This window comes from Grus americana, chromosome Z (assembly GCF_028858705.1).
Source record: "Grus americana isolate bGruAme1 chromosome Z, bGruAme1.mat, whole genome shotgun sequence".
NCBI lineage: Eukaryota > Metazoa > Chordata > Aves > Gruiformes > Gruidae > Grus > Grus americana.
This window is the reverse complement of record NC_072891.1, coordinates 76,736,865-76,808,953: the sequence shown is the minus strand read 5'-3', so window position 1 is coordinate 76,808,953 and position 72,089 is coordinate 76,736,865. Positions and strand designations below refer to the sequence as shown.

Below are 72,089 nucleotides of genomic sequence, written 5' to 3'. Positions count from 1 at the left end.
TATCCCTTGGAAATTGTGTATTTATATTGTTAAAAATGAATGTTGTCCACTGAAACAGAAGTAGTAACTTACAGCTGTTTCAATACAGATTTAATTATCCCTCTGCCTTTACCATTGCAGCTTTTTTGTTTTGTATTGCACTATGCAGGGATCGAAGCATAACCCACATATTTCCAACTTTGAATATTAATAATATGTTGTGCTTGGAGCAGTCCCCAAGAAATGAAGGTCATTGATAGATGAAGAAAGCTTTTACCTTAGCAGACTGATGTCATCATTGTAAGCAGTTTTTCAGTTCTTGGAAACTGTGCATTATTTATGAGTGGGAAGCTACCAGCCATGTACTTAGTTCATTTTAAGCACTTTCCAATTATTTTTAAGTATGTTATCCACTTTCTGCAAAAGCTCACACAGGAACTGCAGCAGCACAAGACAAAGGTTGCTGACCAAGCAGATTCTTGCATCAGAATGCCACCCCACTCTCTGACCAAAGACTGATTGTTCTAGTTTTACTGAGAAATTTTGTGGAAAACCTGTGTCATCTCTCATGCCCCTTTCTGATGGGAAGACCCAATGCACAGTGGTCTTTACTTGAAACTGCTACTGGTGGATGAAACACAGTGGAAGATGAGATCATGGTGTGAGCCAAATGGTGTGCGATAAAACAACAGGCTAATGGACTAGTTTTTAGTACCATGTCAAGACACACAAAGCATGGGTAAGAATTGTTGACATTCCCTCCTTTTACATGATTTGTTCATAAAAGTTCCCTTTCAATTTATAAAAATGTTCATCTAACACAAGAAAATGCTGTATATATTTGTAATATCATGGTTTGGGTTTTTTTAAAATTTGGCAAAAAGCACATTGGGGAACAAATGAAAGTGTAAACTGCTTTTATGTAAAACCCAATTGTACATTTTAATAAGCAACAGCTTTCATTTGTAACGCATCTTGTGGCATTGCAGAAAAATCCTTGTCTGTTGAGATGACTTAAAACTGAAAAGATGTAATATTAAAGAAACCTATTTTCTGACTGTGTAGTGCATGGTTAATTTGATTTTGTTTATGATGCAATATATTCTGTTTCTTTTAGGTTAGTGTATTTGCTGATTACCTGGTATCTAACTCTTTTCCTACTCCAACTAAGTTGTAGCATGCCTTTTAATAAATGTCATTACAGTTGTACTCTCTTAAATTTTCCTGTGTCCTTGTCTATTGCTTTGGGGTTTTTCTTGTCTTATAATTGTGGAGCTAATGATGTCTTATTTTAGGATTTTTTCTTTAGCATACATGGACATCTAAGCAAAAGCTTTTTATCTCAAAAGTATATTAAGAGGACTAATGCACATCTTCAACAACAGTTGGAGTTCAGTAGCACCTAAACTTTCCCCTGAGCAGGGTAGAAATTCTTATATCCAGTAGCATGGAAATCTGTTCTACAACCCTGAGCCAATACAGCAGCTGAAGACTGGTTCATTCTTTGAGAGAGGGATGACAGACTTCAAGCCTTGGGGCCTCATCAATGAGATTTCTTTTTTCTCTTTTACCATGCTATATTATTTTCTCGCCTTAGGATCCATATCATTTGCACAAAGATTTAAAAAAAAAAAAAGTGCAAAGACATGGTCTGCTTCCAGGTTCCTGTTTCTCAACTTTCTTGTTTGCTTTTCTTTTACACTACTCTGCTTGTCTTTCTGTGTCTTACACAATGCTAATTTAGACCCTTTTATTCTTGCATCCAAAATTCAGGGTTGATGGTAAACAGGCAGTTGTCTAAAGCAATAGATGCAAATATGTGGGTGATGTGGGAAGCACCGTGCCTCTTTCTGAACTAAAATTCTCAGCCAATCTGGCAAGGATTTAATTGTCTGCCACTGAGTCCAAGCCTAGCAGATCTTGAAGAATGTGAACTTAATGACTGCTTATGTCTCAAGGCTATCACTAGAGCACTGAGCAAATCTAATGTAAACTATGCTATCACCAATCTCAGAATGTAGATGCTTTTGTATGGAAAAAAATCTAATTCAATTTAAACCAGATCACAGCTTTCAGCAAAGTGCTTATTCTCCAAAGGCTAGATATGTAGTCCCCAACTGTAACTCCTAATTTGCTCCTTGAAACTTCAATATTTGATGAGCATTCTGGAGAAAATGCTAGGTTTTGGTGGCCAAAATCTGGCTTTGTTTTTTTGGCTGATTCTGCCTCAGGAAGTGTGGTAGAAGAGTGGAATCCTACCTGTCATTGTCTCCCCTACCACCTTAACCAAGAAATAAATCCCATCTCAAATTTTTGCCTGCTGCTGTTGTACCCCTGTAAAATAATAATAAATAATTATTTTTCCCTAAGTAGTTAATGCAAGTGCCCATCTTGGAAAATGAAAAATCACTTTTACATAGCATGGATATAAAATTTTTGATACCAGAATTTCATAGAATCATAGATTCATAGAATGGTTGGGATTGGAAGGGACCTTAAAGACCATCTAGTTCCAACCCCCCTGCCATGGGCAGGGACACCCTCCACTAGACCACGTTGCCCAAAGCCCCATCCAACCTGGCCTTGAACACTTCCAGGGATGGGGCATCCACAGCTTCTCCGGGCAACCTGTTCCAGTGCCTCATCACCCTCACAGTGAAAAATTTCTCCTAACATCTAATCTAAATCAACCCTCTTTTAGTTTAAACCCATTACCCCTTGTCCTGTCACTACACTCCCTGATGAACAGTCCCTCACCACCTTTCCTGTAGGCCCCTTCAGGTACTGGAAGGCCGCAATTAGATCTCCCCGGAGCCTTCTCTTCTCCAGGCTGAACAACCCCAACTCTCTCAGCCTGTCCTCATAGGAGAGGTGCTCCATTCCTCTGATCAGCTTTGTGGCCTCCTCTGGACTCGCTCCAACAGCTCCATGTCTCTCCTGTGCTGGGGCCCCCAGAGCTGGATGCAGTACTGCAGGTGGGGTCTCACGAGAGCAGAATAGAGGGGCAGGATCCACTCCCTCGACCTGCTGGTCACACCTCTTTTGATGCAGCCCAGGACACGGTTGGCTTTCTGGGCTGCAAGCGCACACTGCCGGCTCATGTTGAGCTTCTCATCAATCAAAACCCCCAAGTGCTTCTCCTCAGGGCTGCTTTCAATCCATTCTTCACCCACCCTGTAGCTGTGCTTGGGATTGTGCCAACCCACATGCAGGACCTTGCACTTGGCCTTGTTGAACTTCATGCAGTTCGCACAGGCCCACCTCTCCAGCCTGTCAACGTCCCTCTGGATGGCATCCCTTCCCTCCAGCGTGTCGACCACACCACACAGCTTGGTGTCATCAGCAAACTTGCTGAGGGTGCATTCGATCCCATTGTCCATGTCGCCAACGGAGATGTTGAACAGTACCGGTCCCAGTATCGACCCTTGAGGAACACCATTCATCACCGTTCTCCACTTGGACGTTGAGCCATTGACCACAACTCTTTGAGTGCGACCATCCAGCCAATTCCTTATCCACCGCGTGGTCCATCCATCGAATCCATGTCTCTCCAATTTAGAGACAAGGATGTCGTGTGGGACAGTGTCAAATGCCTTGCACAAGTCCAGGTAGATCACGTCAGTTGCCCTTCCCTTATTCACCGACGCTGTAACCCCATCATAGAAGCCACCAAGTTTGTCAGGCACGATTTGCCCCTAGTGAAGCCGTGTTGGCTGTCACCAATCACCTCCTTATTTTCCATGTGCCTGAGCATAGTCTCCAGGAGGGTCTGCTCCACAATCTTGCTGGGCAGAGAGGTGAGACTGACCAGCCTGGAGTTCCCTGGGTCTTCCTTTTTCCCCTTTTAGAAGCGGGGGTTATGTTCCCCCTCTTCCAGTCAGTGGGAACTTCAGGGGGCTGCCAGGACTTCTCAAATATGATGGCGAGTGGCCTGGCCACTTCTTCCGCCAGTTCCGTCAGGACCCGCGGATGCAACTCATCAGGTCCCATGGACTTGTGCACCTTCAGGTTCCTTAGATATTCTCGAACCTGATCTTCTCCTACAGTGGGCGGTTCTGTGTTCTCCCAGTCCCTGCCTTCTGTGACCTGGGCAGTGTTGCTCTAGCACTTGCCAGTGAAAACGGAGGCAAAAGAGTCATTGAATACCTCAGCCTTCTCCATATCCTGGCTAACCAGGTTGCCTGTTTCATTCTGGAGGGGACCCACATTTTCCCTCGTCCTCCTTTTATCACTGACATACCTATAGAAGCTTTTCTTGTTGTCCTTGACATCCCTGGCCAGACTAATTTCTATCAGGGCTTTGGCTTTCCTAACCTGCTCCCTGGCTGCACGGACAGTTTCTCTGTATTCTTCCCAGGCTACCTGCCCTTGCTTCCACCCTCTGTAGGCTTCCTTTTTTTGTTTGACTTTGCCCAGGAGCTCCTTGTTCATCCATGCAGACCTCTGGGCATTTTTGCCTGACCTCCTCTTTGTTGGCATGCATTACTCCTGAGCTTGGAGGAGGTGATCCCTGAATATTAGCCAGCTGTCTTGGGCCCCTCTTCCCTGTAGAGCTTTGCCCCACAGTATCCCACCAAGCAGGTCCCTGAAGAGGCCAAAATCTGCTGTCCTGACATCCAGGATAGTGAGCTTGCTGTGCACCCTTCTCCCTGTCCTGAGGATCTTGAACTCCACCATTTTGTGGTCACTGCAGCCAAGGCTGCCCTTGAGCTTCACGTCCCCTATCAGCCTCTCCTTGATGAGAACAAGGTCCAGCATGGCACCTCTCCTCGTGGGCTCCTCTATCACTTGGAGGAGGAAGTTGTCATCAACACATTCCAGGATCTTCCCGGATTGCTTGTGCCCTGCTGTGTTGCCCCTCCAACAGATGTCAGGGTGATTGGAGTCCCCCGTAAGGACCAGGGCTTGTGAATGTGAGGCTGCTCCTATCTGTCTATAGAGGGTCTCATCTGCTTGGTCTCCCTGGTCAGGTGGCCTGCAGCACACCCCATGAGCTTTTGGTCAGTTCTTCCTCCATCCCCAGGTGGAGCTCCATGCACTTCAGCTGGTCATTGATACAGAGGGCAACACCCCCTCATTGTCTGCACTGCCTGTCCTTCCTAAAAGGCCTGCACCCCTCCATCCCAACGCTCCAGTCATAGGAGCCGTCCCACCACATCTCTGTAATGCCAATAAGATCATAGCCACGCAGGCATGTTCATGTCTCCAACTCCTCTTGTTTATTCCCCATGCTACGTGTGTTTGCATAGAGGGATTGCAGTTGTGCCCCCGATGAGGCTGGCTGACTGGCTGGACTGGCTGGAATTCCTTTGGTGTATTCTCCCAGTGTCTCCCTGTTGGTTCCCATTGCCTCAGAAGCCCCTGGCTCATCTCCTCCAGACTTCAAGCGTGCTGCAGTGTGTCCAGCATGTCTCTGAGCAACAGGCTGAGGGCCCTCACCAGCACCCCATCCCTCCAACTTTGGCATGTCATCCCACAACCTGTTGCAGGCAAGCCTGACATTATCCCCCACACACTTCGAGCCTAGTTTAAAGCTCTGTCAATGAGCCCTGCTAGCTCCTGGGCAAAGACCCTTTGTCCCCTTTGAGAGAGGTGAATCCCATCAGAGTTCATCAAGCCTGGTGCCATGCAGGCCATCCCATTGTCAAAACCTCCAAAATTGTGGCAGTGACACCAGCCACGGAGCCATGCATTTATGGACTGTGTCCATCTGTTCCTCCCAACATTGCTGCCCGCAACTGGAAGGAGGGAGGTAAAAATAACCTGTGCTCCAGATCCCTTGAGTGACCGTCCCAAGACCCTGAAGTCTCTTTTGATTGCTTTTGCATTACACATTGCAGCTTCATCCCACCCACATGGAGGAGCACTAGTGGGTAGTAGTCTGAGGGCCGTACCAGGCTGGGGGTGGTTCTGTTACTTGCAAGCTGAAACAGAAAGGGTGGTAACTGGTGACTTTGCCGACAGATAAGATCTCATACGGTTTGGATCAGCCCCAACAGATTACTCTACAGCCCCAGTGCTCACCCATTTGCAGAGCTGGAAACAAGTTAATGTATGTTTTAAAAATAAAATAAAAATCCCCTCCTGCATTTTCTTAAGTGTGCTTGGATATTTGGCCTTGAGTTCTTCAGAGTATAGCAGGTGAGTACAAGGATGTCTAAACAAAAGATATGAAAGTGGAAGTCCTATGGTAGAATATATAGGTGAGACGAAGCACGGGAGGTAGAGGGGAAAAGAGACCTCAGAGAAGTGGATCCTCCCAAAGACCATTTCCAGACCAATGCCTTTGCTATAAACCATAAACTCAGCTCAGATGCTGCAAAAACACGAGAGAAATTGTCCATTGACAATGAGGACAAACCTCTTTAGGGTAGCGTAGGGTAGGAACAGAAGTCACCTGACTCCAAAAAAGCCCCTAGAAGCAGAGCACTACTTCAGCCTCAAGTTAGTGATCATTCCCACTCCTTAATACTTGCTGCCTAGTCTGAGTCAGTTTATCAGGGTAACATTTTTGGGTCTTTTTTTTGGTTTGTTGTTGTTGTGGGGTTTTTTTCAGTCTGCTTCAAGTACAGCTAGTCAGTGTCCATCTGAGAGAATCTTAGCTTTCAGTGCAAGCATTTGGCCAAAAAGCAAAGGCGTACCTTCTGTACTACCTGCACTAAATGTACCATGTGTGCACATTACTTCAATGATGAAGGGTTTATAAAGCTTTTATTGAGGGTTTGGTGGTTTGGGGGGGGGGGGGGTTTCCCCCCCTCCAGAGCACACCTCAAGCTGAAAAGCCACATTATTCTGTGACTGGAAACTTTAAAAGAGGACTGACTGAAGGATATTGCATAATGCTGCAGGCTTGCAGCTCTGTGGTTGGATACAGCTTCTATTTCTACCCTGCTATGGTGGTACCTAGCACACACCTACAGAATGTATTTGCAAACAGTGTTCAGTAAGTACCACTGCCTGTAAAAATAAAATTAAAGATTTAAAAAAATCCATGACTGAAACACAAAAAATAACACTTAAGGCTATCTCAAAAGCTAAAAAAAAATAGGATAATGCTTCTGTTCAGTACTATGAATTCTGCTGATGATCTGGGAAGAACTGTCTGTAGCTCCATATGCTATTTTAGTCACTGCAATGTGGGTGGCTGTTTGGAGGGAGGGTTGTGGGTTCTTTTCTAATTAAAAACTTGCAGTTTATAATTGACAAAAATTTGAAATTTCCAGATTTAGTTCTTACCAAAGAACATGGCAAAGTCACTGACTGATTTTTTGCATTTCTAACCTGTTCCTTCCTTCTCTCCCCTCTTATTTCCAGTTGTCTGCCATGGTGAAATTGCCCAAAAGCAGTATATTTAATAGCAACAATACAGTGTGTTAACAAAATGTCGTTCCTGTATATGTAGAATTTGACTCTTCTGCTCAACAGATTTGGAAATACCTTGTGAATTGTGTAACTAAGGTTCCTCATTTTACAAAGCTGTGAAAGTAATTTTTCTTTTCAAGACCACAGTAAGTTTCTGAAAAGGGTTTGCTACTGAAGTACTCTCTCCTATCACATCTATTAACTGAAAGTTTTTTCTACACCTTCCTTCATATATGAAATTTGGTTGTGTTACATATTCTTTTTTCTTTTTGTGTGTGTGTTCTCAGTGAGGCTGGATGGCTTCAAATTCTCTCTTGCTGAGTCTTTAAATTCCTTGCCAGAAGCATAGAGGGTTCACACTGTTCCTATATGTGTTTCAACAATCTTACCCTGTTTCTCAGAGCCTTCATTGGTACATCAGATACTGAACTGGTTGAAGATTTTGATAGGAGACCTATCTTAATTGATGAGTGCCTTCCCATTTCAACAGTAAACAACAATGCAGTAAGCAATTTGAGTTTTTGGGTTTAAGCATCTCCTGAAATAAGACCTTTTAATGTTAATTCAATGACAAGGACATAAAATTTAATACACAACACCATGTTTCTTGATGCTAAGACGTCTTACGGCATAAATGTCTTTTTCCTTCTTTCTGCTCTGGATTGGCACTGTTGGTTACAGCCCACCTGTCACAAGATGGCCTGGGCTAATTTCACCTTCAGGTCATGCTATATATCCTTGTAAGATTCCCAAAGAACTTCCTGGAACTCTTTATGGAGCCCTTTATTCAGCAGTCTGTGCAGGACTATGACTGCTGCTCATGTAAACTGTTTTTCTTTGAGGAAGGTGTTCAACTACTGTATATCTTTAGCTGTTACACAAACAGGTTATTCTGTAGGGTTAGATTCTCCCAACTTTATATTATGGGAAATTACACTTTTCAGTTAGTTTTTATCTTGATGCATCAGATTTTAATCAAGACCCCCGAAAAATACTTTCACAGTCATAATTGCCACTCAGCAGCAGGAAAGTAGATAAGGAAGATATTACTTCTGAAGGGTCTGACACAGCCATAAGATGTTAGCAACAACATCCTGTCTTGTCTAGGATATCTCAGTCACTTACTGTCTCATGTAATCTCACAGGAAAATTGCAGAATTTTCTAACAGAAAACTTTGCAGATCAATTGCATAGAAACAATGGGCTTGATTAAGATGTTGAATGCAAACTGAGAAATTCTGCTGACTAATCTTGATTCTTTTCCCTTTCAAAGTCTAGGATCCAATCTAAACTACTACACTGCTAAACTTAAATATATCTGTATCTTCTCACTTACTCTCCCAATGATGGGCCTGTACCTTCAGCCTAAGTGTAAAACACTCCCTGGTCTTTTAAAGACTGGAAGGAAGTGTCAAATCACTTACCTGGATCTTAACGCTACATTAATGCACAGTGTTGTATCATTAAGACAGTTATAAATTGGGATATTTGATATATGTAGCTGTATAATGTCACAGATGAAACAGTTGTACTTCAAATGGGTACGAAATAAAAAAATTCTGTAATTGTAATTAGACAGTGGGTTGATGTAGTACATAGAAAGAAAAAAATACTCAGCCCAGTGCAGGACTAATTAGGTAGTCATCATTTAGTTCCCACAGACTTACATTATTTGATTCTCAAGTTCTTCTAGTGTATAGGAAGTTCTCCAAGGAGGCAAAAAGAGGACTTAGTGTGGGAGTAGCTCATTAACTACTCATTAGAGATGCATCGTAGCCATGTGTTACCCACATCCAGGTTTGCTATGGGGAGTGAGTGTGTTTTTATCGGTTTGTTGGTTTTCTATACATTTTTCTAGGTAAAGATTATATTTTCATATGGACGTTTTTTGCCTACAGATTTAAAGGTTACAACTGACAGTGCATTGTAAGACAAACTTAGATTTCTTGCTCAGATTTGTGGATTTAGTTAAGTTTTATTTGTCTCAGTTTCTCTCTTCATAATACTATCACAGGAGTTTTGAGAGGAATATTGCACATGACCATAAACAATTGCAATGCCTCTTCTGCAACTCTAAAGTGCATTTTAATTACAAGGTCAGAAAAGTAACCTAGGAAAAGTAGATAATGATGCATCATATACTTATTGACTGCTGTGTCCAGGTTAATTGGGGGGGAATATTCTAGAATACAAGTTGGTCATGCATTCCTCAGGAAGATTATCTACAATGAGTTTAAAACATGCCCAAAATTTTGATGCTGAGTCTAAAGTATTTACTATAGGTCCAAGTGTTCACTTTATGCATAATTGTCTTTAGAATCATAAGTGTAGAAGGATCATTAAGTAGAACTGAAAGTTGAACTGTTTTGAGTAAAAATTTTGTTGTTGTTGCTTTGAGTAAAAAATATGCTCAGAAATCTGGATTCCCAAGATTTTGAAAAGTTGCTGTTTGAGAAAGGCTGTGCAGGACAAATATGTAATTCAGAGACCATTAGAAAAGCATAGTTACTATGCACTATTTTAATCTCATGATAACCAACAGTGGAATGCTGAGGTTGTCGTTAAGGGGTGCTTTTTCTGTACAAAGAGGGGAGAAAAAAAAAAGAACTATAAAGGCAGAGAAGGTTATTTCTAAATTTCATGATTTCCAAGATGCAGCTATTTTTCCTTAGGCACAAGTTCATAATGCTTATAGACGGTTCTACACTTCTAATACACAGATGTCTCTGAGTGTTTTTCTACCAGCAATGCTTTGTTTTTTCAAACATTTCACCATATACTGATCACAATTAAGCAATAGCTTAGGTTCAGATACATTTTCCCTGTTTCCTAGATATTGTACCATCTACAGTGACACTTCTCTGCCTAAATTTTCAGATTAAAGCAGGGTTGATTAAATTTAAAGAACAGTTTAATTTTGGAAATATCTTAATTTGGAAAATTTTTAGTATTTGGAAATCCTAGGCAGTGCTTTAAAAAACTCTCTCTAGAACCCAGCAAATACTTGTATCAAATATTTGTGGTTTTATGGTTTGACAAGCACCGTCTCAAGGCCAGTACATACAAAAATGCATTTTCGTGCACTGTCTCTTTATCAGAATGTACAGTAATCTCCCCAATTTTGAGTCTATATAAAATGGAACAACTGACTAGTCTAATTGTGTGACTCTCTTCCTCCAAATTTTTAGGACCCTTTAGAATGTGAACACCTATCCCCAGAATACTTTATTTTGCTTTTATAGAGAAGTTTCCATCATTTTTAAGCATATCTCTGGTCCCTATTTTTTATTTAGGTCCTATTGATTAATACATACTCTGTTCCTGGTGGGAAAAATCAGGTAGTAGACAAAATCCCAGTAAAGGTCAATGATTTTGTCATTTAGCTACTGTATTTTTGTGGTGCAATAACAAATGTTCAGTACTAGACAGAATTCAACCTTTAATTACTGTGGCAAATGGTTTCTTATTGCCAATAAATTTCTGGACAGTGGCATTACTGATAGTCTTGAAGAGTCTTGTGGGAATACTGTAAACTATTTGAACATGTACAGGGCTGTCAGCTCCGCAATTACTATCCAAAAAAGACAAGGTGACCTTTAAGGTGAGCTAGAACTGTCAATCTTATGTCTTTACTACAATTTATGACAACATACAAATGTCATCACCAAGGGTCTCTTTCTCCTCTGATTGCCAGTAAATGTAGACATAATAGAGTTACACCTAACTGAATTTTGAAAGACCAAAGAGCAGAGCTCATGCAGTCTCTGTAACCAAACAAAAGCACTCTCTCTTTGTATGCCAAAAACAAATGCATAATGTTATGAATCTGAAACCCAACTCATCCTGCTGGCCTTGTGTTCCCAGAGTCTAAAAATACAGTAACTTGAGGTGCTTTCTAATTGAGATAACAGTTTCTTTAAGCTGGATAAACAGCATGTAAATACTGAATTGCTTACAAAACATCTCAGAGAGTGAAGGTCTAAGAATTTACTATGAAAGGTTTGGTTATTAAATTCTTCCCCTCTTCTTTACCACTACAAAGTCTTGATGCAAATATGAGATTGCCAGGTGACAAAACACAGTTGGTTTGTAGGGAAAGAAGCCATGGGAAAAGAATCCCCAGCTGCCTGAACAGCTTGAGGAGAACTGTTTGCTTTATAGCCTCTAGTCTATATCTGGTTTTCCCTTATCTTAAGACATGTGTATGCAATTTCTTGTTTTCATAGATAATATAGTTTGACAAGTTGCCATATTTTCCATCTAATGATTACAGCACTTCTAGACTGGTCTTTCCCCAAAATATAGCAAAGGTAATGGTGACAGAAGAATAATACAATCAGTGGGATTTGGTTTTCTTCCTGTACCTATCAAAAAAATTATCATGAATTGTTGCTCTAGATATAAGTTGTTATTAAGCTTTGTACAGCAATGATGGTAAGGCCAGCACTCCTGTGGATGAGCTCAGGGAGCCTGGCAGAGAAAGAAGCATTAAGGTTATTGCCTAGTTCTTTCTCTTCTGATTTTAGCAGGTATTCTAGGATCAAAAAAGGAAAAGATGTCTATTCATCTATCTGCAGTTAAGAAAATCACAACACTACTTTATATACATATATATGTAATGTATGAAAGGGGTGCCGTTACTCTTTTTCTTTACTTTTCCTTCGTGACTTTCCACGTCTCTCCTCTTAACTATTGACTTCAGTCAGCATAGCCCTCAAAATAATGACACAGCTTGTATGTAACAGCATGGAACAATCAAAAGCAATGACTAGTCAGCAGCCTCCTCACGTGATATTCCAAGATCTACCAACATTAGGATGCTGCCCCATAAGTTGATTGATGTGAAGTCCTTGTGGTTTAAAAATAATGGGGCAGATTGTAGTGACATCAAAGCCTCTATCAGAGAAATTTACATTGCATCATCTCAGAGCCACTTTTATGGTATTAAGCCTCAACATACCTATGTAGGAATATTATCCCAGTTTCACAACTAAGTGGGAGGGAGAAGCCAAGAGAGGCAGAAAGGGGTTATCTTATCAAAGGTCACAGTGAGTTTGTGGCAAAGCTCAGTTTGGGCTCCTAGTCCTATGCTAAAACCCACAGATAGCAGCCCTTTGGCTCTGTAGAGCTGCTTTTCTGATTAGCAGCAACGGTCAATAGGCTTTATCACCTACCATGCTCTTGCTACGAGATGTATATGGCATGCTCTGATGTCTTTTTCATCCAAGGTCTATCCTCCAAGTAAATTGTATAGACGCATTCAAAATTTGAGGTTCAAATTCAAGTATCACTCTTTTGCAGAAATCCCATCTCTTTTTTTCATCTTGACTTCATTTGGCAGGAGTTGAGACAGGAACATAGGGGCACTGAGAGTATAGACGGAAATGCTGCAGACAATTTGAGTGGTAATGTTTCCTTTGTAACAAAATTCATTGAACGAGAATGCTTTTCTTCTGCACAATATTTACTGAAGCATTTTCATTAGAAGCTGAAGAGGGTCAGCCAATTTTTCGGTTAGTTCTGCTTCAACAGTAGTTGTTGCTTATTCTGGAAATCAAGTGGATAACCAGAAACCAGATATTAATGTGATTCATTTTAAATAGCCAAGAGAGGCAGAATTCAGATGGAAGGAACCTTCCATCAAGTTACGGTTACTTTTCATTGCCAGCTGGAAAGAAGTGCTTTATAGCAAGCTGTTCGAGAATGCAACTGCATTATGAATAGCTGAGTGATGTGTTAACAAGGATGAATTACATTTATTCAGTCTGGCTGAAGATGTTTTCTGTGTTTTCAAAAATCTGTTTGTTGAAAGAGCCATTAGTATCAAATATTTTGTCTTTATATGTCAGAATTAGTGTAATCTATGCCAAACCTCCTTACAAAAATAATGTGATTTAGGTGATATAGTGAAATTCACTGTCTGCAAAGGAGACAGAACAAATACAGACGGGTGAGGAGATGTTTAATCCTGCTTGCCTTTCTGATTTTCAATTATCTCCTTTTAGACAGCTGCAAGGGAAAACTGCACAGGAAACTTCCAAGTGTCTCTGGATGAATTCAATTACTTTGACCATCTCAACTGTTTTCTCATCACAAAGAAGAGAAATGGAAGCACATACTGGTACAGATGCCTTCTGGGTAGTGAGACGTAATGCTATTAGGGACAAAGGTAACATTGTACTTACAAACTAGGTCCTTTAAGTTTGACAGTGAAAAGATTAAAAACCTTATCCTATCCAGAACTGAAAAATCTATGTAGATATTATCCTGTATTTTCATTAAACAGATTTTTGTATGAAATAAGCTAAATCTGCCTAGGCTGTAAGGATCAGCATGTTGTGACACCGATCTGTCTTACCTCCATGAATCTTTAATTGTCTAAATAAATTAGCTGAGGGCAGGTGGCCTCAGAGCAGAAGTGATCTGTGACTAGTTTTAGTGGCTGATTCAAACCTGGGTCCAGATCATGAAGGCTGTTGGGAGTCTGTTGTGACCTAAACAAAGACTTTAACAATTTAAGTTGAACCTTGTATTACAATTTTCAGATTACAAAGAGAGTGAAGTACTGGAACAGATTGCTTGGGAATGCTGGGAATTCTGTACCACTGTCACTATAAAAAGCAGGTTAGACAAGTATGTCAGGAATCATTTATGTAGAGTTGATCTTAGAGCAGACAAACAGAATAGACGACTTCTCAATAGCCTTTTGACACGTATTTCCTATGACTGTCCTTTGAATTTAGATATGCAGACAACATACATGTAATTTAAAGTAGCCTTTGTGTGTAGTTTAATTATTTGGTGCTAAGTATGTCTTAAGCCGCAACTATTCAGCTGTTTAAGACATACTAGACTGGAATAAAACAAGGAGTTTTGTTCCATTCTAGGTCCTGTATTTTCTTCAACTGATACACTTCCTTGTCACTTTCTTTAAAGAATGTTCATATTAGAGTTTTTAACGTGTTCTCTTTATAATTATATATTCATATTTATTCAGGCTTGCTGCCAAAAATATTTTCTTGTTTGCTGTGTGGGGTGTTTATGAACACTCCTACTACTTTTTATGAAAGGAACAGTAGAAATTGCGGTGATTAGTGGGTCTGCAACTTGGTGGGCTGCTAAAGGAGAGAAAAATGTAACTTGCAAATAATTTTAAATATGCTGTGCAGAACAATTCCTCTCTGAATAATTTTTTCTTTTATACTGATAAACTACTTACCACCATTGAGAATGCATGTCTCCAATTTCAGTAATTTAAGATAGAAACACACAGTACTGACATATACAGTGTATTAATTCAAAAGCAAGGTTGTGTGTGATGTAACTGGTCAGTGCTGGAGAGTCAGGTCACTTTGTGTCCTGGTCAAGATGAATAAGGGTAGCGGAAGCTTAATAAAGATGTATATATGCTTAAGTAGGCAGGACAGTAATTAAAAAACACTGGAATGGAACAACTTATGTAAATAAAAGTTAATCAATAAAGCTGATAATTTTATGAAACTGAGTTTTGTTTCCATTTAAATCAGACACAGATTGTTTGGTCTTTGTTTTTATAACACAGCAGATACAGTAGTAAAATATCACGTTAAGCACTTAAATGCAATTGTAGTGGAGGACTTGACTGTGTTAGCATTAAAGGGCATTAATGTAAAGCCAACACAGCACATCAGGAAAACTTCTTCAGGAAGGTCATTGGAGCACATCAAAGATGCCTAAATCTACCTTTGTGTCAGGCTTCCCCCATTTATCTCCTTGGCACTTTACTACAGTTGTGATAACAGGGCAACTGCATTCGTAGGTCAATACAAGTTCATGTGGCCTTCTAAAATTCAGGTCTGCAGACATGAATAAGGACCATGAGCTTTAGGAGGATTACCATCCTTCTACTGCAGAAAACTCTTCAGGCAGTGCATCAGGTACTGATTACAACCAAAGTTTTGGGATCCACCTGTACTGCGGCGAAGGCCTACAATAGAAAGCATTATGAGTACCAATGGCAAGTGGCGTACAGTTAAACAACTTTCATACACCTGTGATGTGCCAACCTCGTGCAAGCTTGCAGACGGGTCCAGCAGAGCCCCTGAGCAGCCCTTCTTGTGTGTGGGTGGCCACTGGCGCCTTCCAGACGTGGGGCTATGGCATTGCCCCAGCAGGCCCAGGACCTCAACATCAACCAGAATCTGCTGCTTGGTCCCGTTTGCCGCCAGGGTAGGGGGCTCCCATAGTGGGCAGGTGGGGAGCAGCACAGCTGCATATACCAAGAAGCATAACTTTCCGGTCGCCTTTCCCCCCTTGCCAGGAATCATAAATAATCCTTCCCTCCACTTCTCAACCCACCCCCCCTCCCCGGGATTAAGGGCCGGCTGCTACAGACAGCAACAGCCCTTATCAGCTATGCCACTCGCCCGGCCGGGGCAGAGGCGGTGTCCTGGGGAAGGAAAGGGGTTGTGCCAGGGAAGACAGAAAAAAAAAAAAAAAAAAAAGGAAGAAAAGAGAGGGTTTTGCGGGCAAGGGCTCTTCGGCCGAGGGAGGAAAGGGGCCTCGCTGAGGGGAAAAACGGGGGGTGGCCCGAGGGCGCGGCGGCGGCGATAAGGGCCGCCTGTGGGTGCTTCCGCCCCGCCGGGAGGCAGGCGCTAGGAAAAGCACGACGGCCGGGGACTGCGGCCCTTCGCCCTCCCTTCGGGCTCTCCTCCCACCTTCCACCCCACGGGGAGGATGTGGAGACATCGGGGCCGCGCAACACCCAAGGGCTCGGAGGCGGCGGCGGGGACATGAGCCCGGGGGGCTGCTGGGTCCTGCAGCCGCTCCTGCTGCTGCTGCTGGCCCTGCTGCAGTGTGCGGGGCGGCGGCGGGGTAAGTGCGGCCCTGCTTACCTTCCTCGGGGCAGCGGCGGGGCCTTGGGCCGTTAGGGCGGCGCCCTTCGGCCGAGGAGGGGAAGGCGCGAAGGGGACGGGGAGCGTGGGGTGAGGACAGCTGCGGCGGGCGGATTGTGGCGTGGCGGCGGGCGCCTGTCCCGCCGAGACGTCGAGGGCCCGGCGGTGGCGGCGGAGGCAGGCCTCGGGGCGCCATGTTTCGCACCGTCTGTGGCGGCCGCGGCCTCGTGTGCCTGCCGGGTGAGAGGGCCTGGCCTGGGCGGGAGCCGCGCCTGGGGGAGCGCCTGGGTAGGACTCAAACCGTGAGATGACTTCAGTGCCGGAGTGAAAAAACGTGTGTTACTAAGGAGAAGTAAGTTGCGAAGTTTCATCTGCAGTAGTAAGGGAGGGAAAAAAAACGGTTTCTATCTCCTGGAGCAGCAATCTGAGGAGGACGCTCCCATGTCTTATCACAAGATTGAGGTATCATGAGAAAGTTATTACCGTGGCTGTTTTTAAATTTAAATTTTTTTATCTACATTGGCTACCATTGCATGCTGACAGTTTTTGTTTTCTGTTCTTAGTAGAAACACACATAAAAAGGTATATAAAAGCATTGAGAATTGGGAGTAGGAATCTATGATGCTTCCCGCGATTCTTAAGGCATTCAGAAATGCACTGTGAGTAAAACTGAAACACTGTGCGTGGGGAAGGGTGGCTTTATCACACTGATAACTTTGGTGTGTTAAAAAGGTTGGCTAGAGTGTTCAGCTGCCTTCTCCTTCCTGTTATGGTTATGTACTTAGACACCATGTAGAAGTACACAAAATTTTGTCAGAGCTGCTCTATGTGCAGTAAGACTTACGTTTTGTAAGAACCACACCATCCTTCTCAATCTTAGCTGTCTTAGCAGTATGGAATTTTTTACTCTTCTATGTCCAGCATCATGAGACAACATCAGCTTACGCAGTATTAGTTATAGCTTTAAAAATGTAAAAAATGGGTGTAAACACATACATACTTTGTCTGCATTCAAACTGTCCATTCTGAGGTTTATTGTTTGGAAAGCCAGTGCATATGTGAAGGTAACAGAAAGAGCTTACCAAAAATGGAGAGAAATGCACTAAAAGTGTGACTACAAATAAGAGAATAAGTTCATATTTTATTCTAGTTTCATGTATATTTGTAGCCCTATCGAATTGGAATAAATTAGGTTGTGTGTCATATGCTGCGAAACTACTTCTAATATAAATTCATTTCTCTCAAATGATTTTACTGTAAGCAATTTTCCTGCTGGTAACATTCTCAACATTATTTTTATGAATAACATTTATACCATATACATGTTGATGATAGAAGATACAAATAGGTTGATAAATAGCCCAAAAGTCTATGCATAAAAAATAGAAACAAGATAATAGAATAAATGAGGAAACAGAAATCAAGGCAAAAGGGAAAGAAAATGGAGAGAAGATTAATAATATTGGATAGAGCTATTTATATCTTCTAGACCTTGCTAGTTGCTGAAAAGCTGGGGGTTTTTTTGTGGTCAAAGAATAGATGGATGGAGAAAACTGTTCAGTATAGTTATTTTGTTTAATCCTTTATGTTTATTTTTTTATCTTTGGCCTCTGAATACTATGTCTGTGGTTTTCCTGTAAGCTTGAAAATGAGATGGGAGGAGATGGGATTTTATTCTATGTGTTTTAATCTGGATTTTATCTCCACTTTAAATTCTGTGCCAGTTACCCATGCCAGACCACCTTTATTGTCCTTAAAAAAAAAAAAAAGTAATTGCATCTTTTTGTTCTTAAAGCAGTTGTGACCAGATCAGTTCCAGATGTCTGTGCAACTTGCCACATTCATGCTACATGTCATCAAATTGAAGGAAAAAGTGTCTGCATCTGTAACTATGGATTTGTAGGCAATGGAAGAACTCATTGTCAAGGTAGGCTGCCTGTTTGTACAATGGCAAGAAACTGTGTGTGTTCCTAAAATGTTCTTTCTCAAGTAATATTAGTGAACTCTTTAAAACATGGTAAAAGCTTTGTCATTTCCTGGCAGAATTTCCAAAGCCTAGAATATGTGCAGATTGTTTTTCCTTTTTTTTTAAACAGCTAGCCATGTATTTTATTTTTACTTGATGTAAGTATTGTTTTGTACTTAGTTGCTTAACTATTTTATTCAGTTTCTGCTATATAATGAAGGATTTAAATTAATTTTGTCTCAGAAAATGTAGGGGTTTATAAAATACTTTTTAAAAAATGTATTGGAATGATTTATTTAATATTTTTATCTTAGCTTCAGCAAAGAAAAAAGAAATTAAATATGGTGGGCTTCACTTTATTATTCTTTTCAACCTATGCACCCTTGAACTGAAAACTAGACGATAAAACTGACAATTAGAATCAGTGCTTTTTTGCTGATTTTCCCAGTTAGATTACTGGGTAACTAAAAATTAATTTCATAAGTTGAAGGTTCTTAATAAAAGTGTGCATGCATACACATTTCTTAAGTGCAAATGTCTGTTACATGTAAAGTGTTGTTCAGCATTGTTTTATTACTGCAGCTGATGGTGTCCTTTTAATACAATTGCATACATGACAAATCAGTATGTGACTCAAAGGATGATGTCAAATGCTGTGTCTGAGTGTATATAATAGCTTACCACTGCTTAAAGGGGAAGGTCCCCACCTCTGATCTCTTCCCCTTCCATCACAAGCACTGGCATCTCCTGGGCCCTGCCCAGAGTTCAATTATCTCATTATTGTGGGAGAAGCGAAGCTGCACATTTTGCCATGTTAATTCTCCCCCAGTTGAGAGACCTGGGTAAGATCAGCACAAGTGCTGCAGCCAGCGCACACTGTAAGGAAGAGCAGAAGCGGACAGCAGGGCCTTCTGGTTTCAGCAGCTCTTAGATCAGCTCAAGCTTTGTCATGAAACTTTATTCACAGTTTCATCCAGGGACAGCAACCTCTGGTGGTCTAAATACTCCAGCTTACTAGCACTGTTTATATCCCAAATAACTTAGAAAGAAAAACAGTAAGGGGAAGTCTGGTTACACAAGGATGAGTGAGGAGGGGGGATACTCTACTTTTCTTAATCTCTCTGTGCTGTGTTTTAAATGTGCTGACAGATAAAGATGAATGCCAGATTGGAGCCGTCAAGATCTGTGGAAATCACACACTGTGTCATAATACACACGGAAGTTTTTACTGTGTTTGCCTTGATGGATACCGAGCCTCCAACAACAACAAGACGTTTATTCCCAATGATGGCACGAACTGCACAGGTAGACATCACAAAGAATCTTGACCACCAGGAATCCAGAACTTACTTTTCTACTGCACAAATCTTTTTTTTCTGTCAGTTTAGAACTTACTTTCTAAAACTGCATCAGAGCAGTTTCTGCTGTGGGTGCAAACACTTATTTGACATCTAGGTTCTAACAGCTATGAATTAGTTCCATTTTGCATTCTTTGTTGTGTTAGAATCATTGCTTCACAGTCACATTCAAGTAGTGATCTTCAGAAAAAGAAGCCAGATTTAAGAAAATAAGATGATACTTATCTTCCCACAGAATGTCATATTTGTATTTAGTGTAGAAAATCAGTCAGTTCCTTGTTACAGTAATGTTGTAACTGATTAAGATATTTGCAGATACGGGATTTTTCTGGGATTGTTGTAGCAGGAGACATGATTGGAAACTATTTGTCAGGTAAAACGGAAGCACTTCAAAAGGTATCTGGCAACAAAATTGAGAGTTTCCTCCTCCTGGATGCTTGAATACCAGGCAATGATAAGCTCCTTTGTTTCCCAGACAAGCCATCAGAAGCTACATAGAACCTTTCATGAAATGCTGTATTTGTTTTAAGCTTGGGTCCTACATTAATTAATTAAAAAAACCCCAAAGCTATTACCGAGTGCATATATTTTTCTCTGAATTTTTAGATATAGATGAATGCGAGGAGTCTGGGCTGTGTGGTAGCAATGCAAGATGTATGAATACTGAAGGCAGCTACAACTGTTACTGCAATGAAGGTTATAAATTGGAAAATGGAGAGCGTTCTTTTCATCCAGATGGGAGCGGAGTTTCATGCAAAGGTGAGAGTCTCTGGATGCTGTTTTTACTATCAGATAAAACCAGATCTTACGTGATATAGTAATACCTGCTCTGACCTGTGCTTTCAAGTCTGCAGGGCAGAAGCCCTCTTTGTGGACTTTGCCTGCTGCATGAATTTTTTTCTTCTTGGGTTCCAGTGATGTCTGGATGGTACAGTTGACACCAGATATGATTTGTACGGGCTTTCAGCAGTGATTCAGGTGTGCAGAGTCAGAGAAACTGAATAATGCCATGAGGGTGATGTAGTTACTGAATAGGAAGTGTGGTATAATCTACTTAAGTTTATATAATCCCGCGGCATGAAGGGGAAGGGAAAGGAGGATAAAGAGCTGGTAAGACAGGTCACATGAATGAAACAAGCCTAATAAAATAAGAATTCAGCTATTTATTCTACACTGTGCCACCTGCATAAATAAACTGTTTTGTTTATCTTGCCATAAAAAAAATAATTTGAAACCGTTCCTTCTTTCCTCTGTAATGTAGGCTTTCACAGATACAAAGTGCGAGCAGCATAAGATGTAGCTGTCAGAGTATGTAATGAACCCTGGCATCCTAGGTAGAAGGAACTGCCTCTATTATATCCAGCTGTCATTTCTGAATTACTGCAAGTCCACAAAGCTCACTGCCTGTACTTTGTCCAGTGCTTCCAGCTGGAGTGCTCTGCTTCGTTTTGCCAGAATTGCTGATAACACTGCTTATCTCACTGACTTGCCCCTCCACGTGCTGTGCAGTGTGTCTGTACTGACTGTGTCACTTGCAGAGTTGGACAAGGGAGCCCTGTCAAGCAGCTGTGCTGAAGGAATGTAGGTTTGTATGTAGGCTGGTTCAGTGAGACGGAGGAATTGAGGGGCAGATGATTTCATTTCAGCCTGTCCACTGTGCTTCACCTTTCCCATACACAGGGAAGTAAAGCTGTGCATTAGGGCCTGAAATTTTCCTCTAGTGCTGAAGGATCATTCAGCTGTTGCTGTAATGAGACTGACTTACGCAGAGCACCATCACATTGCAGTGTCTCCTCTTTGGTGTTGTGAATGGTTCCAGCTGTATGTTAGTAAAGGTGCAGCTCAATACCTGGATCACTGTGTTCCTCCAACTGTGGCCAGTAAATACTTCAACTGTAATCTTTGTACCCGTTTGGCGACCCCTCACATTCATCTGATTGGGTGTATTTTGTGAGGTGACCATCCAGTTCAGCTCATCTTAAAGTGGGTGTGTGTTGTGATTTTTTACTGTAAGATCTTTTAACTCAATCTCTTTGCAGAAATTGGATGTGGTTCCCCTCCTGAAATGGAGCATGGCTACATTGTGGGAAACTACAGCTCACTACTAGGAAGTGCGGTTCTTTATGAATGTAAAGAAGGATTTTACAGCGACGAGGGAAAGTTCTCATATTGCACTGCAAATGAAACTTGGGAACCTGCCACTTTAAGCTGTAAAGGTGAAAACAGTCTTAAATCTTTCTTAAATTTTTCATTAAGGGGGTTTATGCATGGGGAAGCGTGTTTGTGACAGTAGAGTGTTTCCTCAATCTGAAGGATAATTTTTCAAGATCTGGCTATTTGCAAAAAAAAGAAAAGGACAGGTGGTAAAATTGTGCCACCTCTTCTTGTTAGTGTAATGACATTTTCGATGCTGGTCCTTGCATTTTTACAGACACTGCAGTGTGTACTTGTGCCTGTGAACCAAGGCCTAGAAAACAACTAGATTTCTGTAGCATTTCATGGGAAGGGCCACTGAGTTGGAAGGCATCAGTGACCTCTCATGAAAAGAACAATTCTTCTGACAGCTTGTTAAGTTTTTTCCTGAGGTTGACTGCAGATGCAAAAGAGAGGCATCATACCACCCCTCATCTCTGGATAGCCTTCATGATTCTAAGAGCATTTGTGCATGAGCAAATGCTTTCACATCTCTGAAGTGTTGAGTTTCCTGTGAGCATCTTTAAAACTTCCACTTGCTTTGGTGTTCTAATCACCCATTCTGTTGAAATATTACTGCTATAAGTGCAGGGTTTTGCATTCCTCTGAGTAGTTAAGAAAGTCTGTATATTAGTTAGTGCTAGCTAACAGAAACTACACTGTGAATAACAATTCTACAGGAGAGAATTGTCATCCTTAAAATTATCACTTAGTGAGGAGAGGTCCTTCTCTCAAAATACAAAAGCTATCTTGGTTTCTAATTCTTTCCCCCCCCTTTTTTTTTTTCTTTGGGGGTGGATAGAAATGTGATGTTTTTATGTGTGTCCTTGGGAAGTTAATAACTAAAGTAAGGATGCTAAATCAGTGTGGCTGGGAAAAGTCAACTATTAAATATCACTAGAGAATTCATCAGAAAGAAAAGATAAAACAATTTAATACTAATTTACTGGAATCAAAAATGAAACAATTGAAACAACATTTTTCCCAAAAAATAAATAAATGAATTTGAAAACAAAAAGGAAGTGTCCAAAGTCTCTAGAGGTCTCTAACGGAAGCTTATGGAATGGAGTCCTTGTGAGTTGTTGGTACATTTGGTTTTTATTAAAATTTGTCAGTGATTGCTTTTTCATGTGATTTTTTTAATTTCTATAGTCAAACAGTAGGTCAGGTCAGAGTTTCTGAGCACATCTCTCATCATTAACTGAAATAAAACACATTGAACACCAAGAAACAGCCCATGAGTCTGAAATGACAAACTTATTTCTGCTTTGTACCTGCAAGCTCTTTTCCTGGATTTCAATTAGGACTTCTCTTTTTGTAAAACCAGCAAGTCTGATTTTTTTTTTTTTTTACTATTAGTAAAGGGAGCTTTAAATAATTCTTTAAACTCTGAGAGTTTCACTGATAAGTCTTTATTGCTAATTTAAAAATTTCTTCTGGCCAGTTGTAATGTCATCTTTTTCAGGAAAATCAATAAACTTGTCTTTGGTCTTCCTTCCTATGGTAATTTAACAGTTTATTTTATGTAGTCATGATGAAACTGGCCACTGAAGGTAGGTCAAATTTGCTAAGATGTGTGACCTAACATCCGGAGCAGATCACCCTTTTTATTTAAATATAAGGATGTAATGTGTTTTTGAAAAGTATAACTTCCCTTGAATATTAATAAAAGAATCGTCTTGAGATGAAAAGTCAGATAGTTTAATGGGAAGATATGATGTATGTGAAGAGGCGTAGTTAAACTGTTGAATGTGAGTGTTGTGTCATGCTAACGTGAAAGTCTTTTAGATGGTTGCTTACATTAGTGAATAGAGCAATTATTACAATGCATTTTGAATACTGTGTAGACTTTTGCTTTAACAGGAAGCTTTTGTATTGTGTGTTGTAACCTTTTCTATGACTTTGCATTTCTCTGGTCTTTGTGCACTTTTTAAAATTCCACTTCCTAAAGGCAGTTTCTGCTCATCTGCCTCCCTCTGACTGTTCCTCACTACAAGTGATGTAGAACCAGATTTGTAAAAGCAGGATAATCTTAAAGATTAAAAAAAAAACCCAGGACATTTTCTGTATACTAGCAGCTAGGCTGAGGAAGGAGTCACAGATCTAGTATGCCATTGTGAGAAAAAGGCAGAGAATCCATTTTATTTGGAAGCAGCTCTGGAGTAGCTACAGCACTCTTAGTCACAGTGGGGATGTTGCAGAGGACATGAGGGAGTGTTGGATTAACATAGAAGAGGATTAGTTGATAACAATGAAAGAAATATTTATGGGAGTGCAGCCATCATTATTTCTGGTGCTTGACTAACACATTTATCTTCCTCTTTCTTCCTCTCCCTAGGTGTGGATTGTGGGGTTCCACCTTCTGTTTTAAATGCACATCCAGCATCCGTAAGTGGGACCACATACAGAAGTGAAGTTACTTACAATTGTGCTCATGGTTACTTTATTGCAAGCGGCAATCAGACTACTGTCTGCAATGCCAAAGGACAGTGGGATGGTACTGATTTGGTGTGCAAAGGTAAATCAAATCTGCCTTCAGATTTAATTAACATAGATACTGTTTCAGCCACCATAATAAATAGCAGTTATCAGTTAGGACATCCTCTTTGGACACTCAGTTTATACAGTCTTCTGGCATATGAAGTTCAGTTACAAAACAGAAGCCATGTATTAAACAGTTTTGGTTTTTTTATCTGTGTTGCTAATGAAGTGGCAATAAATTGTTAAAAGCTAGCATTATAAGGACAAAATCCCAATGCATGTCAGGCACTGGGATTACCATGAGATGATGGCAGCCTAAATTGCTGCCATTTTTCTAGCTCAATATCTACTCTGTGGTTGAAGCCACTACTCAGAAATTGAACCACTATTAGATATTAGAGTCCCCTTAAAATTTCCATATTTGGAGAGCTTCCAGCTTGTTCTGATGATGCATAGTAGGTACATACATTCATACCCATTGGGATATGAAAAGGAAGGTAGTCGTGATGGAGGATGTATTGCCCATTGCAATGCATATGTTTAACTCTTCCTTTAAAGGTTGTACAGATCATGATTCTATAAACTTTGGCTTTTACTTCTTTGTTTTCCTTTTTTTGAGTAGAATTTCAGAATCACTTAAGATTATTTATTGAACAGTTTTTAAAGCACTTGTTTTCTGCATATAAGCTTTCATGAAGATAAGATTTTTCATTCTTATGTTGTTTACTTCTTATAAGTGAAGTGATGCAGAATCTTTTATTGGGGTGTAACATTCATTGGGGGTTTGAAAGGGAATTTTAACCCTAAATAATAATATTCCATTGATTTGATCTTCACTCTTTATTATTTTTTGTGGCCTAATTTTATTATGAAGCCCCTGGAAACAACTAAGGAAATGAATTAATTTATAAGTGCATTAGCCTGGTTTTCTAATAATCTCTGAAGTAGTCTGAATAATCCATCAAATTTTCCCCCAGAAGTGCTCTTTCTGTTTGTCTGTAACAGCTTCTCCTTTTTTCCAAAGCTTGAATTAAATTCACTAGCAAAGGAGCATAACCTTCTTGATGGTCTTCTTCCGTGTCACACCTTGGCCCATGTATCATTTTTCAGATCTGTTGTTACAAATTATAGGTAAAGGAATAAAGAGCACATGGGGGATAAGAAGAGTGTTGTGGGCAGATAGATCTATTTAGAAAAATTTGTTTAGATCCTTGTTCTCCATTTCTAAACAGGATACTCTGTTATTTTATGGTTCATCTTGAAGGTTAAATGCCCCACCCTGCTAGAAAGTCTCCAGTCACAAAATTCTGGGTTCTAAAGGGCTGGCCTGGCTTCTAGAAATCACTAGGAAGTGGAAAAAAGTGAAGTGTTTCTTGCTGGGACAATTCCATCTCTCTTCCTTAAACACTTTGATATGCCTTGCCTGTTTTCATTTTCAGGTTTTGTTATCCTGTTTTTTCTGTTGCAGAAATACACTGTGGCAAACCTTTGCTGATTCCACACACAGAAATGATCTGGGACAACTCTACCACTCTAGGAAGCAGAGTGTACTATCAGTGTAAAGAAGGATATTATTTTAATGGAGACAGGAATTTTTCAGAATGCACAACAGATCAGTTGTGGGAGAATATTACATACATATGCAAAGGTAAATATTACTGTAGGAAGTTGCTGTGGGATTTGCTGTTTAAATAGTTTCTCATTCCTGTTGTAAAGGTGGGAACAGAAGGAAGCACGAAGACAAGAAATCCCTTTCTAATTTACAATGTAGGGAACGTGATGTACTTCTGGATGGAAAGATCAAGCAAGAGAATGTTAACCATGAAACAATTTTTAGTGGATGCCACAGATCTTTCTGTAGCTGTCTTGCTTTTCATTTCAAACGGAAATGGCCTAATGCAACTGGAGTTGCTGAGAACCTTCAACTTTAAAAGCCAGGGAAATGTCAGGAGATAAGCAGAAGGCTTTTAACAGTATTTTGTTGTGGGCCTAATACCATGAAGTGCACTGTGATGGAAGTAGGGGTGATGGAATTCAAAACTTCTTTGTTTGTTTCTCTCATAATGCCCAAAGTAAAACTTGTTCATGGTTGCCTTTCTGGCCTATATCCAGTTGTCTGAATTTCAGTCCAGAAAGATTTTCTCAGAATAAGTCCTGAGAAGGGAGATCTGTAATGAAGATGTTGTCGTACTAGGCTTGGAAACAGGATGTACAGACATTTTAATAATAGCAAAAAATTAGCAGATGTTTTGGACTATTGCTGTTGTGCTCCTTAGTGGTGTTCTGTGTCCTTAGAAAGAGGTGTCACAAGATAGCAGTGCTGTCTTTTGCAGATGGTGATGTTCCTGTAGCTTTGTAATATCCATATTTTTCAAAAGGACTGGAAGTGTGTGTTTTGACTGCTACCACTTCACAGACCAAGCCTTTACCCAGAGAGTTGCCACTTGATGCCTCTCTTGACTCACTTGATGTCTTGAGCATTCACTGTGAATATAAAACGTGTGACATCAAATAAAATGAGCATGCAGAAAAGCAGTTCTCTCACTTTTTATAGTGCCCTAATAAAAATGGAACTGCTGTTGTCAGAAGTCATAATTCATATTTCATTTAGGCAATTTGCACAGCTGTACTTTCTGAATTTGTTTTGAAGCCAGCATTGTGTAGAGGGCTAAGTTTATCTGGTGTGTCAGTCTTTGCAACGCTGAGAGTTCTGTGTTGAGCACTCTGAAGCTTTGAAGGGCCTGAACCTGCAGACTGTACTCACAGAATTACCATGGATTTCAGCAAGAGCTTTGCCAGAGGCAAAAACGTAGACTGCAAGCTCTAGCTGCTGGATCAGAGAGCCAAAGAAGTCAGAGTTATGCTCAAATAGAATGGAAAAAACCTTAAAGAATAGCCTAACTGGTCCAGGCTCCTTTGAAAAAAAAAAAAAAAAATCATGAAGATGAAGTTAGTATAAAGGTCTTCAGCTTCATAACTTCTACATTTTCCACATTTACTAGAGGTAACGAATGACTTTCAAATGAAACGAAAATTCTCTTTCAGTAATGATGCCTATCAGCTGTATATGATCTTAAGGGTATGTGTAATTAATCAGTAATTCCCATTAAAATGAGAGAAAATCATGTACCATTCCAAAATAACTTATGATAGAAGTCAGAAAACCATTTGTCTTTTCCTACTGCCTGAAAAACCTCATTAGAAGTAAGGAAGTTAAGAAATTGCCATGAGCATGTTCCCTTTGACAAGTAATCACTTCTTCATTTCTTAGGCAGCAATTGCTATGGAATGCCCTTTATTTGCATCGTCTGTTGGCGTATATAGTAAATGTATGTGTGTATAAGTACGTTTGCTAGTAGCTGATTTAAATATTAAAAAATTGCTTAACAAAATTAATTTTACTGACAGGTACTGATAGGATTAAGCCATCAGCAGTGAAGTCTGGCAGTAGTCAGCTGAATTACAGTCTTCCTTTCCCAACCCCCGATTTGTATACATAAACTTGAAACTAAAGTGCAGGGAACATACCAGCATTTAAATGCCTGCAGTCCAGTATGCTCAATGTGTGAGTCTGGACATCCTGTACAGCTTGTCCTGGAAGAACTTGTTTTTCCCCTGCAGAGCAGGAATGCATGGTTTCATTTATTTTCATTGCAGAAATGGTGTATTCCAGGCACACATTGTGTTGAGCTCTGGTGGGATTTCATGGCAAATCTGCTAAGTTTTTTTCAGAGTGAAAACAAGGTCCTCTTGTGGGAATAATGTTTCAGTTTGTTTCAGGGAAGGGCTTTGGCTATAAAGCACTGTAGCATGCAGTGGTGGAATACAAGATAGTCTGAAACAAGAAGCTTGGTTTTCCCATTGTGAATTTCAGAGGAGAAATTGTCAATTTGAGCTTTTTTTGGTAATTATATTTATCTTACTGAGAGAAGTTGTTCTGAGGGTGGGCTCAAAATGGGACATAAGGTAACAATACTTAGAGTTGCCTTTTTTTATAAAAGGGAAAAGTATAAAATGAAGGCTTCCTACACGTTTTTCTTTTTGAGTGAATTCCAAAAAGAAGGACGTTTTTTGATTTATCATGGCTGGAAGAAGGCTAGAGATAAGGTGATTTGTGCTGTGGCTATCTAACCAAGACGCTTGTTCCTAAATCTGCACTTGCAAATGGCACAGTGTGCAATGTATATCATAAGCTATTGCCAAGTCCATGAAGAGTGTCTTTTTGAGAAAGGCAGGGAGAGGAACTGGAGGGTGTCTGAAATAGAAAAGTATAAATGAGTTGGTTTTGTTTTTCATTGAACTTGGATACAAATGTTTGATAGCAAAAGGTCAGGAAGGGCTAACACAGATGCTGAAGTAAGATCTTTTCCCCTTGTAATATGTGTAGATTGTAGATGTGCACGTACGTGCACACATACACACACACACACAGAGTTTAACTTTTTGAGAACTTCTTTCTTGGGCATCCAGGGAAAGTTAAGATGAATTACAGTAAATAGGGTACTCACAAGGTTGCTTTGCTCTTAATACCTTGTGCAGCTTTAAAACTGGTACTTTTTCCAATCTTCTTCACAGTTATGATGGGATCAGTTCATGCACAAATGGGGCAGTGTCTGATGCAGTTTATGTTAATTAGACAGTTGTTACAGATATTTTGGAGGGAAGTAGTCCCTTTACCTACTGCAGCTCTTCATCCTGTTTGCGGAGTCTTCCCTTCTACTATTCATCAAGCTTTTTCCAATTTTCCAGTCCCAAGTCCTAGAGATACCCTTGTCATGGAGAGCTTTTTCACAGTATCTGATCTATTCTTTCTGTAGCAATTGGCTCTAATCCCAGCTATAAGCACATAGGCTGGGTTGGCTGTTGCTCACTATTCTGATCCTAGAAAACTCATTCTCTGTGTCTGTTTTCTCTGGAGATTGTTAGTATTCAGTGTGTTTAGCATCTGTTGGTTTGGGTAGCAATGATGCGGTGTCTTAAGAAAGACAAACAGTTTCTCCAATTTCCTTATTTTTATCAAAGGAAAAGATTATTTAATGCAGAGTTGCATTTTAACTTCTCAGTATTTAAATAAGTCTCCAGTACCACTATTCACTATACTATTAGAAATGCATTTATTATAGTGGTTTTGATATATTAAGTAAAATACTGTCCGTGCAAAGGAAGCAATTGCTGCACGTGGGTGCTACACGTCCATGGATATGTAAAGAGGCTGGAGGAGGGAGTGAATCTGACCTATATGGACAGGTAATGCACATTATTGGTAAAGCATTCCAAAACTCAGGCAGCAGGAAGTAGCTGATGTAGTCAAAAAAGAAAATTGACCTCTATGTCCCTTTAGTGCTGAGTAGTGTTAGGCAGTAAGGGCTGTCAGCAGATTGTAGGCTTCATGTGCATGGTGTATAGAGGAAAAGATGATCCAGTCCCAACGTATTATGAACCTGTAACTCAGGGCAAAAATCATTCTTCACACCAATACACATTCAGTCTGAGCCTGAGCTTGGAGCTTCTGTGTCATAAACTTTTGTGTGCGTGCTCTTTTTTACATTACCTCCTACTAAATTCAATGTGAACTATCCCTCTTTCACCAAAGGTTAATTTTCTGTTTCAGAATGCTTCATTTTTCTGTGTTGTGACTCCTCATCCACAAATAGAATTTAGCTGTGTGTCTTTACCTCTGGAGATTTTGTTGAGATAATGTCGAGCTTGGGTATTATGGTAGCGAGGAGTGTCTTCAAAACATCAAAAGAATAAGGCGTTAGTTGGTTCTGAGCCATTTCCCAGAAAATGGGTGTTGTATGCCAGCAGTGAAAATCTTAACAGATGAAGAGAGTGGAGGATACTTGCTAAATACATGCTGCAGAGATTTGAAGGTTTAGAGGGAAGAGCAGTTTGATGAATCAGTCCAGAGAAGGCATAACAGATTGTCCACACTGTGCACTTGAAAACGTTGCAGAAGAGGAAAAGAATACTTTCATAATGAAAAAAAAAAAACCAAACCCTTGAAAAAAAATGAAGAGCGAAATCTGAATCTAGTCTGGAATAAACAGAGCAGGATCATCCTTCAGGTATAATTTAACTGTAAACCTACAGCAAAGATAATTTGCATGCAACTGAGGAGGTCTAGTTACTCTGTTTTTAATCCAGAGTTGTTTTCCCTTTGCTTTCACTTTCCCTCCCTTCTCCTGTGCTTCATCGCTCTTTTTCCAGTGACTGATTTCCCCTCTGGCTAGAATGCTCTGAGATGTCAGGTTTTGCATCCTTACTTGTACAGTAGAGATGTTTCTGTGGTGGCAGCATCAGTAATTTCCACACAACAATGAATGGGTTAACTGTCACTCTCGTAACTTTTATTCACAGCCATGTGTAAATAGTTCATGTCAACGGTTATGACCTTAATAGAAAAGGTGTCACTCACATCTGTGGGCATTGATTCAAACCCCATGGTTCTGTAGGAATAAGAACGCCGTCAAACAATTAGGATAATTATAGTCATCAGTGAAAAAGATCTGATCAGCCTGAGTTCTTGTAAAGGCCTAATTTGATACGTTAAATCCAGACAGCTAGTAATCTGGTAATTTCTTTAGTTGCCTGGAAGAACACAGTTGGAGTCTGTGTAGTGGGAGGTGCTACTTCTTAGATCGAAGTGATGCAACCCTGTGACAATTAAACAAAAAGATGTAGCTTTTTGCAGGGCTATTTATGCTTTTGTCTGTCTGTTTGTTTGTTTCTTTCTTTGAAACTGAATTAATAATTACCCAGTTTGTGATTGCAAATACTAGTCTCGGGAGCCTTTTTCAGCTGGGGGGTAGATCATGCGCTTTTCTAATCCCAGCCCATCTAATCCCATCTAGGCTGACACTCTTGATTGATACATCTTTCCTCTGTAAGTATGCTCACAATTGCATCTCTTATGTTCTTGTCAGTCTGGTTCAATACATGAATTACTCTGCTCCTGATTGTCTCTTGGTAACATTTTAGACCAAAGGAAGTAGTAAATCATTAGCTATCTCTGTTCCTTCCTGCATGACTGTTTCTGCCTACAGCTTTGCTGTTTCTTTGTGGATTTCCTCTGTGTAAAGTGTGGGGCTGAAGGTGAAAACGTGCTGAAATTTTGCAGTGTTATTTAAACTGGAAGCAAGGATGTTACTCAAAATGTGAAAAAGTCATAAAAACTTCTTGTGCTACCCTAAAAGGTATAAATACTGAAGATACTTCTTTGTAAAATAAATTCCATATGTAATTGTGAAAGCTACTGTGCAAGAGGAGTTTGCCTATATGCTATGGAACAGGTGCCTTGAAGCAGTCTGAGCAGAAGTTCTCTTTGAAATGTTTGCTCTCATTTAATTTCTGTGTCTGAACATATGTGTGGTGCATGTTAGTAGCAGATGGCATTTGCAGCATCATTCACAGTTTTCACAGAATTGAACAGGCAAAACATATTAAAAAAGCTAATATTTGGATTTTTTCCCCCCTAAATTGCATGTATGTGTGAGGATTGGTGGGAAGAGCTCTGTAAGTGAATTTGCACGTGTGGATGCTCTTTTAGCCACTTGCAGAAGATGAAATGTCAGATTGGAGCTGTGTCTGTCTGCTTTCTGGTAAATACCTGTTTTTCATGCAAATTTAAAAATACTTCACTATTAAGATGTGTCTTGAGCTGACGTCAGTGGTAATCAAGTGCTCTTTCAAATGAGGAATGGATTGAAAGCAGCCCTGAGGAGAAGGACTTGGGGGTATTGATTGATGAGAAGCTCAACATGAGCCGGCAGTGTGCGCTTGCAGCCCAGAAAGCCAACCGTGTCCTGGGCTGCATCAAAAGCAGCGTGCCCAGCAGGTCGAGGGAGGTGATCCTGCCCCTCTACTCCGCTCTTGTGAGACCCCACCTGGAGTGCTGCGTCCAGCTCTGGGGGCCCCAGTCCAGGAGAGACATGGAGCTGTTGGAGTGAGTCCAGAGGAGGCCACAAAGCTGATCAGAGGAATGGAGCACCTCTCCTATGAGGACAGGCTGAGAGAGTTGGGGTTGTTCAGCCTGGAGAAAAGGTGGCTCTGGGGAGATCTAATTGCGGCCTTCCAGTACCCAAAGGGGCTTACAGGAAAGCTGGAGAGGGACTGTTTATCAGGGAGTGTAGTGACAGGACAAGGGGTAATGGGTTTAAGCTGAAGGAGGGTCGATTTAGATTAGATGTTAGAAAGAAATTCTTCACTGTGAGGGTGGTGAGGCACTGGAACAGGTTGCCCAGAGAGGTTGTGGATGCCCCATCCCTGGAAATGTTCAAGGCCAGGTTGGATGAGGCTTTGGGCAATGTGGTCTAGTGGAGGGTGTCCCTGCCCATGGCAAGGGGGTTGGAACTAGATGATCTTTGAGGTCCCTTCCAACCCAAACCATTCTATGATTCTGTGATTCTATGACTAGTGGATCATATAGGTGAAAGAAGTCCTGTAGTTTTAATAGCTGTTCAGACTGTTGTCTGTGTGTTAAAATTTATTTCTGAACTGGCAAATAATAACACTGACTACTAGGACCTGAACACGCAGAGTCTGATAAGCGAAGGATTAAGGCTGGCCCTCACAGCACAGGGTTAAGGCAGCGGAGCATGACAATACAGGCATTTATGCTCTGGCTGTAATTACTGTGAATTTTCCCACACACTCAAGCGCAGAGAGAGGCCCTCCTTGCTAGCAGAGCTTTTAAAAGTGGAGTAAAGGCGGCTGAGACCTTCACTCCTTGTTTTCCTTCTTAAAATTAATTTCTTTGGCTTTCTTAGCATGGTTTCTCCCCTTTCAGCACTCACTGGCACTATTGAATCACTTTGTTGCTCGCTTTTTGCATTCTCCCATTTGTGTTCTGTTTTACCAGCACCTGTGTTTCTCGGCTGCTACAAGCCAGGTGCTATTTGCATCTCTCTACCGTCTCCCAGATTTGTCTTTCAGTATTTGACACCTCCAGGATCTTTTTCCACCCTTCTCTGGTTGCCATGCACTTGCATGTCATTTCTAGGACCTTTCCCTTGGGTGGCACGGAGATAGTGAGGGTAACCTGGAGGTCAGTGGAGCAGCAGTGGCATCCAGTGGCCTTCTTGGTTCCTCACAAGTTGAAATTTCTAGTGAAGTATGGGGAAATTGAGGGTCTTCACTTTTCCCATCTCATTTGTGAGTTCTGAGTGAAAGCTGTTGATCGAAATCAGGTATGTTGAAGACCTGGATGCCACTGTTTGCTAAGACGTCACATTGAGGCCAGGCACGTATGGTGCATTTTACATTGGGAGTTCCTGAGCTCTGGAAGTCACTGGCACTGTTAGATTTCACAGTAGAGCTCGTCTGTCAGGGAACCTGTTTACCTCTAGGTGTGAGAATAGTTTAAAACATGTGTAGGTGTGGTGCTTAGGGAAATGGTTTAGTGGTGGCTTGGCAGTGTTGGGTTAACAGTGGGACTTGATTTTTAGAAGTTTTTTCCAACCAAAACTATTCTTTGATTCTATGGTTATGCCCTCACCAGGCTGTTCTTTTTGATGCAGTTAATTCAGCCCTTTGGGCACTCCCCAAGGGTTGTAGAGGTTCTGCTTCAAGTACCTCTAAGTTTCTCATCACTGCATAGCCTGTGTGTTATTTTCCATTCACATAGTATGAAGATCCATCAGTGAAAAGGGTTAGATCCGAGTTCTCTAGTGGTTGATCTTGCAGATCTTCCTGTACACAGCTGGAGGGACACACTACCTTAGCACAGTCATGATGCGGGTCACCATTGGAGGGAACAGCCAATGAAGTTGCTGGATTCAAAACATGACATCTTTTTAAAATAATATTATCTGCATTAATTCACAACAGTGTGGTCTTTGTGGGGACAATGTTTGCCTAGCATTTTGTTTAAAAATCAGTTCTACTTCATGCAGGATGTACACAGTTCTTGGGTGGCCCAGAGCTAATGGTCTGCTCTTTTTTATGGTAGTCACTGTTGTTGCTGTCACTTTAACACAAGAATTATTCCCTGCCACTACAGGACCCCCTGCAGGATCCGGTTGAGTAATAAGCTACAGGGCAGCGATGTGAACCTTGCTTTTAAGTAAGGACTCAGCTAGCTACTCATGCACAACATGCAACAGCAACCCATGCATGTTCTCATGCACAAATAGCTCAAAGGGCTTGGAGTAAACTGGCCATCTCAGTGTTCGAGCAGAAGCTAAGGCTGCTTTTATAGCTTGGAAAGCCTTTTCTCTCTCTGGACCTCAACTTACAGGCTCCACTTCCTCTGCCTTGGTAGCCTCTGTCCATGGCTTAACTCAGGTATCCAGAGTCTGGAGTATCCTACTGTGCATAAAAATCCTCGCAGTTGTTTGTTTGTTACCAGTTGAGATATTTCTACAGTAGCCTGGACCTGTTCTGGGTCTACTAATCTTTGTCCTTCTTTTAATAGGAATCCTAAATATTTTCCTTCCTGAAACACAGCTGAAGCTTAGAAAGACATGCATGGTGACCTTTTGTTTTGTTTTGCTAAAGCAGTACACAGACAAATAGTATCTTTTAAACAATCTTAGCATGTCTTTCTGGCAAGTAACAAATAGTTTACATATTGTACAAGAGATGATTCTCCTGATAACTCTATCTTTCAAATAATTGCCCAGTATTTGTGAAAAAAAATTGTAGGAGACTCTGCAAACCCTTGTGAGGAGATGCATCCAGATTAGTTGTTTTCCTTACCGTGTGAAGGCAAACAACATTGCCTGTTCTTGTCAAACAGAATCCTAAAGAAAGTGGTGGTTAGATCAATCACTGTAAAATATTTTGCCCAATGTGGTATTTGCAAAAGTATAGTGGAGGGATCAGGCACCACAGGGTGAGGAGCCACTACATGCTGGTTAATTGCCTGCAAATCTTGTACAAAAGTGTATCCTGGATCCCCATCTTCATCTAGTCTGTTCTTTTTTATAGGGAGTACAGGAGTATTGAAAGGTGACATTTTTAAAATTTTTTGGGCTAAATACGGGTCTGTTTGCTTTTGGATGCTCTTTTCTGCTTCCTGGGGAATGGGGTACTGTTTCATGGCCAGTGGGGCTTTTCCCTTTGTTTTAATGTTTACTGGTTGAGCTGATACCAGCAGTTCTACACCCTTGCTGGTGTACACCAGCTCTGTTGGTATGGATTTCAATACTTCTTGTATTTTCAGCTCATTATTCAAACCTTTAGTGATTACACTCATCCCCATGATTACTGAATCTATCCCCTCAAGTGGCAGACATAATGCTACATCTAAAGCCTGCAAGAGATCTCTTCCTAAAAAGCATGCTGGGGAATCCTCTGCTAACACGAATCTTCCCTGTATGCTCTTACTTCCTATTGTAACTAATAAGGGTCTACTCAAATCACTTTCTCCTTGTCCTGTGACTCCATGTATTAAAATTTTTGTCCATAGTCACTGATCCTATTGGAGTAAAATTTAAAAGAGACAAACTTGCTCCTATATTTCACCAAAAATTCAACTTCATGACCTGCTACTTTGTCTTGTATGCATCCCTGTTGTTCTAAATGATTTTCCCACATACTAAAAATCTCCAGCTCCTTTAATCCCTCATAATTCACTGAGTCTCCCTCCTCTAATCATTGCAAGTGATTATTTTCCCAGGTTGACCTTTCACGTTGATAATTTCCTTCTCTTCAGATTTCTCTTGGATGGAGAAGGCATTCTCATCGTATATATCCCAAATTTCCACAATAATGACATTCTCTCCCTCCATTTTACCTTGTTTTCCTTTCCCTGTTCCTTTGTTGTGGGCCAAATCCCATACCTGGCTTTTTTTCCTCTGCCCCTGCCTCTTCTAAGTTTTTTGCCAATGCAACTGCCAACAAAATGGCTTCTTGTTCCTTCACCGCCTTTCTCTCTTCCACTTGCTCTGCTTTCTGCCTTTCCTCTTGACCATTATATACAAACGCTGCCACACTTAAAATTTTCTGCAAATTTTCTCCTTGCCAGCCCAGCATGTGATCATTAAAATAGTTGCAGATGTCAGAGGCGGCTTGGTCCACAAACACACTTGCTGCCAATTCATTATTAAAATTCTGGAGAGTCATTCCCCAGTACATCAACAAAGCCTGTTGCAATCTTCCCCAGTGGCTGCTGAGGTGTTCCTCTGGCCTCTCTCTACATTTCTATACTTCAGTTTACTTTTATCTCCTTGCAAACTCTAATCACATTTATCAGATTTCTAACTACTGTTTGGCAATTATCTCTATCTGTTTGATTATTATAATCCCAATTAGGATCAACCTAAGGCCAGGCAGTCTGATTTCCCCTGCCTGCAGGGTTAATTCCATGCGTGTGCATGCGCACACACCCCAACACACACCCCCACCCCCCTCTCTTACCACCTCCCTGCTGCTGCTGGCTGCATTGCAAGAGGATTAGGAATAACCTTAGAAACTACCAGGTAAAGCCCAGCAGAAGCGACAGGCAGTACAGGCAGGGGAGTACATGGTGGTGCAGAGCTCTGTAGGTGCCTTGGTTAAATTACAACTGCTGCAGTTAAAGTTCTCCTTTGAGGTTTTTGTACTCATTTTCTACCATCCTCTTTATGGTGGTCATGTGCCCAGTTGTCTGATACATACCAATAATGTGTTTGGTGAAGTTTTTAATTTTCCAAGATTTTCTAGAGTGTAGCCGCTTTTTTTTTTTTTGTTAAATCAAAGGATCCTTCATGGAGCTATAGCCCCGCTCCTCTAAGTACTGGCCAGTCTTCCTTACAGGATGCTATTGTGTGCTTTTTGACAAACTTGCTGTACCATAAATTCTATTCAAATTTCATAATATGTTGGCTAAGGATGTCCCCTTTTTCCATGTTGGGTATATTCCCATAGCTTTTCGCTAAGAGGGGCTTATACCCTCTGACTATGTGCTTTATGCTGATCAGGCCACACACCACAAACAGCTGTAGCAAGTACTTTCACCAAATCTGCTCAGAGAAATTTAACACTTGCCCTTCGGTGCCTCTCACTCCAAAGGTCCCAGGTGAACTCACCCGCTGCAGCAGTTGGATGTTTGGAGACAGGATCCAAAGGTGATGGCCTAGGGTCCCACCTGGGTCGCCAAACTGTTACGGAAGTCTTCACCGTAGGTTTCCCACAGCAGAGTTTCAGGCTTTAAATCCCATGAGATAGTTTGTTTGGATGGTACAGCAGTTGTAACAGCTCAAGCTGGGTGCCTCCGCAGGGGGACCCTGAAGAAAGAAGTTCCTGGGCAATTATACCCTTACAATCTAAGTTCCCCTCCCCTCACATGGCAGTTCAGACCAATAGTAATATTAGTGTCTAGGGTCTTCATATTCTTCATTGGGTCCTTTCTTTGTCTCTAGGCAGGCTACTTATCTTCAGGGTTGCTGCCTCTGCTGATGGTTGTAGCCTCTTTGTCTTCCAGCTTAAATCAGCTTTGGGGCCTTCTTTTGTTTAGCTGGAAAAGGGTTCAGCAGAAGTTCAATATATCTAGGTGAAAGTCATTGCTTGTGGCCTACAGTTTTGGCAAATTTAGCCACTGACACTAAGTCAGTTATGCCAACACTTAAGCTAAGTTTAACAACTGCTATTTCCCAACAAATATTTCTGAACTATCTACCAAGGCTGTCCTATAAATCCCTTTCATTTTTTCAGCAGCTAGTAAAGGCCTTTCAGCTTAGAATCTGTATGAGCTTGGATTTATATGACTTTGCTCATGTAGTGACTGTAATAATAAAATATGGTAGCAGGACAAAGGAATGACTGAAGGCTGGTGGAGGAAAGAAGAGGAGCAAATACGTTCACTGTCAATTGGAGTTGTGACCAGAAGGAGCTTTGTTCTTAGCTCTGGGAGAGTACTTGATTATCTTGTCACGTGAAGGCAACTGCTCTGCATCTGATGACAGCAATGAGAGAACTGCCTAAAAAGCCTAAAAAAAGAATGGATGAGTTGATATTCCTGGCTGTGCTTTTTCTCTGAGGCGTAAGTGAGCTTTTGAAAGTATGTAAATTAACATAGGTATGGTGAAGGATGTATCTCTGGTTGCTACAGTTGTACTCCCTACATGCTTAGTTCTTTCTTTGGGCTTCCTTCTTTTGATACAGTGTTTGTTCTGAAAAGTGTTTCACTGTGACCATGTTACTTAATTCTGTTAATGATAAAGCAAGAAAAAATGTCAACATCTTTTAAAAAGCAACCAAACAAATAATGAGCAAAACCATTCATTAGGCTACAAAAAAGCTGTTTTCCAATCTAACACAGAAGCTTTCTTGAAACACTTAATGCAGGTGGTTGTATTCAGAAAAGCATTTTTTTTTCTACATTTGACTTACTGGTAGCCTCATTTTCTTACAGACAGCTCTCTTAAATCTGCTTGACTTTTTTACTTGCAGTTTAATGAGACTTCTAATCCATGAGTTCCAATGGTCTACAAAGTCTTCAAGCTGATTTGTGAGTGGCTCATTCTTTAGAAGACAGACCATTGCATGTCACGAGTTCCAGATGCTGGCACTTAAGTTCAAGGAGAATATAGAACAGGTGGCAGATGTAGTGGAATTGGGGCATTGTTTATTGCCCTAATATATTTAGGTTTATTCTTCATATTTAGTGATTTAATACTGTCATAAGCACACTTTAATGAAAGACCCCAACGAGGAATACAGGAATACATGGTACAAGTTTAATGTATTGTGACTAGGAGGAACGTCTGAAGCGAAACAAAATGTTTTTTCTGATTGGCTCTTTTGCCTGGATTGGTCAACAGATATGAAAGATTCCAGTCTTTAGTACAGTATATACTGAAGATGTAAGAAACAATGCTGTTGTATATGTATGCTTTTGTAAATGGGAACATGTCAGTGGTCTGATGGAGTTAATGAGCTTGTTCCTTTGCTGTCAGGAACTGCAGTGTAGTTTTAATGTCATTTTCAAGATCTGTAAAGTCATTAGAATTAAAATTGTTCTACTTTAAAATGCAACCCTAGCGAAGTATTTTGTTTTTATTAGCCATGGTATTTTGTGTAATGCTGGCTGTGTGTTTAAGGACTTCACAGTCATTAGCTCAGAACATGCTTCTTCAGTTAGCCTTGTATTTTAATTTTAGGAGCTGACACAGTTAAGGGACTAACTTCTGCCTGCCTTGCTTTATTTTTTCTGCTTGATAAAAAAACAGAAAAAGGAAGAAGTAAACAATTGCTCCAAACATATTAAGATTTGCATGAGAAATAATAACTGCTGTAATTCTGTGTTGATGTTTTTGCTCACAGAGGAGGAATTATTTAGTAATTTGTCCATATTCAATGAAACGTGTGTGAAGTGGCAAAGGAAAACTGGAAGACTGGGAGTGCAGCAAACGTACACAGTAAGTGGGGCAGTATTTGAGATCAGGAGTAGCTTTGTCCTGGTTAATTCTGGTGAGTCAACAGTGGAGATCTGTTTTGTGGGTTTTGTTTGTATGATCATTTGTCTCACTCTTCCCAGTGAACTGCCTAGAAACCCAAAGGTAGTTCGCTTAGGAAAGAAGCAAATCCCTGTCCTGAAGTTAGGTGAAAACCTTAAAAACTGTTGGGGTCCCATTCCAGTAAATCACTTAAACATCTGCTTGCAACTGTAAGAAGCATTTCAGCACAAGTTTATGTTTTAGCGAAATTCCGTTGTAGAGCTCAAGGTCACATTGACATAGAAAACATTGCAAAACTTGGGCTCTGTCCCTGTCTGTGATGCAAACATTTCAAATAAACAGTGTATCACTTGCAGATACTGGATGTAACTTGTTTTAGAAATGCAAGGTATATTGAAATCCTGTGCCTTATGCAAGAGATTCAACCATCTTATATTTGAACATTTGAGAACTTTTTTTCATGGCAATTAAAAGCAACCTTGGTAAAAACTTTTAATTCTTATGTTTATATATGGGGGGAAAAAAAAAGTAAAGATAAAAATTCTCAGAAACAATAGTTTAGTCAGTGTTATTGAAAGCCAAAATAAAATTATAAGAATTCCCATGTTTTGAAAGTGTCAACATCCCAACAAAGGTTGGTTTTTTGAGCATGTAGAAATAGGGAAAAAAGAAAAAGAGCATTATTTAAGATCTCCAGAGTGGGTAGGTTAATGTGGAAAATACGTTTCAAGGTTGAATGATAATTTTGGAAAACAACTTGTCTTTCTCCTCCTGTGTTATAAACCAATGTTTGAGTGTTTTTATTGAGCACTGCTTTTTATTGAGCACTGCTCACTGCTGAGATGGAAAAAAACAAGTTCCCAATTACCCTAAACAATTTGAAACCAGTACTTTTCATGTACTCATTGTTAACTGGCAAGCTATGGGTCTCAGGTGTAATGTGCATGTGCTTTTGCCTGAATTCAGCTATCTGCAAGGCACTTCAGAATATTTAAAACTGGTGATGATGTAGGCATAGCATGCATGCAGTAAAGTTCAGAACACAGTCTGAACTGCCTTGATCAAGCTCAACTAGATAATTTTTGTCTGTCCCTTCATCTTGTACAAACAACAGGTTTCTTTTTCACTGCACTGGTACGGTTTTAGGGAAGCTTGTCTTTACTGTTGTTTGGCCTTCAGTCTTATTACCGCTTCTGTAGGGCAAGGGGGAAAAACTAGAAAAAAGAAAAGAAAGCAAGCAGATGTAGTTTCCATCTGTGTGCTGTAAACAAGAAAGAATATTTATTTACATCTTACTATTTGTGGTGGAGGTGTTTGTAGGGTCCACGTTATAGATTCCTTCTATTGTATAAATGAGTGAAAAAAATATTCATAACTGTCAGAAGAAATTAAAGATCTAATTTATTAAGCCATCTTGTTGCACCAAAACAGTCACAAGCCTATTTTTTTTTAATTAGCTGATATTCTAAAACAGATGTAATCCTAGGTTCTCAAGGTTTAATTGAACTAGTAGTCTGAATTTTGAAGAGCCACAACCAATTGCACCATTGTTTTTGTTAATCCTTCGATAGTTTCACATACTGGGCCAAAGATGGGATGAGAAGACGTTCTCAGAAGATGCAATATTTAACATCACTACAAGTGAAGATAATCCAAAGGTGTGTTTAGATCTCAACTCTAGCAGTAACTACGTGGTGAATATTACTACCATCTCTTCCACAGACGTCACTGTCTCAGTTACAGTAGCAGTTCAAACAAAGGGTAGGTTGTGTTTTGTATTCTCTGTGCTTACAGAACTTAGTGTGCTGCAGAGTTAACTGTTTTGAGTCTAGCAGACAGGATAGCAGGCTGTGTCCTAGACATGCTCACTGCACAAAGGTAGCTGCCATGAGCATCCTCTTCTTCTGCAAGGCTATTTTTCTTCTACTCACTGTGGCCATTGAATCTATGAGCAAACAGAGCAGTGGCAGGAAATGCCCTTCATAAAGATTTGGCAAACTTGCTTCTTCAGGATTTGTCTTCTGGCTGAGGCAGGATTGGTGCAGTGGCATTCCTGGCAACATGTCGGAATTTCAGTCCATGGTACAATGCTTACTGGTTTCCATTTCTTGCCTTGAAAACTGATTCTCTGCCTGTGGGAGAATTCTCTGTTACTGAGCTGTGTGATACTAATCTAAATGATGTGAGCATTATAGATAATGTTCCTGTGTTTAGCAGTGATGAGCAGTGCTATGGCAGTTTTTCAGTATTTGTAGAGAAGGTATGTTCTAACAGCAGGTTTCTGTAGTATTTTGGTCATGGAAACATTAAGCTTGCCTGACATACTAATTCTGATGAGATAGATCTTGAGCAAGAATTACCTTTGGAATGCACAAAAATATTTTTTTGTAAAGGGTATCAACTGTGACAAATTGTTCTATGATAACATTATTTCCATTAGAAGGTTTGCACCCTATAATCTTTCTGTCATTATAACCTCCCTAGGTTTGGACAAATCTTACCTTGATTTCCTGAATACCATGCTTGGGTAAAAGCATGGAAAATGTTCATGTTTTATTTACTGTGTTTGTTCGTTCATAAAGAAATTAGATTCTGCCGCCTCCTCAGAAGAAAATGAAAATCAAAACCTTTTTTTTAATTTTCAGCTACTCATATTCAATTAAGTTGAAGAAGGTGAAGTTTTTGTAATAAGTTGTTCCTTTTTTGTGTGTTTTTTTTTTGCCTCTACAGTAAAGGAAGCTTTCAATAATGTATTAATTTTTAATGATACCTGCTTGAAATGGCAGAGAAATGTCAGGGGAACTGATGTGGAAGACAGATACTCAGTAAGTGACAATCTGTATTTTGAATCTAGAAAACAATTTATATCAATCACCTGTGTGAAAAAACCTGTAATTTTTCAAACACTCATTGCTCACAGTGTTCCTCATTCTAATGATGTCTCTCATAAAAACCTAGGGAGTAAGCTTGCATAGCAGCCTTCAAAAAAGAAAAAAACCAACATGCTCTTTTGTAGTCTCCTGGTCTTTGTTTATTTTTTCCCCCTTTTCTACTCTATTTTGCCTTCCCTATCTGTACTTTCAACTTTGTCATATTTAGGCCTCAGACAACTCTGTTCCAATTCCATGGAGTCTGTCCACTCTGACTGTGATATGCCTTCAATCTTCCCTCATCCCAGCAGGGCATTTCTACATGAACTATCTCTGCCAGGACTCTTGACCACCTGCTGTTGTCTCAAATCTCCCATGTGCTGAGAGGTGCTCAGAGATTATCTAAAGGCATAGGATCTATTTAAAGGAAAATTAGCACATGATTAAAATACAGCAACCATTTTAATTTTCATTAAGAGAGGAGTGATCAGGAGAGGCCTAAGGTTAGTGACTTTATCATCATTTGGGACATCAACAACAAAACAAACACACAGAATCCTACTGAAACAAACAAACAAAAACCCGTGGGTCTGTAAATTTGCCTGGAAACAGCTGTCCATAGACAGATCGTGGAGGGTACTTGGCATTTTGACACAGGTCAAAATGACTTGATTTTGACTTGGTCCTCAGGGTCAAATCAGAAAAGTGTTCCTGTGAGCTTACTTTCATAATTTATCACTTTGCACTGTGAGGGTATACTAAAATGAAGGTGCAGTATTACTGGAAGCCTGTTTTTTAGCAGGAAATCAAAACTTGGGGGAAATTACAGTAATAATAAAAAAGAGAATAGACTAGGAGGAGGAGAAGTGAAAGAACTAGCACAATGTCAGAGCTGGTCAAGAGGGACTGCAATTCCTGTCAAATTTTGGAAGCATTTGAATTTCAGTAAGTCAGTGCCAACATTTTTGGCATTCAGGATCCAGTGATGTGTTTTTCTGCTATTTCTTCTAATTTAGAGCATGACTGAATGCAAGTGATGTATTAAAACATTGCAATTTCCATGCTGTGATTGTTTGGTTACAGTTTCATGTGCAAGGCCAGCGTTGGTATCAGAAGGAGTTCTTTCATGAAATGACCATCAACCTTACCACACACAAGCAGGCTCCAGAAGTTTGTTTTGATTTGCAGCCAGGCACCAATTACTCTGTTAATATTTCCATGGTAGCTTTGAATTTTTCACTGCTCATTTCCATGACAACACAAATCACAGGTAGGTCTTACCCTTTGTTTTATGTATTTATAAAAGCACTTACTGGGGGCAAGAGGCTTAAGTGAAACAGATTGTTGACCTTAGTGTTGTATGGGTTGTCAAAGTGTGCTTTCCATGCTCAGAATTGTTCACTGTTCTTTGTTTTCACAGATTTCATAGAGTTGACAGTCCAACAGCAGAAGGGGCAGAGAAATGGGGGTGCAATATTTTGGAGCGTCATTTTGGCACAGCAGGAAAAGATAGTTTGGTGGGTTAGACACAAGATAGGTATCTACGGGAGCTAGGGCAGGGACTTCAGCCCATCAGAGGATAAGTCACTTTTTCTGTATGAGTTCCCTCCACTGTGAACTGGAGATAATAGCACAACTGCACTTCATGTTGGTATTTATGACAACACATATCACTGAAGTCTGCAGGGATCCAGAGTAGAGAGTCCTGCAAGTACCTCAGACAGGTACCTTCATCTGTCATTGGTAGAGTATAAAACATAAAAGGCATTTGAGCGAATAAAGTTCTGTAGGGAGAGTCTTGGCTTCACTATTTAACAGGATATTTATATGGCATTAAAAAGCTGTGATTAAAAACATGTAATTTTTCAGCTCGTTTTTACCTCTACTCTGCCCTGGTGAGGCCACATCTGGAATATTGTGTCCAGTTCTGGGCTCCCCAGTTCAACACAGACAGGGAACTACTGGAGAGAGTCCAGCGGAGAGCTACAAAGATGATTAGGGGACTGGAGCGTCTCTCATATGAGGAAAGGCTGAGAGCACTGGGTCTCTTTAGTCTGGGAAGACTGAGAGAGGATCTGATCAATACATACAAATATCTAAAGGGTGGGTGTCAAGAGGATGGGGCCAGACTCTTTTCAGCAGTGCCCAGTGACAGGACAAAGGGGCAATGGGCACAAACTGGAATACAGGAAGTTCCATCTCAATGTGAGGAAAAACTTCTTCACTTTGAGGGTGACTGAGCACTGGAACAGGCTGCCCAGAGAGGTTGTGGAGTCTTCTCCTCTGGAGATATTCAGAACCTGCCTGGACATGATCCTGTGCAAGCTGCTGTAGCAGGGGGGTTGGACTAGATGATCTCTAGAGGTACCTTCCAACCCCTACCAATCTGTGAATCTGTTTTTGTTTAGAACAATTTTGCACCATCCTTATACTGTCAGACTTTCTGTATTACATTATTATCGTTCTGCTGTGAAGTGCAGTGTTTGGTGCTAGGTATCTATCTTCACGTTGGCGCCACAAATTGTCATCGGTAAGAAACATGAAAGCCCTCTGAGTGTCTGTACCTCTGTTCAGCCACTAGATGGAACCAATTCTCTTCTGATGGTTATGAAGAACTGGGGATTTGTGGGGCTTTTGAAACTACTATTATTACAATATTTTTAATAGTAAATCTAAGGTTTTTAAGCTTTGTGAAATGCAAAACATCTCTTGTTTCCTAAAGCTACTGTTTAGGATATATGACAACCTAGATTTTTTCATTTTTTTTAAATGAAATTACAGTAATGATTTTGTAATTAATTTTCAACAAGTTTCCTAGCTGTCACTCAGAGTGGTGTTCATGAGTACATGTAGCTTTGCGAAAAACTGATAAGCTGTCTCAGAATTTGGTTGACTGATGGAATTTTTTTAATACATACTCAGAGTTGCTCTTTACTCCTAAACTCTGCAGGATTGCGTCAGGTCACTTACTCAGCAGAGCTCTAGAGAACACTTTGCAGCAGGTGCTATGTGAAGTGGTATTTGTGCCTTGGCAGCTGGCATGTTTTCCTCTCTGCTGAGTTACTGCTTAACAAATGCACATGCATAGCCCTGGAAAAGGTCTTTGCGTAATAGTTAGGTCATTTCCATCTTGAAAGAAGATCCTGCTACAGAAGCCATTTTATATCTCATAGTTACCTTTTTCAGTGAGCAATAAAAGGTAGGTGTTGGTCTGTCATTAAGAATCTTCATCAAAAACTTGCCATGCAAACACTCCATATTGTGCTTTTTTTAATGGAAGCCAAAAAATAAAAGTACCTCTTTCTGTGGTTGAAATTGAGTGAAAATTAAAAAGCCAACAGCGATAATGCTACAAAGCTCAACAAATAATGAGAATTTGAATAAGATGTTAAGTTTGTTGCTATTTCAGCTTATCTAAGATAAAGAGGATACAGTTAAAATAATTCTTCTGTCAGTGTCCCTTTGACTTCTGTGCCTTTTGTTTCAGGAATTGAATTATCTGTACAAGCAATTTATTTAAGAACTATTTATAATTTTAGAGTAGGTGTATAATTTGCTGCTTCATTTGTCCAGTTATTTTGTAGTCATGTGCATTGTTAAACCAGACAATTGTGTTTCCATGGTGGGTGGAGTGATCTCAGCTTATCCGCCAGTTTAAGTCTGGCTAAATGGTACTGTATAAATGCAAGATCGGCCTTAAGTATAGAGGCTCAGAGGAAACCCAGACTTAGAAAAGTGTTTTACTTTTAATGTACTGTAGGTGGCCCCATGTGTTTAAGGTTTCATATAGCATCCTTTAACAAATGCAGTCAGTCAATCTGTTTCCCCAGGTGGGGGCAAATCCAGATGATGTATCTCCTTGACTTCCACACAGCTCCTACATTTTAAGAGTTCGGGAAATCTTAATTGTGGAGTTGCAACTTCTGTGAAAAGACATTGGATGAGCACTGCCTAACAGACTTTACTATCGTTGTCGAGAAATTATCTGGTGTAAATTCTTAAATACTGTTGCAGAATACAATAAACATGTAAATGCCAGCAATAAGTTTGGGCCTTTTTTCAAAAACCATGATTTGCAAATGCATGTTAAGAAAGCTACTTTATATTCTGAATATCTATATCTGTATTTATGTATCTCCTCAGTGAGGATATATTATATTCATAGTGTTTCTAAAGAAAAAAAGCAAGAACTTGGGACTAAAAAGCCTGCTTTTCTCCCTGGCAAGTAGCGTCCTTTAAAAATAGTTCTGTACTAAACACAAAGTTGGTTTTGCCCATCATCTTGCAGATGGTAAATATAGTCTAGCAAATGCTTTACAGATCATTGAAATTCTGCTCTTGCAGTACCAGGCATCTTGCACGCTCTTTTATGCCTTCTTAGCTTATTTTAGACAAGCTCTCATCACCTGTCTACTTGAGATAGGAAATTGAGTCAATTATGAAAAATGATTAGGCAGTGATTATATCGTAGTTGTAAAAAGATGGTAGCAAGATTGTTTTTTATGGAAGAGGGGAGGTTGTTTCTAGGGAAAGAAAGAAGTGTCTTGTGGATGTACTTTCTCATTCATTATTTCTATTGGGACTACGCTACTTACACATGACTTCCTTTTCCTTTTTGAAGATCATTTATTAAGGCATGCTCAGACGAGGTATTGTTCTTAATTTGATTGTTTTCACATAGCAATTTAAGAAGACTGAATTTTGTAACCGCTTTCAAGTGTTTGAAAAACAGAATAATAGATGAAGTGCCAGTGCTAATATCCTAAAGAAGAGTAAAGTCTTTAGTTGAGCTGCATTCAAATACTATTGATATTTGAATCTGTTTGCAAGCTCTGCTTTGGGATAGATTTTTTTACGATGGATGTGACAAAATTATGGTCTTTGGGAAGTTCGTTAATTCCTACTTATTTACAATGTCTGGCTATCTTTTTTTAGTTTAGAGCAGACCTCTGTGACCTAAAACATCATACTTACAAGACATAAAATTTTTTGGACACTAGAAATATATCCGTTGTGCCTAAATTACTAGATTACATTTCCTTCTTGTAAAATAATTAAATTGTAATTGAATCTTATAAAGATTCAATGATGATTTCTCATTACTCTTCATCCTCTCAATTTTTTTCTTAGGATCAAGGTGTATTTTGAGTTCCTTCTATGCTTACTGTTCAGACATACTGCCATTTCTTATATATTTGTACATGCACTTTCCAGTGGGTTTAGGTAGCTTTGACCTCAGGCCTGTGTACCTCAGACAGTTGTAGTAGTTCCTATGTTTCTAGCTGCTATTCTTTTTGTTTTAGTCCACGATATACCTGCAGGCCACGTAGTCTTGTACGTATATCTTCTATCTCTTCATATAAACATGTAAGTCAGTAAGTAGAGCCACAAGCAGGGAGTCTAGAAAGTGACTTGAATTAGAAGAATGAATTCCCTCACATACTAAGTATAATCTTCTAGAGCCCTGCACTTTCATCTCAGTATGTGAAAAACCTACGTTACAAATCAGGTTGTGATGTCTAATTTGTTTGCCTGCCCATGGATGTACACTCACATGTAAAAGATAGGTTATTGTTCTGCTCTATGTGATGGAAAAGATTTACACTCCTTCTTTCATAAAGGGACTTCTTTAAGGTCTGGAAAAGGAGGGAAAAGCTAAATCTACTTTCCAGTGAGGAAGTGAAAGACTGTTGGAGATGTGGTGATCTGACAGCTCGTACTCTGACAGCGCATCACGTACCTGCAGAGAGACAGTCCATTACACTGTGCAGCTTCAGAGCATGAGTATTGCAAGGAAAGGAGCTTGTTATTTATGCAGTGGGGAAAGAGGAGTGATTAAAACCTGAGCATGATGATTTATTTTTTTTTATGTAGGGAGTAAATTAGCTGCCAGTCCTGTAAACACTTTAATACATATGTTCATGCATGCATTTTGTAGTTTTATGTAGAGACAATTCAAATGGATGGTTTTAAAGTTCATATGAACTCCATTTCTCTGTTCTTTTTCTGACCTCCTTCATCACAATAATTTTTTCATAAATACTTGCAAAGTCATGATCATTCTTATCACCTCTGTTACTCTGTTTACAGAGCACTTGATATAGGTGGCACAGTCTATGCTTTATAGCCAGTCCTGTACATGCTGAACAAAATTCTTTGCTTTTTTAGTCTTTTTCCATCTGTGTGAACTGGGGGTTCTTAAGTATTGCTTCAGGTAGTCCTTTACAAATTTATAGTGATGTATGTGCATCAGCCTTTATGTTGTGCTCACCTAGTTAGTTAAAGCAGTTATGCTGTAATATGTACAGTAAACTTAATTTGGACTTGGTGGTTCAATTCTATTACTATTTTAAAGCTTAGTCATTAGCACAAAATGATGAAGGAAGGTTGTAAGGAGGGCTATGCTGGCACTGAGCAAAGGGGATTTTTAAAAAGGTACACATCATTCCGTTTAAGAGGTTTTGTGCATATCCATATATAGGGTGGGATAGAAGTGGATTTGTGCATTCATTTTTGAAGTGTCTATGTATAGGAAATTCACGACCTTTCTTGCCTGCATTATATATCTGAAGGTAAGTAGCACAGTGTTGTCCCCGTTACTGCTTCTGAGCTGTACAAAAGGTCAGATGACAGGAAAGGCAGTAAATATACCTGTTATTACTACTGGAGAATGTCATAAAAGTAGCCATGCTGCTTGTATTGTGGCAGTTTGCCTGTGAAGTTCTCGGACTGCAGCAGTAAACAGTATTGGCAGAACCCAGGGCTTTAAAACAAAAAGTAAATAGTTAATTTCCAGGATTGAAGAAATAAATGTAGCTGTTCCATGGTGAAATGCCTTCATGATAACTAATAGTGAACTGCTTCCAGCATGCTAGCTTTTTCTGAAGAGCATGATTAGAGTGTAACACCAAACAGGCTTTTGCTCCAGCATTGAGGCGTGTGCTGTTTGTGCTGTTCCAGTGGTAGGCACTTCCTGGCATGCACTTCATTCCTGTAGTCTGCCTACGTGTTCAGAGGGAGACTCAGCAAATGGATTCGTATCATAGAAAATGAGCCCAAATATGAAATGTCCAAGTGTTAGTAACATAGCACTGCTATGATAGGGAAGTGCTTCGAGTGGGACTATCTCCGGATATACTTGCATTTCTTGCTATGTTCTGCATTTTCCGGGTGCTGCTACAGATATGTTAATCTGTTCTGCTGGTGAAGAGTTTAAAAAAAAAAAAAAAAAAACCAAAACCCTTTAAAAAAGTCAAAGCACTAACAGCACCTGAGCAGACTGGAGGATCTTGCTTTCTTCTCACAGCCCACGTAGTGCAAAGTCCTTGTCTCTCTGCAGCTTTCCTCTTTTCCCTCCACCTGTTTTAGATGGTGTTAAGTCAGATTTTTTTTCCGCATGGATTTTTAAATCTGGAAATTATGATGATCTCACAGCAGACTTTTTTTTTTTTTCAGATGTTAAGTTTCTGGAAATGTGTTTCTTTTAATAAAAGCTCATAGTGGCCAAATACTGCGTATGGAATATCTCCTTCAGAGTTTCCTTTCTGGTTATTGAAGCAAAAATTAAGTCCATTCCTATTATTATCATTATTATTACTACTACTTCACATTGTTGCAAATTGTTCACTTTTCTTATTAAAACAGGCAGATTGTCTTCGATGTGTTTGATGTTTGTAGTAATTAGTATTTCTTACCAGCAACTACAAATGCAAAAGACCCCAGGCTTTAAAAGCACTGCGTGGGGTTTTTTTCAGATTTTGCTCTCCTTTGGACACTTACTAGGGCTGTCAGTGTTGGATGGCTGTTTATTTTCATGCTTTGCATTTTTCCTGTCAAAGTATAGAAAATAAAAAAAATGTAGTTGTTGTGAACTGAATCAGCAGTCTTTTTGCCCCCTATTCCCCCTCGCACTGCTGACCTGGAAAAAAGATGCAAAACTGTTGCATGCAATGCGCGTTCTGGCTGGCATTAAAGAAGAAATTCCCACGGTTTTCTTGGAAATTGGAAAAATCCATAGAGAAATTAATAATAATGTCTTCTGGTAGTACTGGATGCCAAAGGAAAGGAAGATAAGAGAAATGTGCCAGGTAAATCTACCCTGACAGATATTTTTTCCTGTCACTCTGTCCACTGGCAATGTCTGTGCTGCGGAACCATTTAAGTTAAAGGGGGGTTTACAGTTCTTAAGTTCTGTTTGATTAGGTTTGCAAGGTGCAAAGGACGTAAAAGTTTGCTGTGAAATATTGTTTGTTAATTTATTTTGTTCAGCTAGAAATACTGTCTATGCATTTTACAGTATCTGCAGTTGCAGAAGTATTGAAAAGACCTTCTGAAGTTCTTGCAGGCAGCCATGCAATACACTTCATTAACTCAGAAAACTGTCTGAAAGGATTTTCTGCCCTGTCTCCGCTAGAGGGAAGCCATTGTAGAACATTAAGGATTTGCTAGATAGAAATCTTATTTCAATCCTAAACATCTGTAGCTGGTTTCTTCACTGGTAGTTCACCCATAGCCTGGTTTTGAAGAGGACCTGGTAAAGGGAACTACCAGAGCAATTCATTTGGCTAGGTAAACTTGCAGGAGGTTCTCCTGAGGATTATTTTTGCCAAGGGCAAGGTAGGGTTTTTCTTCCTAGGGATGCTTGTATGGCCTATTGTCTTTATTTTGGGCATACTGTGCTAAAGTTGTTCCTTTCCCATGTTTCATCTGTTTAAAGCAGAGATCGTGTAGGTTTCCAAATTCCTTTTTTGTAGGCTACAAAGACAAGTTTTTGGTTCTCTCATATAATATGATTTCTTCTTTATTTGGATCTTTCTTGTAGTCATCCTCTGCACTGGTTTCACTTAGACCTGGTGGACTGTGAAATGATCTCACCTGGGCCTTCGGTACCTCTGGTGGTACTACTCTAGTGTTACACAAATCTGTTTCTTATGCTTTGTAAAGCAGCCTTTTCCTTTTTTTTTTTTTCTCTGTTACAACTTTGGTGACTAACACTTAATTTGAGATGTACTAATACACTCTTCCTACTACTCAAAGGAACTTAGAGAATAAAGCAAAAAATTCTTGTTAGTAGCCACAAATGTATCACCTTGAACTTTATACTGGTAAATTTAATCCCCTTTCTGCAAAACAACAGATGTAAAGGTGATTCAGTTCTTCTTGTGTAATGTCTTCATATTGCTTTTGCTTTGCACCATCTAACGTTGGAACAGCAAAATTCATCTGTGTGCACCTGGATTTTGCACCATGATTGTTAACAAAATGCCAGACTTAGTACTTACATTGGTTACTCTTGGAGGAATTCCTTTAGTAACCTTCCTGCACCACAGTGTTTCTGCTTCCAACATGCCGTATTTTGCTAGCTCCCTATTTACCAGTTATTTACCCACTTCACAGGTTTTTTACCAATGCTCATTTTCACTTGCTGAACTAATGATTTTCTATGTTTCAACATACATGTGCAGGTATCCGTATTCTAGCTGTTTGAAAAATCCATGCCTCTCAGCAAGATTTTGCCCAGTGTGACTTAACTGTAGCAAATCTGCATTGATTTTCTTTTGTTTGTCACCATGACATTGATTATTCTTTCTAACAGTGCTCCGAAATCTTGGTTTTCTGTATATAAGCACTACATTTGTTACTCTTTAGTCAGATATCACATCAACAGCATGATCGACCAGTTTTCAAACAGCCTAGCCATACCTATAAATATCTGTGCTAGTTCTTTCGGACTCCTGGGTAGATAATATTGGTGCTTCACAGTCTTCTCCCTTGGTTGTGCACACTGAAGCTCTTTTCATTTTTGCTTCCAGGCTGATAGGGATAATTTCCATTACCATAGCACCAGGCTCTGTCAGTGTGCAGCTGTCATCCTTGCCATTGAAATGAGAGGCAGAAGTGTTTGTTCAGTATTGGCCTTGATGCAAATTCCCGCTAAAACAAATTAGAGCTCTGTACCCATATTGAAATTAAATTTAAGGGGCTGGATATTGCTAGCTGACTGTGAGCAGTAACTAAGGAAGTTGCGTCCTTGAAACTGCTTTTGATGCTAATAGATACTCCTTTATTCATACCATTTTATTTCCTGTAGTGGGCTGTGTGCCCAGAGTTTCATCTTCTTCTTGACCATTTCAGTTAGTCTAACAAATAATACTGCTGCTTCTTTCCTGACTCATTTCTCTGTAGTCTACCGTCATTTTGGGACACCTCTATTTTTCCCAGCTAGCAGACATACTTCAATACAGGTCTTTGAGTTGGGGCTGCTCTGCCATCGTTATTGTATTTGCTCTGTGTTTTTCTTGACTGGACTATTTATGTTGTCTGCAGAGTTTAGCCATCAGGGGTTTGAGGCTCGGTTAACAGAGGAAGTTTTTTGGGGAAAAATAGCTAGGAACCCTCATGCCTGAAATATTTCTAAGACCTCTCTGAAGCACTGGTATTTGTTTACTTTTTAGATCCCCCTTTCCCAGATGTAGAATTTGTTGCAGTAAAAGGTTCTGCACCCTCGCTCAGACTCCGGAAAGCGGAAGATCGAAATGGACCGATCAGGTTTGTATCTGTGCACTCTTCACCCTTTCAAAAAACATTCTGCAAATTTATGTTACTTACATATTGGAACTTTTTCTGGGGGTTAGGTTATTTTTGTTAGCAATGGGAGAAAACTTAAGCTGTAACTCCCAGTTTCTCCTCCCTTAGCAGAGTAATATTTGGCTTCAGACTCTTACCTGCTTTCTGGAACAAAATTCTGGTTTTGATAATCCTGAGGTTTCACTGTTGGGTTTTGTTTTTTTTTCCTTTATCCACAGCGAAGTCACAGTAGATTTTTATTGATGGATCCAACAAATTCATGCAGACAGTACTTCTTTTTTTTTCTAGGAGCCAGAGGAAATGGTAAACAATGTCTGTATTTATGGATATTCTGAAGTACTGTTTTCATATTAGTGTATTACTACCAAAATATATTTCTAGAGAAAAAGGATTTACACCCTAGTAAGTGCTGTCTGTGATAGAAGGAAAACGTAATTGTAACTCAGCATTACACTAAAGCAGAAATTGTTGGAAAGCTAATAACATTTCAAGAAATGACTAGTGTAACAGCCCTAATAATTAGTCTTCCTATGGTTGGATACCATAGACTAGACATTGTTTTGAGAAGTGTGAAGACAGGTTTGATTATTTTTTTACAAATGGTATCTGTCATATCCTTCTTTAAACAGAAAAAGACTTTTTTCTGGGAGATCATGAATAGTTTAGAGGCCAATCTTGTATTGTTTCATAGTTGAACTTATGTGTTAGATGACAGGAGTGAGAGATAGCCTGCAATAACTCAGTTTGATGCTCATCTGAACATGAGTGAACGTGTAAAGATAATGTGCATGTAATGAGGAGAACCAGCTCTAAAGCTGTGCATGCAGTGCTTTTCGTTCAAAACACAGTGGAACACACACAGAAGTATTTTAGTATAAGAAGCGTTGGTATTGAACATTGATCATAAAAAGCTGTTAAGAGGCTACAAATAGACAACGTGAATTAGAGAACATCTGATGCATAGTACATTGAAGTGAGGGCTAATGTTTACTTTTTTGTGGGCTAATGTTTACTTTTTTGTTTCACTCTAGTCTTTATCAAGTGATTGTGCTTCCTCTGGGTTTGCAAAGCACTTTTATTTGTGAATCCTTTGCTGCTGCAACTTTCTTCAGTAACACCACTGACGTTAAAGGATATGTAGCAGCTGAATTTCGGGCGAAGGATGTTGCTGATAACATGTCAATTGCTCTTGGAGACAGACATTACTACGGGAAGTTTTATAATGCTCCTTTAAAGCTGGGAGAAGAGTATTGTGTTTTTTTGAGAATAATAAGTGAATGGAATAAGGTAATGGATGTTTTAAAACCTTTTCTTTATACCTGTTGAATGAAATGTTGCTGGGGAAAAAAGAGGAAAATGTTAGCTTTGTGTTAGATTTTAGAATTATTTTTTGATGTTGCAAGGATCTGTTCATTCATAGAATTAGATTAAGTCTGAAGCTCTTTAACTCTTGTAACTCTGTACAGATATTGATGTCACTGTAATGTTGGAGCAACTCTGGATGCCAAAAGGCAAACAGTGGAAAAAAAAAGTAAAAATGAAGGGCCATTGTCATCCTCAGTAATTGAAGGTGTTTTTATTAGACCAGAATTTAGTGAAAGAGATTACTATGAAAATCTGAAAATTACTCCTTTGCAATGAAAAATTTACTCATTTTAGTTTCTAATGGAATGTTTTATAGCAAAATATTCCAGTTCTCCAAATGACAAGGAAAAATATATTTTGTCATGTGTGTTACTTTCCACATAGCAATGAATGTCAACTCCAGCTCCCTTGAGAAAGCCTTGTGGAAAAAAATATATTACTAGCATTAATTTTTTATCATTTTAAAGTAAATACGTATTTTAATTAGAAACAAAAAGTTCCTAAAACATACATCTCAGCTGTTTCATAGTCCATTGTCTTGCCTCCCAGGATGTTACTGTGCCACTAGTTTTCCAGTCATTACCTATCTCAGGGGTCAACAGCTTGTAATTTTTTCACAATGTAAGTCTCAGCAGTAGGAAGTTTTTCTCATATGGGCCAGATGATAGACTTTTCATGTGCGTACAGTTCCTGAATGTCAAGTACAGAAACAGAACAAAGCATTCCCTACTAAAGAAGAAACCTAAACAGTGCCTCACCCTGCCACTCAAAAAAAAAAAAAAAGTTTTAGGGCTTTGTGCATACAGCATGAAGCAAGGAGACACACAAAAACTGTCTGTGAGTCACTTGTAAATAATTATCTCCAGTTTTGGAAGCCTACACCCAAATCTCAGTAAGTGAAAACAGCTTCTATTAAGGAATGTAACTGCCTTAGTGCAAAGCGAGTAGAATAAAGCAAGTGCATGTAATAGCTGTTACTGGTACCTACTGTCTATGCAGTGTATGTTTTGTGTAGCGTCTGCTTTAACAATAGTCTGAGAAGCTTTTATAGCACAGATAAAGTGGTTTCTGATCCTGATACAAGTCTGTCATTTTTAATTTTTAATTGTGTGAGGGAATAAGTAGAAAAATAACATTTGAAGGCATTCATTTTATAAAAATGTTAAGGTAGCCCAAAACATCCTGGAATTTGGACAACAAACTGTGTTTTTTAGAAGGCTTTACTCTGTTGAGCAGGATTGTTAATGAGTCAACTGTATACAAGTTAAGCCTCTTTAAGCTTTCCTAAATGCATCCTTGAACTCAGTTTATGTATCCTTAGGTTTTATGCATTGGTTTCCCTAGCTCTTTCCCTTCAATATTTCCTATTATTACTTGTGTTTGAGACTTGACTTTTCTTGCACAGGAGAGTGCAGATTGCTTATGCATCTCTGCTAGCTGTTTGTTAAACTGCTTCAAAGTTACATAATTCTTTCTCTTTCATATAGACTATTTCTTGATGTTTCATCTCTAGCATTGCCAGATGTATTTTCTAGGCCACTCATTTAGTGAATATTGTTACTGTTATTTGTAGCAGTCACTCTTTGCTTCCTTCCCTTAGGAATGCATCAACTCCTTAATATACACTGTCCTGTATGGTATTTGTTACTTGACAAAGTACACAAAGTTACATACAACATTTATAAATCATTATTAGGATTGCAAATACCAAACAGCTTTGGTTCCCAGCTCTGCTTCTTTGTAATGGAACTTGGACCTGTGGCTCAAAAGTACTGGTTTATCTTCAATTCTCATGCCCTTGTATTTTGTGCAATTGTTGGTATTAAGAAGTTAAAGAAATTCAGAATTTTAAATTTAACATTGTTGGGTGTTGAGAATTTCTGAAAATCTGATTACCGAAGTAACTGGATTTGGATTCAAGAGTTAACATTTAAAAGTCTATGTTTTAAAAAATCGGCTTTTCAATTGGCCCTTAATCATTAGTACATGTGAAGTCAGCATTTCTGTAATGTATTTTACTTCTGAACACATTTCCATTTGAATACAGACACATTAGAAATGTAAGTCATGGACTCCTAACTAAAGTTCTCCTTATTGTACTTTATGTTCTGGCATCATCCAGAGTCCCTTCTGGCTCCATACCACTTCATGCTGAGAATGGTACAATTTGTATCATACGTGCTGCAAAATCATGGCTTGATTGTGACTTTTTATTGCCATTATTCCTTGATATACCTGACTTATTTTCTTTGTGGTAAGGGTGGGAAAATCAGTTCAGATAAAATTGTGTGGACAACAGTTAAGACAAGTAAGCTGTTCTGAGTCCACGTTCATTCATCCCTTGCTCATATTTGGAGGTCCTGAACAAGGTGTCTGCTGTGCGGTTTTTACTTTCTGTTTATTTTTCAAGGTGGAGGATTTAAAATGCATATTTTGTTTGTGCAGGACCTTTACATGTGTTAAAAGGCTGGTCAGATGATCTGAGGAGATCGTTGGGGATGTACAAGGAAAGCAGTCAGGAAGTTGGAGATAACGGAAATTACCGTTTTTCACATTGATGAATTTGGCAATTGGTGTATAGCGATGATGGAGACCAAGGGAGAATTTGGGAACAAACGAGAATTTACTGTCATTATCATGAAAACCTTACTTAAGTGGAACAAATTGTCCGCCCTTGGGAGTGTCCTGCTCCATGAGGGATACTGCTAATTAAATAACTCAAACCCATCTGGTACCTATTTTAATATCCAATGATAACTTCATGGATTCCATGCTGTGCAGAGAGCCAAGGCTTATAGTGAAAGGCAAGAACTAAAAAAGGCAATCGGAGTTTACACTTACTTGAGATGAATTTCTTTAGCATAGCTTTTATTTAGTGTCAACATCAGCTTTTTTGTATCAAACAGTTCATACATGTAACAGAATTAAGAACAGGACTGTTAAAGGTGAAGATGACACAAAGTGGTTTCAGGAAAAAAGCTATGAGTTTTTTGGAAAATTGGAATCAAAATGACCCCTGCTGTTAAAATTAGCCTAATAAAAGTCACCTGGGAAAAATGTATATGCATGCAAAATATTTTCTCTTTTCTCCAGAAATCTTTTAAATGTCCAGCTGTGGAAGGGGTTTCTATCTCCAGTTTAGCTACCTGTGAATATCCAGGATGAAATACAGACTTTGAGATCCATGGACACTCAAGTATTTGGAGGAGCCATTTCACTGATAACTTTCTGGAAAGGTGCCAGTTCATCAGAGGAAGGGATTTATAATTTGATTCAGAATACAGTATAGATCACTGAAATTTGCTGAGACTCCTGGGAGCTCTATAATTTCTCTGATAGGCAGGAGATCACTGATTTCCTGCAAACTAGAGTATGTCATGGAGGTAGCTATTTCAAGATGATGGCACTCACAGCAGTGCCACCAGAATCTGGCATTTGGTTGAGTTTTTAAATCTGCGTCTCCTAAGAGGATTTTCTTTGTCAGTGTTTTGTCTTTTTAAATAACCAGAAAATTCCTTCTAAAAAATGCATTTAAGAAACATAATTCATCATGCAGAAACACAAAAGTAATATTAAGCACAGAAATGTGCCTTTGTCCTTTTGTGCAAATACTTTGAAATGTAGCCTTCAGTTTCATAGAAACATACTATTATCCAGAGCAACATAACACACGTTTTGCCAAAACATGAAAGATACATGGGCATGTATTCTGTGAAAGTCATTTAGCAGGGAAGTATGTATAGACGCACTACAAAAATAGACTTCACAGTGATTATACAATAGACAATAGAACTTAGAATTTCTTGTGTATGTATAAGTGTGAAGTACTAGGGGGAAAAAAGCTCTACAGGGACCAAAGCTAACTGTAAAAAAACCCCAGACTTGTTAAATAAGTCTGCAGAAGCAGACCCCTGATAAACATTTATTCAGCGACTGTGAACATTAACTACTGTAAGTATTCTATAGAAATTGTTAAAAATTATCAAGCAAGTTGTCATAACTGAAAAAAACTCCTACATCCAGTACTTAATGGCATGTTTTTCAAATACTATATTTTAATATATGTATTCTACATGGGGATAGATTTAATACAGCATATTCAGTCTTACCTTAGCATTTCATAAATTCTGAATTCTTATCCAAGCAGCTTCAAAGATTCTTCCATGTTATTTGCATGCCTAGGTGGTAGAAAAAAAGGAAGAGTGATAATCTAAAAGACTTCAGCCAGACTTTCATCAAAGCTCTATTTCTATTCTTATGTTTAGAGTTTATAATCTTTTCAGACAAGCTAGATGCTGCTACCAGGGGAATAACAAACTCTATTCCCAGTAGTAATAAAATACAGTATGTTGTGGATGGCTGCTGTTGCAGAGGGTGTTAGTGATAATAAATTTGTCATGAGAAACAGTGACTTTTATGTTTTCATTTTCAGGTGACAACACAGTCCTGTGCTGTTTGGGCACATATTAAAAGTAAGTCAGTTTTTCCTTCCATGAGAAAACAGAAATTGTCATGGCTTTGTTTGGCAGCATAAACTAATAATTACTGTGGCTGTTTCTTCATTTGCCATTGATGGTTGGTTGACTTTGAGGATTGGAAAGGTTAGTGGCAGAAAATTTTCCTTGCACTTCAGTATTCCATCCTAATGGATTCAGTAATCCATTCTAAAATGGATTCTCTGTTTTCTCCCTGGTTTTCACTATTACTCTTTCTATCCATCACATCCAGATCTTTATAGCAATTTTTGTGCACAAAGGATTTGAAGCAAGGAAGATGCGAAATTCTAGAAGCCTGTTTTAAGATAGTTCTATATTTGCTAAAAGTTTTTCATTTTTTTTCCTAAAAACACTTTTTAGCTTTTAGAAGCCACATTATTTATGTTGGTACGTTCAGGTGGTCCTTGGAGAATTAAGTCCTTTTATGAACTTAGGAAAATAAGAGACACCGTGCAAAAATGAAAAATACAGCTAATTTTTGTACTTGTAATTACAGTTTCTTAAAAGTATAATGGTATAACTTTAAAAGCCAGTGAATTTCTAAGCATGGTTTTATCTTTTTGACTACGAAATGTTTCCAGTGAACGAGTTTACCTCAGAGAAGTTTGGAATCCACTAGAGAACAAGTTTCCCTCCTTTTCACCATGGTAGAAAGTACTCTCTTCAGCCATTTCATTATGTTTCAGCAAAAAGCAAACACTCACCTCTCCTGACAGATGAAGCTGACATCCTCTACAAATGCTAAATTCTGCTTTTGAGTTGAAAGACTAATGAATTGGAGTTAGGAAATGCAGTGACCCTGGAGTGTGGCACAGTACTTAGGAATGATAATAAATCATATGGTGCATGGAGTGCTTGATGTGCATCTGTTCACAAAACCCACATCTGACTATTGCTATTACTGATGTTCTGGTGACAGCTGTGTGTTTATTTCTAGGTTGTCTTTTATTGTTTACTCTCATAACCTAGTTCATTTACCACCGCACTTAGAATATAATTTAGGCGGTTTGTGGTTGTGGAGACTTGGCTGAGATCATGGATTCCCTGGGTTTGAGGGCTCTGTTGCTAGAGCTGTATAGGCAAGAGCTGTAAAATAACTCTCGAAAGAAAATTGTTCTCTTCTGAATTTGTAATTTATCAGCTTATAGAGCATCATTAGAGGTTGTCTTATGTAAAGGTGGATTTTAGTTTTGGGATGAAAAGAGTGGGCATTGGAAGATGGGAATAGGACAGGTCTGGCCTTTTGGCTTTCTGTTTTAAATCCATGTGCCTTTATATTGAATGGACTTCTAGCCAGATGGTGTCTTTGGCCTAAGGTACTTCTGCAGCTGGAGACACTGAGAATATTTTTCACTCCCTGAATCCTTTGAGGAGTATTTCTTAATTCAGCTTGTGTGGAAGGCAAATCTGTAAATTAAATCTCAACCAAATGGGCCTGTTTCAGATGCCATCTAGACAAAGGTACACATTATATGATAAATCATTGTCATAAAATGTAGTAGAAAGCTGTTAAAAGCACGCTTCCTTCTGTCACATACAAGTAAAATTAATTTTGAGGGGTTTTCACCAAATATACTCTACAACGTGTAGGGAGGACAATTCTGTCATTTTTATGGAGGGATGACATCTGCTCTAGAGATGCATAACTTGCTTTTGGAAACTGATGTTACAGTGATGTAGGGACAGGTATAACATTTACCAAAACTGAACATGCTTGTCAGTTGGACAGATTTTCCTTGCACGGTCCCTGTCTGAAATTCTTTATTTTGCCAGACTCACAGTAAGTTCACAGGTGAGAGGTGCTGCACAGATAGAAGCCTTGCTTCACTGAGCAGTGTTAGGCAAAGCCAGTAAACTGGTCAGGTTCTCCTTACGGCTCTCTGTGATTTTTTTTTTTTTTTTTTGTGCTTCAGATCAATTGTTGAGTGTGTTTCAGGTGAGCACCCACTCAGTTTTGTGCCTGTGTATTCAGATGAGCCGAAAGAGAGTTCAATTTACATAACAGAAGTTGTTTTTTCTGATGTTCAGGCACTCGGATTCTCATCATGGACATATACAGTAATTTCACTGAACTGAGTGCCATTTTTGCAAGAATTTATATTTTTGCTAAACCATGAAATACTTATGCTTGCAAGATTTAACAGCAAATAGAGTTTTGGAATCTTGCAGGAATAAGATCCAGCATCCTAGAAATCCAGTAAGAAATAACCTTTGACTAATACTGAAAATGGGATAGAGGTGGCTGGAAGGGATTGAGGTTTTTATTTCCTCAGGTTACCTTCACCTGTAGTCCTTAGTAATTCTTGTTTTGACAGCAAGTCACTGTAAGCCTTTTGTTCTTTGCCTGGGTGGCTTCTGGTATTATGGGCTTGGGTAATGCTGTCATTGCCAGGTTTATTTCTGTTATGTCACTTGGAAAAAAAAATAATAAAAGAATGGGGAAGAGAAATCATGCCCAGATTGTAAAAATTTTGAAGAGATGCATTGAGCCATTTAATAAAGCACTAGGATTATCTGGCACCAGACACTACCTTGGCATATGATTTAAACTGAAATTGCTGGTGAAGAAAGAAAAAGGCAGGAAGCAGAGGGATGGAGAAGTATAATCACTTCTGAGAAATATATCATTTAATATTACTTCCTCAACTGGATGGTAACTGCTAGATAGTCAGCTCCATTACTGCTTTACTGAGTAGTCGGTCCAGCATCCGACTTTTGTTACAGTACTTCAACTGAACAAGCTTAGTTGGTCAGTCACCAGACTGAACCTACACTATTTGGTGTTTATTTATTTGAATTGTTTGATATTTTCTTTTAGGCTTATCGCCCACTCTGCAATACATGACTGCTGTTGGATTCGGGTCAGTTGCTGCAGTCTGTCTTATATTGTTCCTCTCGTTCTCAGCGGCACGGTATGTATTGTTATTAACTCCAGTTTTGTAGTTCTCCTGCAGAAGGCTTATGTGGGGTTTTTTTCAGATAATTTTTCTTGCCAGCCTGCTTGGTTTAGGCCTCTTGGGTGGTTGGAAACTGTTATCAAGAGTTCCTTCAGTGGCCACTAATACTCTCCATTGCTTGAACTGATGCCTTCTCTATCTTTGCAATCATTGGCGTAACATGAAAAGTATGGGGCTCATCTTAATAAAGGAAGGATTCAGACAATGAGTAGCAACAGGAATTTAGTTCAGAGGTGTTTTGATTTAATGGTAACTAAATAAGTGTTTATATGCTGTGGTATTCTAAAAGTGAAGTCATAAACACAGAAATGTTGATGTAATTTTCCTATGCAAGGAGCCAATTTCTACTCTTCCCAACTCTATTCAAGAGGCCTAAAAGGATTGTTTTTCAGTAGTGGTTGATCTTTAGCTAAAGGCCACAATAAAAACATGTAAGAAATTTTTAAGAAAATTATTTTTTTCTGTTTCGTGATCCTTCATTCAGGGGCAGTAAATTTACAATTGTCTTCCTTTCAAAGGTAAAATAAATATCTGCCTTTAAGTAACTTTGAATGTCTATATATGTGTCAAATCTCTTGACCAAAAAATACCTCTTTGTTGTTTTAATATGCTTATATCTAAGAATAGTCTTCTGACTTGGGTTCCTTCAAAGGTCGGGAGCCTCCAGCTTGGGGGCTGTGGGGTATAGAGCGTTGATTGATTAAGCTGCTTATTTGGTATTCAGAAATAGAAGGAGCCAGTCTTATACAGGGCTAGAGAAAGTAGGGTTATTTGGGTTATTTGTAGTTGTCTAAATTTCAAATCAGTTCTTACAATCTAAATTCCAAAATACAGGTTCCACAGGGTCTTCATTTTCCTTAAGTAATTAAAGAAAGGGATCTCAGAATTCCCTTGGCAATAGGATGCAGTAATAAACTTTAGCTTGCAGGGTTGATTGTTTTGGTTTGTTTTTTTTTTCAAAAACGTTGTCAGTGAGCTTTGGCATTTGAGGTAGAAGGGGCTATAACTGTCTTGATGTCTAAACTAGCACTCCTGGCAGAGGGTTTATTGCAGGAGGAGGGGTGTCCCTGGGTTGTCATGGTGTGAAAGGCTCCTCAGTTATTTCACTTTCTCTGGCGAAAATGTGACACAGGGATATAAATACTTCGTAAAACTATGTCAAATCAATTAGCATCACAGTGATAGGAGAGCTATTTAAGTTAATAAACAGTACCGGAAGAATCACGTTTAAGTATGAACCAGTTGTGAATGAATGTAGAGAAGATTAGGTCCTGAACTTCCATTTCAATCTCCTTTAAAAAGGAGCGAGAGCAAAAAAACCCCAGGTGTACTCCCTCCTTAGGGAGCTGAGTACATTGAGTACATTTGACAGGCGTCATGCTGTAATGTGGTGTAATGTTGAGGGCCAGGACTTGATAATTCAGCAAGTATCTTTTAGGCCTTTGATCCGACATACAGAGAAATTCTTGAATCCATGCTCCTGTTTTAGAGAACATCAGACAGAATACTTGGCAGAAATTAAAGCTTCCCCATCCCAGTAGGAGGCAGAGAAGAGAAAACCCAGGTGTTGCCTGTGATAAGATCCTTCACAGTGCTCTGGAGAAGTAGCTGTAATGTTCATAAATAACAAATACTCTTTTCATTTTAAATAAGCATCAGTTTAATGCATTTCTGACTAAGAATGTAATTTGAAAAAACACGTGAGTCAGCCTTCAGCCCTGTCCAGTTGTAAAGCCATGGTCCTGGTTTAGGCACTGTGCTCCAAGAAAGATGTGGCCCATCACAAGAAAGAGACAGAGGAACTCGACCAGAGAGACGTGAGATCTGTTGATCCAACTGCGAATAGGGTAATCTACTAGTAGGTTGCTTAGCCTGGCAAAGAAGAGACTGCCAAAAAGCATTATATACAAATATACAAAAAGCCATTATAGAAAGACAACTTCTTCCTGTCCATGGTGCTCATGGTACGTGTACCATCCATGGACAGTATACCCATGTGCTTCTGAGCAGTAGGAGAGGGAGGCATGGGAACAGATTGCCGCAAGTGCTGTGAAACCATGGCTTCTGGGTAGTCTGCAAGAGCAGGTTAACAAACATTTGTCAGTAATGACACAGCTACAGCTGATCTTGCTATGATGTCAGGTGAATGGTCTTGGATTGTTTCTTGGGATACCTGTAAGCTTTCCTGTTGTGCAGTGTCTGTCACAAAGAACCACTGTGTTCAAGTGCTGACCAGCTTGCCACATGTCTGCTGCCTCAGGGATTATCTTACCTCAGTGGGACAGATTGTGAATTCACAGTAGCGTGGTTGCTGACATCAGTTTTAACTGTTCCTCAGCGAGTAAAAGTCTGGCACTGGATTTGCAGAGTGCACAGCCTGACTGTTGATGTCCTTAAATATTATTAATTTTTTTCATTTAAAAAATTCATTAGCCCATAGTTGTTGTTAAGGTGCTTTGTCACACATTCACCTTGCTTCATTCCTCCTAATCTTTTGCTTCCTTTTATATGTGATGCCCATTCAGATGCATAAGGATGGTGCCAAAACTTCAGCTTCCTGAAGATCTGCATTGGGAATGAGTGTTGTCAATGCCAAGGTTAATGTTGGTCAGGTAGTCATCAGGCCCTATGGGAATGCTTCCTACCCATCTCACACTGGCTATAATGCTCAGAGTTTATACCAGCACCTTAGGTCTTAAAAAAACTTTAGAAACTCTTTTATCCCATCAATATGTGTGATGCAAGTTCTCTGTCAGGTCCATGCTTGAGTCTTGGAACTGTTTTTAAGTGTGGGGTTTTTTAACTGGAATTTTTTCTCTTTCTCCAGCTCTTATCTCCACAGCACAGTGTACTCCCCGCCTGCTGCTTTAGCCTGTGAGGCTGTACATTTATCTGCTACGATGGACGTGGCACAAACAGGGATTACATCATCATTCCTAGAGACTGAAAATGTCTCTCTTCTCTGATGTGTTAACCCCTGAAGTCAGCATAAAGAAAATGCACTCTTCTTACCAAAGCCGGCATCTGTTGTATATAGACGTATCTGCACAGCACATATGTACTATAGCATGGGCCATTGAAATGTGTTTACTATTGGAAGTGAGATGTCTCCCCTTGTTTCCAGATAGCGTGGTATGTAAAGGAGAACCTTACCTTACAAACAGGTTTGTGTCAGAGACATTAGCATGTGTCCAGTGTGTTGGCCACAGCCTTTCAGGGATTCCAGCCACATCAACACCTGATAATGAGTGTCTGTATTGTACTTTATTACATGAATATATTACCTGATACAGTTGAGACTGTGGATCAACTGCTACTTTAGATACCTTAGGAAACAGAAAGTGGCCCATTATGTGAGAAAATACAGATCAACTCTTAGATCAGGTAAAGTGCCTGTTGTATTTCCAAGTGTAAAGGTAGAAGATTTTCATCAGTCACGAGTAATAGTACTTCAATAACAAGTACAGAGTTGTTAGCCATGAAATTGTCACATTTAAATAGTGTCAGCAACAGATGTGTTCCAGAGATACTGCAATCATTGCTCATAGCAATTAGCAATAATTGCAAATAATACACCAATCTATAAAACTGCAGTTTGCCAACAAGCTGAGTAGCTTTAATGGCATGTGAAACTAATTTAAATAAGGAGCTACCTGTGTTAAGTGCAGTTTTGTTAATCTCTGTTCTAATTACAGCTGAGTAAAGCCATTAAACCATTGTCTGGTTAATGAGCCAGTGTGTAACATCTGGTTAGAGTCACTTAATAAAGTACAATTAACCAATTTCCTATGGCATACTCCCAGTTAATATTTTTCCTTCTGTAAGAAAGAATCAAATGCCTTTGATTACTTCCACTCCTGTTCAGAAGTTGCTTTTAGATATATTAGCAAAGTCATTCTGTTAAATGGTGAAATAAAGAAGTTTTGCGTTTTACTCAGTTTTGTTGTTTTTTTCTAGGTTATGTTTTGTGTTTTATCACTTTGAATATATGAGACCTTTTTTTTTTGAATTCTAAATATAGCTGATTCCTGCTGGCTTTATAATTTTAGATGTTCTATAATTCCTTTTTTGGTGTTTAAAAAGGGTATTTTAAAGTGTAACAGCAGAAAGCAATTACAATCAAAGTTACATGAGAGAGCATTTAACTGCTGCATCTAACTGGGGGTGCTTTTTTCAGATCTGAGCAGATACCATTTCTTTTTATCCAGCATTTCCACTGCCTACTAAATCTGCCCTTCAAGTTAGTAAGTTTTCAGTAGCTAGTAGCTGAGTAAGAACACCTTTGTCTGCATTAGTGATTATGAGTTGGTTATGTTCTCCTGTGCCGATTGAGTAATAACAACTTAACTGTGCATATTGGGCTACTGTTACTTAGTTTTTTTTAGTTTTTCCTGCGGAATTCATTCTTACACATTCTGCTCATAATTCCCTTTCTCAATGGAATAGGTTGCCAAGGTTTGGCATAGCGGTACAAACTGCACCACTTCATTCTGGTTCATTCTCTTGCTGCTGTAGCCTGTGAGAGAGTTCATGAGCATGTTCCTGAATAAGGGAGACCTGAAGAGGCAGGAAGTGATTTAAAGAGACAGACATGCCATCCTCTGTGAAAGAAAACTAGTTTCACCTTTTGCCAAGACCAGCAGTGTTCCAGTACATTATGCAGGACAAGGAACATGAAGTCCGTGTTGTCGGTGGGGTAGTTGGAAGGTTGGATGTCTGCCTGTAACCTTCAACAAGTAGGCTGTCTTCATGTAACCTTCTTTTCTGTGTGCCTCTTCTTGACCTAGCTTGTCTTTTCATAACGTAGTTTTCAGAGCAAGGTTTGTTCTTACCAAACATCCACACTTCTGCTGGGACTTAGATAATGTATTTAATGACTCATTTGGACATCCCCGCACAGCAGAGCGGTGCAGCATATTCATACCCAGGAATGGACTGATAAGGGAGAAGTGAGGAGGCAGGACTCCCTGCCATCTTAAGTTCTCCAAAACAGCTACAGTCCTGCATGTTTCCCTCTTTCCCTCTGTCTCCTTTGTCACTCTTGGCAGGCCTACCCCTGGCTGTAAGCCTGTCTTCATCTGTTGTGTTCTTATCTTTCTTCCATCTACATCTGTTTCAGTTTAATGTGGGAAGCATAGAGAAATTATTTAGCCTTGCCCTCTTGAGATAATTGTGCAAATGTTAACAGTTTGTTTGTTAGAGTGTTTAGTGTGTTAGAGTTTGTGTATCTCTTTCAGAAACACTGCTTTATTGTTCCGAAGCTTTCCAATTAATTTTTTTATATTATTTTTTAGGTAAAGTAAAAAGCTTTAAACAGTAGGAAATTAAGAAGTAGCTGTAATAGAAAAAGGTTCTAAAAAGTTCTACTCGGAACAACTATTGTAGGACTGGACAAAAAGAACAACATGAAATTGTACTGTTACTACTGTATACCTGTACTTACTTCTGTCTGTTACAGAAACAAGCTTGTACAGTGAAATTAATCTGGTTTTAAGAGTACTGCTAATGAAGGCCAGTTCTCTGACATTTAATTAGAAGGAAATACACCATTATGCTAGGAAGAGTTTCACTGCAGATACAGACTTTCAGACTTCTGATCAGATAGCTGATTTACAATTACACTTCTTAGGAGAAAGTAGTCCTGCCACTTGAACAGGGCTTTGGAGTTAAAGTGTGTGCCGGGGTACTTTTGTTACTCAGATTTATAATGCTTATACTCAAGTTTGTGGAATGATCTGGCACCTCTGTATTTTATACAGAGCATCCTGCCGAGCTAATTGCAACATTGACCTAATCACACCCATGTAGTTCAAGAAATTCTAGAGATGTTTCTAATGATCCTTCACTGCTGTTCCTTCAGTTAACACTGAAATTCTCCTTTTTGTTCCAATGTTTTTTGCTCTGCTTCCTGGGATTTATTTTCCACGCCAAGGCCAAGTAAGGTAAAGCCAAGTGAAGCTGCTCTGCTTTTAGTGCTTATCTGTACCCATTCATGGTGCTATATTGAGATGCGCTATATTGAGACACTGGTTTAGATACATACCAATGTCTGCATTATTTCCAAAGGGTTTTGGTCTCTAGAGGAAACAGGAAATTGTTATCCCTGGATAAATAATTCTGTGTAAGCTTAAGTTAAACTATTTTTTATTTTTTATTCTGTAATAGTGAGATAACATGCAGGTTACTGTAAAATTGCAGCGGTTATGCATGTAATTGTGATGGTGTGTCAAATGAAAAACCTTTTATTGTAAAATATACTTTCTACTACATGTCACTGATGCGTCCTTTAAATCTTTTGGTGAGATTTCTTTGTTCTGAGCATGATGGAGACAGCCAGAAGACATCCAGGCTTGTTTCTTTGTTTCAATATTTACAGTCTCAATCAATTTAATGTAGAGGGCCAGATACGTGATCCAGCATGCCCCTTGTTTCTACATGTGGTCTCAGATTGGTCACCAGAACTTGCACTACTATATAGGTCCATTTTATATGCAGCAGAATATAGCCAGAGTCCAGCATGAGCTGGTGGATCCATGATCTCTAGCTCAGATGGAAGTATTTCTGTTCTTAGTGACAGCATTGCTAGGAAGTTATGAAGGTCTCTGAAAAATCTAATGGTTGTATTGCTTTCAAGGACAGAGTTGGTGCCTTTGGATGACATTCTGAGGAGACTGTGAAATTAGTTGGTGATTCAGTGCTGAGCTCTAGTGGAAAGGAACAAGTGTCAGCGTTGCAAAAGCAGCTCCACAACTGCAGTTCCTGGCAGCCGGAGAAATGACTCTTTGGACAGCGCAGACACTTGTTCCTTTTGGCTCTGATAGAGGTGAGGTCTAAGGAGGCAGAGGGTGATGACAGTGTGGTATGGCCATTATGGAACTATTTCCATTTTGAGGTAAACAAAAATGGCACTTCTACGATCACAAAAAAAGTGGGACTTACTCTGAATTCTGTTTTTCCTCCTCCCCCACTTCCCCAAATATTTGTATGTACTTTTTCCAGAAATACTGATTTTGTTCCTACAGTCTCACAGCTGAATAAGGAAGTGACCTTCTATGGGTGTTTTCCCACCTTGAGGCAGCACAATTGATGTATTTCAGTTGCAGTTCATGTTTTATGTTCCCTGGTGTCCTCATTGGGTCACAATGGTGTGAAAACTGTATACATTATCTATGTATAATATACATGTGTGTGTATATATGTAATTTTTTCTGTTTCTTCCATTTCACTTAAGAAATAACTGAAGATACAGTCAGAATTTCACAGCAAGGGTGGGGAAGATAAGTTTGTACCCCCATGTGGTGGGTTGGCCCTTGCTGGAGGCCAGGTGCCTCCCCAAAGCCATTCTGTCACTGCCCTCCTCAGCTGGACAGGGGAGAGAAAATGTAACAAAAGGCTCCTGGGTCGAGATGAGGGCAGGGAGAGATCACTCACCAGTTACTGTCACGGGGAAAACAAACTAAAAAAAAATATTAATCTGATTTATTACCAAGCAAAACAGAGCAGAGCAATGAGAAATAAACCCAAACCTTAAAACACCTCCCCCCACCCCTCCCTGCTTCCCAGGCCCAACTTCACTCCCCATTTCTCTCCCTCCTCCCCCTCAGTGGCACAGGGGGACGGGGAATGGGGGTTGTGGTCAGTTCCTCACACGCTGTCTCTGCCGCTCCTTCCTCCTCAGGGAGAGGACTCCTCACACTCTGCCCCTGCCCCAGCCTGGGGGCCCTCCCACGGGAGACAGTCCTCCACCAACTTCTCCAATGTGAGTCCTTCCCGCAGGCTGCAGTTCTTCACCAACTGCTCCAGCATGGTCTCTTCCATGGGGTGCAGACCTTCAGGAGCAGACTGCTCCAGCGTGGGTCCCCCACGGGGTCACAAGTCCTGCCAGCAAACCTGCTCCGGCGTGGGCTCCTCTCTCCATGGGGCCACAGAGCCTGCCAGGAGCCTGCTCCAGTGTGGGCTTCCCACAGGGTCACAGCCTCCTTCAGGTTCCTCCATCTACCCTGGTGTGGGGTCCTCCATGGGCTGCAGGTGGATATCTGCTCCCCCATGGCCCTCCATGGGCTGCAGGGGGACAGCCTGCCTCACCATGGTCTTCTCCAGGGGCTGCAGGGGAATCTCTGCTCTGGTGCCTGGAGCACCTCCTCTCCCTCCTTCTGCGCTGACCTTGGTGTCTGCAAAGTTTCTTACATCTTCTCACTCCTCTCTCTGGCTGCAGAAACTGCTCCTAGGGGTTTTTTTCCCCCTTCTTAACTCTGTTATCCCAGAGGCGCTACCGCCATCGCTGATGGGCTCGGCCTTAGCCAGCAGTGGGTCCCTCTTGGAGCCGGCTGGCATTGGCTCCGTCGGACATGGGGGAAACTTCTAGCAGCTTCTCACAGAAGCCACCCCTGTAGCCGCCCCGCCACCAAAACTTTGCCACGCAAACCCAAAGCAACCCAGGAAAAAATATTAATAGACTGGGGAGCAACAGAGAAAGGATTATAGAAATAAAGTCAGTTCTTAATAGAAGGTAATTTCCAAAGGCCCAGATTTTCCTGAGCAGCTTTCAGCCTGGAATACTTTAGGTTGACTTTGATGACAGTTCATATAAAAGTCTCTCCTGCAGTTATCCTGGGAGAAGTGAAAAGAGGGCAAAATATATTCGGGTAGTGTGGTGAAGATATTTCGAGCTAATGGGCACAAATCAGCTGTGCCAATACATTAGATAAAGCCTAACATAACAGAACGTAGGGTGGTATGAGCCAGTTCTCAGCTTTCCTTTTTAGCTGTGTAAAATGGCGGTTGGGCTCTTGGCTAATGAAGATGTTAGGAAGTTCCATTTTGGTTTTGCATTCTTGTGAATTCTGACCCATTCTAGGTATTTTATTTCCATGTGTACAATTGGCCAGTCCTTTCCTACCACCTGGAATATTCATTCAGGCACACAAAACCAGAGCCAGGTGAATGTGGAGTGCCAAATGAGTAGCAATTGTAAATATCTGCTGAGAGGCAGGGAAACAGTGCTTCAACAACAGTTCTGCATTTTTGCAGTATACCAATCTCTTACTGGCAAATGAATACAATTATTTTTATGTGATTATGCAGCATGTTTCAGAATGGTGATTTGTGTGTTTTGTGGCTAAATGAAATTTGGCTTGTTCCAGTTCTGTTAAATACTACCTTACTCCCTTTATTCTCCATGGCTTTAACCTGCCAGATGTTCATTTTTATTACAATAAAACAGGCTCAAAATTGGGCATGCCTCCAGATATTCTGAGGAATTCAACTTTCTGCCCCAGATTTTCATGATATTTCCTTGAAATTATGGAATTATCCAGGTTCTCACCCCATGTCACTTAACATTGTTCTTTCTGCCACAATGATATATATTTACATTAGTTTAGAATCTGGTGTTATGTTTTAACTCAAGGCGGAAAGAGGAGACCAGAGAGAGGAATACATTGTGCTTTTTCTTAAGGAGATTGAAAGCAGTAGCTGTAAGAATGTTTCCTAGTATGGCCACAGCAGTATCTAGAGTCACTTCAACAGTACTATTTATCCACAGTTTGTGTACAGAGGAGGTCAGTGTGAAGCAAGGTAGATGGGAATTTCCAGCTGCACATTGCCTTTGTTGGCAATTCCCTTTCATGTTCGAAGATCCAATTTCATCCCTTTTTTTTCTTTTTTTTTTTTTCTTCTTCTTAAAAGATTTTTCTATTGGTCAGTCCAACAGCATTTGAGATTAAACAGGATTGTTTGAGTTAGTTTAGGTTCCTGTTGATCTGTTCTGCTTTCTGCTGGGACTCCTGAGAGTCTGTTTTTTCATCCCACATTCTGATAATTACCACAGCAGGACTGATTCATATTTTTCAAACAGACCAGACTGTTAGAACACATTTTCATGTATTGGCTTTGGGCGTTTTGCAATGAAAAGCCGTGTTGTCTTTGACAAGGTATAACAAGTATTTCTTATCCGATAATATGACTTAATGCAAGTTCCAGTTCTGGCTTTGCCCAGGTTCACCCTCCAAAACAAAAAGCAGAGTTCATGCATTGAAAAGAGATTGCATTTAGAATTATAAACTCAGGCTTAAATGACAGTGATTTTGTAATCACAGGAGTGATGAACCCAGAATACTTGGTAGAGTATCAGTGATCCAATTTAATCGCATTCAGATGCTGCTTTTTTGCATTTATCCATAAACAAGTCCCAGCAGATGATAGTAAATCAGTATGATAGTGA

General features: G+C 39.8%; 1 protein-coding gene across 7 annotated transcripts; it reads left to right on the top strand.

Annotated features, from left to right (window-relative positions):
* The first annotated feature begins 15,960 nt into the window (after nt 1-15,960).
* SUSD1 (sushi domain containing 1) lies at nt 15,961-65,800 on the top strand. Of its 7 annotated transcripts, XM_054810007.1 has the most exons (17): nt 15,961-16,194; nt 18,010-18,141; nt 19,330-19,485; nt 20,145-20,297; nt 21,578-21,754; nt 24,070-24,249; nt 25,681-25,860; nt 39,459-39,553; nt 41,164-41,353; nt 42,323-42,417; nt 43,546-43,732; nt 52,917-53,010; nt 54,081-54,336; nt 58,847-58,886; nt 61,729-61,822; nt 63,619-63,714; nt 64,695-64,733. In XM_054810007.1, exons 1-16 carry the CDS (start codon nt 16,113-16,115, stop codon nt 63,686-63,688), a joined length of 2,181 nt encoding a protein of 726 aa, XP_054665982.1. In that variant the 5' UTR covers nt 15,961-16,112; the 3' UTR covers nt 63,689-63,714; nt 64,695-64,733. The 7 variants fall into 7 exon arrangements, with proteins under 7 accessions (XP_054665982.1, XP_054665981.1, XP_054665980.1 ...); XM_054810006.1 differs by lacking the exon at nt 63,619-63,714 and having other exon boundaries at nt 18,013-18,141; nt 64,695-65,800; XM_054810005.1 differs by lacking the exon at nt 63,619-63,714 and having other exon boundaries at nt 64,695-65,800.
* Nucleotides 65,801-72,089: the final 6,289 nt, after the last annotated feature.

What these genes read in the sequence shown, in the direction of transcription:
- SUSD1 (XM_054810005.1), top strand. Translation starts at nt 16,113, where the DNA reads ATGAGCCCGGGGGGCTGCTGGGTCCTGCAGCCGCTCCTGCTGCTGCTG. An exon ending in GAGTGCAGCAAACGTACACA is followed by an intron (nt 39,554 to 41,163) that starts GTAAGTGGGGCA and finishes ATCCTTCGATAG; the next exon opens with TTTCACATACTGGGCCAAAG. An exon ending in AGTAGCAGTTCAAACAAAGG is followed by an intron (nt 41,354 to 42,322) that starts GTAGGTTGTGTT and finishes TTGCCTCTACAG; the next exon opens with TAAAGGAAGCTTTCAATAAT.